The following is a 60,000-nucleotide window of genomic DNA, read 5'->3' on the forward strand; positions in this document are numbered from 1 at the left end:
TGTAGAGAGACAGCAGTAGAGAGTAGTATGTAGTGAGACGACCGTAGAGAGTAGTATGTAGAGAGACAGCAGTAGAGAGTAGTATGTAGAGAGACAACAGTAGAGAGTAGTATGTAGAGAGTAGTATGAAGAGAGACAACAGTAGAGAGTAGTATGTAGTGAGACGACCGTAGAGAGTAGTATGTAGAGAGACAGCAGTAGAGAGTAGTATGTAGTGAGATGACCGTAGAGAGTAGTATGTAGAGAGACAACAGTAGAGAGTAGTATGTAGTGAGACGACCGTAGAGAGTAGTATGTAGAGAGACAGCAGTAGAGAGTAGTATGTAGTGAGACGACCGTAGAGAGTAGTATGTAGAGAGACAGCAGTAGAGAGTAGTATGTAGTGAGACGACCGTAGAGAGTAGTATGTAGAGAGACAACAGTAGAGAGTAGTATGTAGAGAGACAACAGTAGAGAGTAGTATGTAGAGAGTAGTATGTAGAGAGACAACAGTAGAGAGTAGTATGTAGAGAGTAGTATGAAGAGAGACAACAGTAGAGAGTAGTATGTAGTGAGACAACAGTAGAGAGTAGTATGTAGTGAGACGACCGTAGAGAGTAGTATGTAGTGAGACGACCGTAATGAGTAGTATGTAGTGAGACGACCGTAGAGAGTAGTATCTAGAGAGACAGCAGTAGAGAGTAGTATGTAGAGATTAGTATGAAGAGAGACAACAGTAGAGAGTAGTATGTAGAGATTAGTATGAAGAGAGACAACATTAGAGAGTAGTATGTAGTGAGACGACAGTAGAGAGTAGTATGTAGAGAGACAACAGTAGAGAGTAGTATGTAGAGATTAGTATATAGAGAGACAACAGTAGAGAGTTGTATGTAGAGAGATGACAGTAGAGAGTAGTATGTAGAGAGACGACAGTAGAGAGTAGTATGTAGAGATTAGTATATAGAGAGACAACAGTAGAGAGTTGTATGTAGAGAGACGACAGTAGAGAGTAGTATGTAGAGAGACAACAGTAGAGAGTAGTATGAAGAGAGACTCATAAAAAGTAATAGTATAGTATGATGAAAACTCATAAAAAGTCATAGTATAGTAGCGAGGAACAATGGTCAATTTATACGCAAGCAGTGAGAAATATGATGCACGTTGTGAAATGTCCTTGGACTCTCACGCTCCCTAAAGTCTGCAGAACATAAATAAAATACACAGGTATTCAGTAATATGAACATCGTAAAAACATGTTGTAACCAGTGTATATATTTGATAAATAGAAAGCAACTGTAAAATATCCTAAAAGTAACAAATGTCGATTTCGGCCTGGGAGTGTGAGAGTCAAGGTTGATATTTTCATACATTGCGCCGCTCGTAGCTGGGACGGCATGAAGACGGGAGGATCTGGACTGCATCCAAACTGATGACAGCACCACCAGAAGATGGGACAGAAAAGGATGAAGAGGTTTCTAACTGGGCGAGATCAGATACTCTGGTAATCTCTGTTGGTTTGTTAGGAGAGATAGACTCAGCCTGTTATATCTGATCCGTGTGGGCCTACACGTCATTGTTATTGTAATATCATTCTTCACTAAAGCTTTTTATAATTTTAACTGAACGAATCCTGAGTATTATTTCTGATCTACCAGTCAACAAACACTAAAAATGTGAGGGTGTAAGGTATAGTGATCTAAGTGGAGTCAGATATTTTGGCCTTTTTGGCCAGACCAGTCACAAATTTCCAAATTTATTCCTTCAATAGCATGTTAAATAAAAGCCATAAAAAGTATAAATAAAATAATAAAATAGTATAGTATGCCAAAAACTCATAAAAAGTCATAGTGTAGTATGTTGAAAACTCATAAAAAGTCATAGTGTAGTATGTCGAAAAGTCATAAAAAGTCATAGTATAGCATGTCGAAAACTTATAAAAAGTCATAGTATAGTATGATGAAAACTCATAAAAAGTCATAGTATAGTATGACAAAAAACTCATAAAAAGTCATAGTATAGTATGTCGAAAACTCATAAAAAGTCATAGTGTAGTATGCCGAAAACTCATAAAAAGTCATAGTGTAGTATGCCGAAAACTCATAAAAAGTAATAGTGTAGTATGTCGAAAACTCATAAAAAGTCATAGTGTAGTATGCCGAAAACTCATAAAAAGTCATAGTATAGTATGTCGAAAACTCATAAAAAGTCATAGTACAGTATGAAGAAAAAAGTCATAGTATAGTATGCCGAAAACTTATAAAAAGTCATAGTGTAGTATGCCGAAAACTCATAAAAAGTCATAGTATATTATGTAGAGAGACAGCAGTAGAGAGTAGTATGTAGAGAGACAACAGTAGAGAGTAGTATGTAGAGAGACAACAGTAGAGAGTAGTATGTAGAGAGACAACAGTAGAGAGTAGTATGTAGGGGAGACGACCAGTAGAGAGTAGTATGTAGAGAGACGACTGTAGAGAGTAGTATGTAGTGAGACAACAGTAGAGAGTAGTATGTAGAGAGACAGCAGTAGAGAGTAGTAAGGTAGTGAGACAGACAGTAGAGAGTAGTATGTAGAGAGATCGAAATCTGTGAGAGAGTAGTAGTGCAGAGAGACAGTCAGTAGAGAGTAGTAAGTGTAGTGAGACTTACAGCAGAGAGTAGTATGTAGAGAGACAACAGTAGAGAGTAGTATGTAGAGAGACAGCAGTAGAGAGTAGTATGTAGAGAGACAACAGTAGAGAGTAGTATGTAAAGAGAGACAACAGTAGAGAGTAGTATGTAGAGAGACAGCAGTAGAGAGTAGTATGTAGAGAGACAACAGTAGAGAGTAGTATGTAGAGAGACAGCAGTAGAGAGTAGTATGTAGAGAGTATAGTATGAAGAGAGACAACAGTAGAGAGTAGTATGTAGAGAGACAACAGTAGAGAGTAGTATGTAGAGAGACAACAGTAGAGAGTAGTATGTAGAGAGACTAGTAGAAGAGAGACAACAGTAGAGAGTAGTATGTAGAGAGACAACAGTAGAGAGTAGTATGTAGAGAGACAACAGTAGAGAGTAGTATGTAGAGAGACAACAGTAGAGAGTAGTATGTAGAGAGACAACAGTAGAGAGTAGTATGTAGAGAGACAACAGTAGAGAGTAGTATGTAGAGAGACAACAGTAGAGAGTAGTATGTAGAGAGACAACAGTAGAGAGTAGTATGTAGAGAGACAACAGTAGAGAGGGTAAGTGGAGACTATATGAAGAGAGACAACAGTAGAGAGTAGTATGTAGAGAGACAACAGTAGAGAGTAGTATGTAGAGAGACAACAGTAGAGAGTAGTATGTAGAGAGACAACAGTAGAGAGTAGTATGTAGAGAGACAACAGTAGAGAGTAGTATGTAGAGAGACAACAGTAGAGAGTAGTATGTAGAGAGACAACAGTAGAGAGTAGTATGTAGAGAGACAACAGTAGAGAGTAGTATGAAGAGAGACAACAGTAGAGAGTAGTATGTAGAGAGACAGCAGTAGAGAGTAGTATGTAGAGAGACAACAGTAGAGAGTAGTATGTAGAGAGACAACAGTAGAGAGTAGTATGTAGAGAGACAACAGTAGAGAGTAGTATGTAGAGAGACAACAGTAGAGAGTAGTATGTAGAGAGACAACAGTAGAGAGTAGTATGTAGAGAGACAACTAGTAGAGAGTAGTATGTAGAGAGACAACAGTAGAGAGTAGTATGTAGAGAGACAACAGTAGAGAGTAGTATGTAGAGAGACAACAGTAGAGAGTAGTATGTAGAGAGACAACAGTAGAGAGTAGTATGTAGAGAGACAACAGTAGAGAGTAGTATGTAGAGAGACAACAGTAGAGAGTAGTATGTAGAGAGACAACAGTAGAGAGTAGTATGTAGAGAGACAACAGTAGAGAGTAGTATGTAGAGAGACAACAGTAGAGAGTAGTATGTAGAGAGACAACAGTAGAGAGTAGTATGTAGAGAGACAACAGTAGAGAGTAGTATGTAGAGAGACAACAGTAGAGAGTAGTATGTAGAGAGACAACAGTAGAGAGTAGTATGTAGAGAGACAACAGTAGAGAGTAGTATGTAGAGAGACAACAGTAGAGAGTAGTATGTAGAGAGACAACAGTAGAGAGTAGTATGTAGAGAGACAACAGTAGAGAGTAGTATGTAGAGAGACAACAGTAGAGAGTAGTATGTAGAGAGACAACAGTAGAGAGTAGTATGTAGAGAGACAACAGTAGAGAGTAGTATGTAGAGAGACAACAGTAGAGAGTAGTATGTAGAGAGACAGCAGTAGAGAGTAGTATGTAGAGATTAGTATGTAGAGAGACAACAGTAGAGAGTAGTATGTAGAGAGACAACAGTAGAGAGTAGTATGTAGAGAGACAACAGTAGAGAGTAGTATGTAGAGAGACAACAGTAGAGAGTAGTATGTAGAGAGACAACAGTAGAGAGTAGTATGTAGAGAGACAACAGTAGAGAGTAGTATGTAGAGAGACAACAGTAGAGAGTAGTATGTAGAGAGACAACAGTAGAGAGTAGTATGTAGAGAGACAGCCAGTAGAGAGTAGTATGTAGAGAGACAACAGTAGAGAGTAGTATGTAGAGATGTAGTATGAAGAGAGACAACAGTAGAGAGTAGTATGTAGAGAGACAACAGTAGAGAGTAGATGAAAATGTATAGAGAGACAACAGTAGAGAGTAGTATGTAGAGAGACAACAGTAGAGAGTAGTATGAAGAGAGACAACAGTAGAGAGTAGTATGTAGAGAGTAGTATGAAGAGAGACAACAGTAGAGAGTAGTATGTAGAGAGACAGCAGTAGAGAGTAGTATGTAGAGAGACAACAGTAGAGAGTAGTATGTAGAGAGACAACAGTAGAGAGTAGTATGTAGAGAGACAACAGTAGAGAGTAGTATGTAGAGAGACGACAGTAGAGAGTAGTATGTAGAGATTAGTATGAAGAGAGACAACATTAGAGAGTAGTATGTAGTGAGACGACAGTAGAGAGTAGTATGTAGAGAGACGACAGTAGAGAGTAGTATGTAGAGATTAGTATATAGAGAGACAACAGTAGAGAGTAGTATGTAGAGAGACAACAGTAGAGAGTAGTATGTAGTGAGACGACAGTAGAGAGTAGTATGTAGAGAGACGACAGTAGAGAGTAGTATGTAAAGATTAGTATATAGAGAGACAACAGTAGAGAGTTGTATGTAGAGAGACGACAGTAGAGAGTAGTATGTAGAGAGACAACAGCAGAGAGTAGTATGAAGAGAGACTCATAAAAAGTAATAGTATAGTATGATGAAAACTCATAAAAAGTCATAGTATAGTAGCGAGGAACAATGGTCAATTTATACGCAAGCAGTGAGAAATATGATGCACGTTGTGAAATGTCCTTGGACTCTCACGCTCCCTAAAGTCTGCAGAACATAAATAAAATACACAGGTATTCAGTAATATGAACATCGTAAAACATTTTGTAACCAGTGTATATATTTGATAAATAGAAAGCAACTGTAAAATATCCTAAAAGTAACAAATGTCGATTTCGGCCTGGGAGTGTGAGAGTCAAGGTTGATATTTTCATACATTGCGCCGCTCGTAGCTGGGACGGCATGAAGACGGGAGGATCTGGACTGCATCCAAACTGATGACAGCACCACCAGAAGATGGGACAGAAAAGGATGAAGAGGTTTCTAACTGGGCGAGATCAGATACTCTGGTAATCTCTGTTGGTTTGTTAGGAGAGATAGACTCAGCCTGTTATATCTGATCCGTGTGGGCCTACACGTCATTGTTATTGTAATATCATTCTTCACTAAAGCTTTTTATAATTTTAACTGAACGAATCCTGAGTATTATTTCTGATCTACCAGTCAACAAACACTAAAAATGTGAGGGTGTAAGGTATAGTGATCTAAGTGGAGTCAGATATTTTGGCCTTTTTGGCCAGACCAGTCACAAATTTCCAAATTTATTCCTTCAATAGCATGTTAAATAAAAGCCATAAAAAAGTCATAGTATAGTATGTCGAAAAACTCATAAAAAGTCATAGTATAGTATGTCGAAAAAACTCATAAAAAAGTCATAGTATAGTATGTCGAAAAACTCATAAAAAGTCATAGTATAGTATGTCGAAAAACTCATAAAAAAGTCATAGTATAGTATGTCGAAAAACTCATAAAAAGTCATAGTATAGTATGTCGAAAAAACTCATAAAAAGTCATAGTATAGTATGTCGAAAAACTCATAAAAAAGTCATAGTATAGTATGTCGAAAAACTCATAAAAAGTCATAGTATAGTATGTCGAAAAACTCATAAAAAGTCATAGTGTAGTATGCCGAAAAACTCATAAAAAAGTCATAGTGTAGTATGTCGAAAACTCATAAAAAGTCATAGTATAGTATGTCGAAAACTCATAAAAAGTCATAGTATAGTATGTCGAAAAACTCATAAAAAGTCATAGTATAGTATGTCGAAAAACTCATAAAAAGTCATAGTATAGTATGTCGAAAAACTCATAAAAAGTCATAGTGTAGTATGTCGAAAAACTCATAAAAAAGTCATAGTATAGTATGTCGAAAAACTCATAAAAAGTCATAGTATAGTATGTCGAAAACTCATAAAAAAGTCATAGTATAGTATGTCGAAAAACTCATAAAAAAGTCATAGTATAGTATGTCGAAAAACTCATAAAAAAGTCATAGTATAGTATGTCGAAAAAACTCATAAAAAGTCATAGTATAGTATGTCGAAAAACTCATAAAAAGTCATAGTATAGTATGTCGAAAACTCATAAAAAAGTCATAGTATAGTATGTCGAAAAACTCATAAAAAGTCATAGTATAGTATGTCGAAAAACTCATAAAAAGTCATAGTATAGTATGTCGAAAAACTCATAAAAAGTCATAGTATAGTATGTCGAAAAACTCATAAAAAAGTCATAGTATAGTATGTCGAAAAACTCATAAAAAAGTCATAGTATAGTATGTCGAAAAACTCATAAAAAGTCATAGTATAGTATGTCGAAAAACTCATAAAAAAGTCATAGTATAGTATGTCGAAAAACTCATAAAAAGTCATAGTATAGTATGTCGAAAAACTCATAAAAAGTCATAGTGTAGTATGTCGAAAAACTCATAAAAAGTCATAGTATAGTATGTCGAAAAACTCATAAAAAAGTCATAGTATAGTATGTCGAAAAACTCATAAAAAGTCATAGTGTAGTATGTCGAAAAACTCATAAAAAGTCATAGTATAGTATGTCGAAAACTCATAAAAAAGTCATAGTATAGTATGTCGAAAAACTCATAAAAAGTCATAGTATAGTATGTCGAAAAACTCATAAAAAAGTCATAGTATAGTATGTCGAAAAACTCATAAAAAAGTCATAGTATAGTATGTCGAAAAACTCATAAAAAGTCATAGTATAGTATGTCGAAAAACTCATAAAAAGTCATAGTATAGTATGTCGAAAAACTCATAAAAAAGTCATAGTATAGTATGTCGAAAAACTCATAAAAAGTCATAGTATAGTATGTCGAAAACTCATAAAAAAGTCATAGTATAGTATGTCGAAAAACTCATAAAAAGTCATAGTATAGTATGTCGAAAAACTCATAAAAAAGTCATAGTATAGTATGTCGAAAAACTCATAAAAAGTCATAGTATAGTATGTCGAAAAACTCATAAAAAGTCATAGTATAGTATGTCGAAAAACTCATAAAAAGTCATAGTATAGTATGTCGAAAAACTCATAAAAAGTCATAGTATAGTATGTCGAAAACTCATAAAAAGTCATAGTATAGTATGCCGAAAAACTCATAAAAAGTCATAGTATAGTATGTCGAAAACTCATAAAAAGTCATAGTATAGTATGTCGAAAACTCATAAAAAAGTCATAGTATAGTATGTCGAAAACTCATAAAAAGTCATAGTATAGTATGTCGAAAAACTCATAAAAAGTCATAGTATAGTATGTCGAAAAACTCATAAAAAGTCATAGTATAGTATGTCGAAAAACTCATAAAAAGTCATAGTATAGTATGTCGAAAAACTCATAAAAAGTCATAGTATAGTATGTCGAAAAACTCATAAAAAGTCATAGTATAGTATGTCGAAAAACTCATAAAAAGTCATAGTGTAGTATGTCGAAAAACTCATAAAAAAGTCATAGTATAGTATGTCGAAAAACTCATAAAAAGTCATAGTATAGTATGTTGAAAAACTCATAAAAAGTCATAGTATAGTATGTCGAAAACTCATAAAAAGTCATAGTATAGTATGTCGAAAACTCATAAAAAGTCATAGTATAGTATGTCGAAAACTCATAAAAAGTCATAGTGTAGTATGTCGAAAACTCATAAAAAGTCATAGTATAGTATGTCGAAAGCTCATAAAAAGTCATAGTATAGTATGTCGAAAACTCATAAAAAAGTCATAGTATAGTATGTCGAAAACTCATAAAAAGTCATAGTATAGTATGCCGAAAACTCATAAAAAAGTCATAGTATAGTATGTCGAAAACTCATAAAAAGTTATAGTATAGTATGCCGAAAACTCATAAAAAGTCATAGTATAGTATGACAAAAAACTCATAAAAAGTCATAGTATAGTATGCCGAAAACTCAAAAAAAGTCATAGTATAGTATGTCGAAAACTCATAAAAAAGTCATAGTATAGTATGTCGAAAACTCATAAAAAAGTCATAGTATAGTATGTCGAAAACTCATAAAAAAGTCATAGTATAGTATGTCGAAAAACTCATAAAAAGTCATAGTGTAGTATGTCGAAAACTCATAAAAAGTCATAGTGTAGTATGCCGAAAACTCATAAAAAGTCATAGTATAGTATGCCGAAAACTCATAAAAAGTCATAGTGTAGTATGTTGAAAACTCATAAAAAGTCATAGTATAGTATGCCGAAAACTTAAAAAAAGTAATAGTGTAGTATGTCGAAAACTCATAAAAAGTCATAGTGTAGTATGTCGAAAACTCATAAAAAGTTATAGTATAGTATGCCGAAAACTCATAAAAAGTCATAGTATAGTATGACAAAAAACTCATAAAAAGTCATAGTATAGTATGTCAAAGACTCAAAAAAGTCATAGTATAGTATGTCGAAAAACTTATAAAAAAGTCATAGTATAGTATGTCGAAAACTCATAAAAAGTCATAGTATGCAAAAAACTCATAAAAAGTCATAGTATAGTATGTCAAAAAAAAGTCATAGTATAGTATGTCGAAAACTTATAAAAAAGTCATAGTATAGTATGTCGAAAAACTCATAAAAAAGTCATAGTATAGTATGTCGAAAAATAAAAAAGTCATAGTATAGTATGTCGAAAAACTCATAAAAAAGTCATAGTATAGTATGCCGAAAACTCATAAAAAAGTCATAGTATAGTATGTCGAAAACTCATAAAAAGTCATAGTATAGTATGTCGAAAACTCATAAAAAGTCATAGTATAGTATGAAGAAAAAAGTCATAGTATAGTATGCCGAAAACTCATAAAAAGTCATAGTATAGTATGTCGAAAAACTCATAAAAAAGTCATAGTATAGTATGTCGAAAAACTCATAAAAAAGTCATAGTATAGTATGTCGAAAAACTCATAAAAAAGTCATAGTATAGTATGTCGAAAAACTCATAAAAAGTCATAGTATAGTATGTCGAAAACTCATAAAAAAGTCATAGTATAGTATGTCGAAAAACTCATAAAAAGTCATAGTATAGTATGTCGAAAAACTTATAAAAAAGTCATAGTATAGTATGTCGAAAAAAAGTCATAGTATAGTATGTCGAAACAAGTGTCATATTATAGTATGTAAAAAAAAAGTCATAGTATAGAATGTTGAAAAATTTTCGAAAAAAAGTCATAGTATAGTATGTCGAAAAAAGTGTCATATTATAGTATGTAAAAAAAATAAGTCATAGTATAGTATGTAGAAAAGTCAAAAAAGTCATAGTACAGTATGTCGAAAAAAGTCATAGTATATTATGTCAAAAAATTCATAGTATAGTATGTGGAAACAAAGTCACAAAAAATCATAGTACAGTATGTTGAAAACAGTCAAAAAAAGGACATGGTATAGGAAAGTAGCACGATGACAATGGATAGCACTGTTAGCTCACTGGAAGAAGGTACTTATTTTTGAAAAAAAGTCATAGTATAGTATGTCGAAAAAAGTCATAGTAAAGAATGTCGACAATTTTGAAAAAAAGTCATAGTATAGTATGTTGAAAAAGGTCACAAAAAAGTCATAGTATAGGAAAGCAGCACGGTGTCTCAATGGTTAGCACTGTTGAAAAAAATGTCATAGTATAGCATGTCGAAAAAAGTCATAATATAGTATGTTAAAAACTTTTGAAAAAAAAGTCATAGTATAGTATTTCAAAAATTTTGAAAAAATGTCATAGTATAGCATGTCGAAAAAAGTCACAGCATAGTATGTCAAAAATTTTGAAGAAAAAGTCATAGTATAGTATGTCAAAACTTTTGAAAAAAAGTCATAGTATAGTATGTCAAACATTTTGAAAAAAAAGTCATAGTATAGCAGATCGAAAAAAGTCATAGTATAGTATGTCGAAAATTTTGAAAAGAATTCATAGTATAGCATGTCAAAAAAAGTCATAGTATAGTATGTCAAAAAATTTGGAAAAAAAGTCCTACCCTACCTCACAGGAAGAAGGTAAAGGCTTTGAATCCACAAAGTATACTATGACAAAAAAGTCACAAAAATGTGTATGTTGAAAAAAAAGTCATAGCAAGTCAAAAAAAGCCATAGTAGGTCGAAGATTTTGAAAAGAAAGTAATAATAGTATATCATGTTCGCGAGTGAGGGGACAATGGAGCGGGAGATTGGTCGGAGAATCGGCACAGCAGGTGCGGTATTACATTCAATTTATCGCACCGTTGTGACGAAAAGAGAGCTGAGCCAGAAGGCAAAGCTCTCAATCTACCGGTCAGTTTTTGTTCCTACCCTCACCTATGGTCATGAAGGCTGGGTCATGACCGAAAGAACAAGATCCAGGGTACAAACGGCCGAAATGGGTTTCCTCAGGAGAGTAGCTGGTGTCTCCCTTAGAGATAGGGTGAGAAGCTCAGTTATCCGTGAGGAGCTCGGAGTAGAGCCGCTGCTCCTTTGCGTCGAAAGGAGCCAGTTGAGGTGGTTCGGGCATCTGGTAAGGATGCCCCCTGGGCGCCTCCCTAGGGAGGTGTTCCAGGCACGTCCAGCTGGGAGGAGGCTTCGGGGAAGACCCAGGACTAGGTGGAGGGATTATATCTCTAACCTGGCCTGGGAACGCCTCGGGATCCCCCAGTCGGAGCTGGTTAATGTGGCCCGGGAAAGGGAAGTTTGGGGTCCCCTGCTGGAGCTGCTACCCCCGCGACCCGACCCTGGATAAGCGGATGAAGATGGATGGATGGATGGATGGTAATAGTATATCAAACATTTTGAAAAAAAGTCATAGTATAGTATGTCGAAAAAAGTCATAGTATAGTATGTCAAAATTTTTTAAAAAAAAGTCATAGTATAGCATATTGAAAAAAGTCATAGTATAGTATGTCGAAGATTTTGAAAAAAAGTCATAGTACAGCATGTCGAAAAAAGTCATAGTATATTATGTCAAAAAAGTCATAGTATACTATGACTTTTTTGACATACTATAGTATGTTGAAAAATTTCGAAAAAAAAGTCATAGTATAGTATGTTGAAAAAAGTGTCATATTTTAGTATGTAAAAAAAATAAGTCATAGTATAGTATGTAGAAAAGTCATGAAAAAGTCATACTATAGTATGTCGAAAAAAATTATAGTAAAGAATGTCGACAATTTTGAAAAAAAGTCTTAGTATAGTATGTTGAAAAAAGTCACAAAAAAGTCATAGTATAGGAAAGTAGCACGATGTCCCAATGTTTAGCACTGTTGCCTCACAGGAAAAAGGTACAGAGTTCGAATCCACAAAGTATAGCATGTCCAAAAAAGTCACAAAAACGTCATGTATGTCGAAAAAAAGTCATAGTATAGTATGCCGATAAAAGCCATAGTATGTTGAAAAAGTGATACAAATTCATAGTATAGTATGTCGAAAAAAAGTCATAGTATAGTATGCCGATAAAAGCCATAGTATAGTATGTCGAAAAAGTGATACAAATTCATAGTATAGTATGTCGAAAAAAAGTCATAGTATAGTATGTTGAAAAAAGTGATAAAAAGTCATAGTATTGTATGTCAAAAAAAGTAATACATAGTCATAGTATAGCACATTAAAAAAGTGATACAAAGTCATAGTATGTCGAAAAAAGTGATGAAAAAGTCGTAGTATAGTATGTTGATAAAAGTGATGAAAAGTCATACTATGCCAATAAAAGTGATGAAAAAGCCATAGTATAGTATGTTGAAAAAACTCATCGTATAGTATGTTGATAAAAGCTATAGTATAATATGTCGGAAAAAAGTGATATAAAGTCATATTATAGCATGTCAAAAATAGTGATAAAAAGTCATAGTATAGTATGTTGAAAAAAAGTCATAGTATAGAATGACAAAAAAAAGTGATTAAAAGCCATAGTATAGTATATTGAAAAAAGTCATTGTATAGCATGTTTAAAAAAGTAATAAGTCATTGTATAGTATGTTGAAAAAAGTGATGAAAAGTCATACTATGCCAATAAAAGTGATGAAAAAGCCATTGTATAGTATGATGAAAAAACTCGTAGTATAGTATGTCGAAAAAAAGTGACATAAAGTCATAGTATAGTATGTTGAAAAAAGTCAACGCATAACATGTGGTAAAGAGTGATAAAAAGTCATAGTATATTATGTTGATAAAAGTGACAAAAAGTTATATGTGGAAAAAAGTGATTAAAAAGACAGCATAGTATGACGAAAAAAGCCATAGTATAGTATGTCAAAAAAATTTATGAAATAGCCATAGTATAGTATGTCGAAAAAAGTGATAAAAAAGTCATAGTATTATATATTGAAAAAGCCATAGTATAGTAAGTCAAAAAAAGTGATACATAGTCATGGTATAGCACATTGAAAAAAGTGATAAAAAAAGTCACAGTATAGTATGTCGAAAAAAGTGATACATAGTCATAGTATAGTATGCCAATAAAAGTGATGAAAAAGCCATAGTATAGTATGTTGAAAAACTCATAGTACAGTATGTCTAAAAAAGTCATAGTATGTTGAAAAAAGTCATAGTATAGTATGTCGAAAAAAGTCTTATGTCGAAATTTTGAAAAAGTCATAGTATAGTATGTCGAAAAAAGTCTTATGTCGAAAATTTTGAAAAAAAGTCAAAGTATAGTATATCGATAAAGTCACAAAAAAGTCATAGCATAGGAAAGTAGTATAGCATGTCGAAAAAAGTTATAGTATGTTGAATAAAAGTCATAGTATGTCGAGAAAAGTCATAGTATAGTATGTCGAAAAAAGCAATACAAATTCATTGTATGTCAAAAAAGTGATAAAAAGTCATAGTATAGTAAGTCAGAAGAAATTGATGAAAAAGTCATAGTATAGTATGTCAAAAAAAGTGATACAAAGTCAGAGTATAGTATGTAGAAAAAAGTGATACATAGTCATAGTATAGCTAGCAAATTGAAAAAAAGTGATAAAAAAAGTAATAGTATGTTGAAAAAAGTGATGAAAACTCATAGCATAGTATGCCAATAAAAGTGATGAAAAAGCCATAGTATAGTATGTTTGAAAAAGTGACGAAAAAGTCATAGCATGTCGAAAAGTGATTACAGTCATAGTATATTATGATGAAAAAGTCATAGTATGATGAATAGAGCCATAGTATAGTATGTTGATAAAAGTGATTAAAAAGTCATAAAATAGTATGTGGGAAAAAAACGATAAAAAGTCACAGTATAGCATGTGGAAAAAAAATAAAAAGTTCAGTATAGTATGTGGAATGTTTCGTGGGACGCACAGAACGGACCCAAATGCCGAGTTCAGCAACAAAAGGTTTATTTAATGACACAAAATGGGGAAGGTGGTACAGTATATAAGAAGGTGGGGGAGGCGGATGCCAAAACACAGGAGCGGAGACACGAGGGCTGGGGAAGGATGACGAGGGAGCTAGCTGGGGTAGGATGGCGAAGGAGCTAGGGGAGCGCGGGGAAACCGAGGAGGAGACACAGAAGTCCGGGGAGCAGGGAGAATCCAAGGAGGGAAGGCTGGAAGCGGGAGCGAAGGCAGGACGGAGCAGAAGCGGAGGCAGGGTAGAGCAGGGAGCCGTGAGAGGGGGACCGGATGGTGAAGCCAGCTGACTGGATGCGGTAGGAAGGTGTGGAGTCGATGACTGCAAGGAGAAACACGAGGAGAGGTAAGGACAGGCACAGGGTAACGACAGGTAAGGTAACAACTGTTTAGAGAGTGAGATTGTATCTAGTGTCACCAGAGTGGCAGAGACAATGATCCAGCGAAGATTGTGAGTGGAGCTGGGGTTAAAGTACTGAGCTTGGTTGTAGATGGTTGGCGGGGGAGCGGTGATTGTGGAATGAGGAACAGGTGTGCGTCGTCAGCTGGCAGTAGCAGACGGGAGGAGGGAAAACACAGGAGGCACAGGGAGAGGCAGGTGCAACAGAAAAACACACAAAAAAGGACTAGAAAACTGGAAACAAAAACCCCAACCACGACATGAATATAAAGTCATAGTATAGTATGACGATAAAAGTGATAAAAAGTCATAGTATAGTGTATTGAAAAACGTCATTGTATAGCATGTTGAAAAAAGTGATAAAAACGTCATAGTATAGCATGTTTAAAAAAGTGATGAAAAAGTCATAGCATGTTGAAAAAAGTGATTACATCATAGTATAGTATGTTAAATAAAGTGATGAAAAAGTCATAGTATAGTATGCGGAAAAAAGTCATAGTATGCTGAAATAGTGATGAAAAAGTCATAGTATAGTATGTTGGAAAAAAGTCATAGTATAGAATGACAAAAAAAGTGATAAAAAGCCATAGTATAGTATATTGAAAAAAGTCAACGCATAACATGTGGAAAAGAGTGATAAAAAGTGATAGTATAGTATGTAGATAAAAGTGATTACAAGTTATAGTATGTGGAAAAAAGTGATTAAAAAGACAGCATAGTATGATGAAAAAAGCCATAGTATAGTATATTGAAAAAAGTCAACGCATAACATGTGGAAAAAAGTGATAGTATAGTATGTCGATAAAAGTGATTAAAAAGTTATAGTATGTGGAAAAAAGTGATTAAAAAGATAGCATAGTATGACAAAAAAATTGATAAAAAAAGTCATATATTCGAATATATATATTCATATATTGAAGAAAGTCATAGTATAGTATGTCGGAAAAAGTGATATAACGTCATAGTATAGCATGTCGAAAAAAGTGATGAAAAAGTCATAGCATGTTGAAAAAAGTGATTACAGTCATAGTATAGTATGTTAAATAAAGTGATGAAAAAGTCATAGTATGCTGAAATAGTGATGAAAAAGTCATAGTATAGTATGATGAATATAGCCATAGTATATTATGTTCATAAAGTGATTAAAAAGTCATAAAATAGTATGTGGAAAAAAAATGATAAAAAGTCACAGTATAGCATGTGCAAAAAAATTATAAAAAATTCAGTATAATATGTGGAAAAAAAGTGAATAAAAAGTCATAGTATAGTTTGACGATAAAAAGTCATAGTATATTGAAAAAAGTCAACGCATAACATGTGGAAAAAAGTGATAAAAAGTGATAGTATGTGGAAAAAAAGTGATTAAAAAGACAGCATAGTATGACAAAAAAATTGATGAAATAGCCATAGTATAGTATGTCGAAAAAAGTCATAGTATAGTATGTCAAAAAAGTGATTAAAAAAAATGATAGTATATTGAAAAAAGTGATAAAAATTCATAGTATAGAATGACGAAAACAGTGATAAAAAGTAATAGTATAGTATGTTGAAAAAAGTGATGAAAAAGTCATAGCATGTAGAAAAAGTGATTACAGTCATAGTATAGTATGTTAAATAAAGTGATGAAAAAGTCATAGTATAGCATGCGGAAAAAAGTGATAAAAAAGTCATAGTATAGTATGCTGAAATAGTGATGAAAAAGTCATAGTATATTATGTCGAAAAAAGTGATGAAAAAGTCATAGTATAGTATGATGAATATAGCCATAGTATAGTATGTTGATAAAAGTGATTAAAAAGTTATAAAATAGTATGTGGAAAAAAAAAAATGATAAAAAGTCACAGTATAGCACGTGGAAAAAAGTGATAAAAAAAACAAACATACTATAGCATGTGCAAAAAAATTATAAAAAATTCAGTATAGTATGTGGAAAAAAAGTGAATAAAAAGTCATAGTATAGCATGTTGAAAAAAGTGATAAAAAGTCATAGTATCGCATGTTTAAAACATGTTAACATTTGAATAACCTGTCCAACCATCATTAAGACAGTGGCCACAAATTTGGGTGTCAAAGCCTCACAAGTCAAATAAACGAAACAAAAAAACAATGTAGTCACAGAAAGCCTAGACAAGCCTGAAATAAAGAAAGAGAAAATCATGCATGAAAGCTTTACTGCACATTATAAGGCGCAAACTTGGGTCTGGGTGATGCAAAAAGACAATAAGTAGTAAAAGTGCAGGTCAGAAACAATTTCATTTATTAATTTCTATTCAAACAAATGACAGAAATGTGTTCACACCTGGACAATACAAGCACAATCCAGACATACAGTGCAGACATTTTAATTGTTCCAAACTGCAGTAGTAGACATTTGTACATGATGTTTTTCAATAATACAACAATATGAAGAAGATTGAGAAGAAAATGAATAGGATAGACATCTTGGACAACAAATTTGTAGTGAATTAGTGAAGGATTCTTTCAAAGTTTAAACTTTTATTATGCCTTCACTGAACAAGACTCAAGTCAATTCAGACAGCTAAAATTGTAAAACACAAGAGCCACATAAGCGAGAGAGAGAACAGATCTGAAATATACATACTTTACATCCTTACAGGAAAAGACAGATCCTCCTAAAGCACACAATCTAAAATAAAAAAACATCCTTGTTACTTAAAACTAAAGTAGTGTAAATCATTTCATCATTGTGCCGTGGCTTTAGAGGGGGGATGACAGAGGTGCATAGTTTCTTGTGTAAGTTTGAAATGTCTCGCTGTACATGTCATTAAGTGGAATGGCCAGCTGCCCAGTTTGTCCCGACCCCTCCTCAGAATTAATGCCATAAGGTATCTTTGACATGATAGCCAGGCTCAATTTGAAGAGCACGTTATGGAGAGCCACACGGTATTCTTTTCTCACTAGACAGTATATGACAGGGTTGAAGCAGCTGCTGGTGAAAGCCAAGCAGTTGGCCAGAGGGAAAAAGTATGTTTGAGCCAAGTAGAATGAGGGGCTGATATCAACGATGTCAAGTTGGATCAGGACACCCCAAAGTGTGAGGATATTGTAGGGAAACCAGCAGACGCAGAATGATAGCACCACCACTGCCACAGACTTTGATATATCAGTCTTTCGCTGAGAGTTGCTGCCCTTCAGTTTATGCCGACAGAGGAAGCGCAGCAGTAGCAGGTAGGAGAGGATGATAATGGCGTAGGGCAGCAGAAATCCCAGTACCACTCGCAGGAGCTGGTTCATTCCAAGCCAGGCTGTACCATCTGGGAAACGGAGCAAGCATGCGGTATCGTTGCCACTGCCCACATGTCTCAGGTCTGCGAACACAGCTCTGGGCGTCGCAGCAATGAGTGCTCCGGCCCAGATAAAAGCTGTGGTCACCGGATAAGTGCAAGATCTACTGCACAGGGAGGTGCTGGGTTTGAGAGCTGTAGCCACATAAAAGTACCGGGTCAAACTCATAGCTGTCAGGAAAAAACAGCTAGCAAAGACGTTGAGCCCAGTGAGTAAGGACACAGCCTTGCATGTGGCCAAGCCAAAGGGCCAGCTGTAGTCCAGTGCGATGTCTATGGCCCAAAACGGCAAGACCAGGGAGAACAGCAAGTGAGCCAAAGCTAAGTTGAACACAAAGAAGTTGATGGTGCCTGTGGTGATGGTGTGAGTAGAATACAGCAGGAACATCACTAGCAGATTCCCCAACACTCCTGCTGTAGCCACAACAAAATACACCACAGAGATGACTATTCTTAGCCAGGGGGATCCATCATCATCAAGAATCTCCAGCCCATTGTCAGGGCTTGTGTTGTGGAAAATCAAATGGGAGTTATTACAGGATGGGCCTACACTGCAACCATTGATGATACTGTTGAAGAGCTCAAGTACGTTGAAGTCAGTGTTTGACATTTTGCTACCCTGAAGGTAATCCTGAGGGTTAAGGTTGTCAAGCTGTTATTTTATATTTATTTTCTGGTTGTCTGTTTATTAGCTGACAGTCATCTATCCCTGCAAGGAAAGAGGAAATGATTATTACATAATAGGCGCTGCAGTTGATGAGTAAATAAGTACATTAGCCTTGTCAGATAAACAAATTACACTTAAGTGTTACCCCCAGAGTTGGATAATCTAATTTAGATCTCAAAGAACTTCTCTGAGAGGAAACATGAATAAAAAGATGAAGTGATTAAACTAATTTCACCCTTTGAAGTGGAAAAGCCTGTCAAGACTCCTCCACTCCTCCAGTCTATTTTTATCATAATCTTTTATCAATAATATCTACACAATATCTAATTTACATTGATATAATCTATATGAATATATACTGCCAACCATAATCAAGTGTGTGACTAAGCATTCAAAGTATTGCTATTGTTTATAGAAACAATATACACGTTTGATTTGTTACACATTAACATTTGGATCAAATCTGGGTAATTGAGAGGATAAATAGAAAGATACAGGTGCACTCACTAAGGAATTTCTTTACTGTAGATCAGATCATTTTTTTCATTTCTCCTCAGGTCTTGAGTCAAAATATTTCAAAATAAATTTGTACGTCAACAAATTGCCAATAATTTGACATTTTACTGTAACTGTATTAACCATAACTTATTTATAAGCAAAAGGCAAAAAAAAAAAAGATTGGAACACCGACAAATTGCCTAATTCTCAAATATATGTGTACAAGTCACTTGAAAACCATCAGATCTGAGGCTGTAAACTCCAAAGACAACAATACATTTTGAAACAAAATGTGCCAGATACATTAGCTCAGGTGTATATTTCCAAATATTTTTAAACTTGTGATAAACAGTGTAATAAACAGCCAAAGATAAACAGCCTTTTAATTTTACTATAAAGTAACAAAGAGATCTAGAACCCTGTGATTTGTTAGTTTTTCTTAGGAATAACTACGGTCAGACATAAATAGTAAACTTAATATTTTTGCCTGTTTAAGATAAAATCAACTTTAGCTGTTTGTCTATTATCTATCTATCTATCTATCTATCTATCTATCTATCTATCTATCTATCTATCTATCTATCTATCTATCTATCTATCTATCTATCTATTGTAAGCCATATGGAGAAAAACAAATCTTACCTGAATATCATAAAGGAGGTAAATATTCAGGTAGCAACAGTTTTCTTGTAGCCACCAGCTCTGCAGCACAACATGAGATTATCTCAAGGGTGGAAAACAACAACAGCAACACTGTGGATGTCACCCACCCTAATTTCATGCTCCACCCCATCATATTTTTCTCTCTGCATATTTCAGGCTGGAAATCACCTATAATGGCACTACTGAAATACTAAAAAACAATAGAGATTAAGGTGAAATGATACAGTAAGAAAAAACAATGAACCCAAATAAAGCGCAAAATATCTTAAAGAGAAATCACTTCATTTTTGAATTCTGACAACATTTCATTAGATTGTCATCATATTTTGTCAACAAAACGTTATGGATTTGATGTTTTTTTGATATTCCATAGTTTTACTATAACCGGTAAGCATTCACAGTCTCTTGAACTCTTGAATGCATCATGCAATTGAAAATACAGTTGCACAGCCAAAGCAATCGTGTCATATGCTGGCATTTTTATCTTTTTATGATGCTACAGCAACTGGATGAATTCAAATGACCACATCATAGTTGTAATGGGTCTGACTCACCTGTGCAAAGCACTAAATAATGTGCTGTCTAGTCTTAGTACTTTGACCCTCCCTCCTTCTTTCTTGTTGTAACTCTACCTGCTGTTTTATGGAGCAGAACATATATTTAACTCTTGGGTTTGGTTTTGTTGTCTGATTTTTTCTAGTTGTAAAGCACTTCGTAACATTGTGTTTTGAAAAGTTCTGTCAGGAAAGGTTAATGAAGGTCGTTACTACATTTTCAACATTTACACTCATTGCTTACTATTATTTGCCTCTGCCCTAATTAAATAGAGCACATACTACAATTCTTTATACAGGGAGAACAGTTCACATTAAAGGTTTAATTAGTCTTGCTGGGTCTTTGCACAGAGGCTTCAGGTAACAATGGGCCTCATTCACCAATATCTTCCCAAGTTTTTTCTTAAATTTGTTCTTAAGAAAGTTCCTAAGAAAAGTCGACGTCTGATTCATGACATGTTCTTAAACAGCAGAATGTTTTCGCAGGTGTGTTCTTAGAATGATGAATCCCAATGTCTTCGTAAATTGAAAGCTTGTGCTCCTATTTAGCATAGGTAAACGCCCCGTTAATTCCCATAAAAGGACATGAGATGGCAGGGCCGTGTGCATACTTAGAGAAATGTCGAAAAGACGTGGTAAAGATGGTGGAGGCCTCGACTCCAAAAGAAAGAAAAACTTTAGTAATTCTGAAGTGGAGGTACTGCTGCAAGAAGTTAGTGACAAACGAGATATTTAGTAGTGTCAGCAGTGGATACAAAGCAGCAAATAAAGCCGATGCATGGAATGCAATTACTCATGCAGTGAACGCTGTGTCTGGAGAAGGGCACAGAACTGATGAAGTAAAAAAGAAATGGTTTGATCGGAGAATTGAGGCAAAAAAAATAATAATTTCAAAACATAGAAGACAGATGCTGGCCACTGGAAGGGGGAGGAGCTATCTGAGCTGGACCAGCGCATCGGGCCTTAATTGGACAGACAGCCCTCTTGGGTGTGCCATCGGCCGAGGATTTAGATACAGACCAGTGGGCTATAAAAAGTGTCATCAATCACTTATCATTGGATGGGAAGGTTCCCTGTTAACATAATTGATGTAAATTGAAGGCAAAGCAAGGCAAGTTTATTTGTATAGGCCTAGCACAATTCATACACAACAGCGATTCAAAGTGCTTTACAAATTAGCATAAGTGTAGTGTGTATTTATTAAAACAAACAGTTAAAGTTATAATGGAGAGAAATATTAAATTTGAAATTGACCAACGAAAAATGAAAACGGTATATCTACTTATTTTGCGATAACATGTCAGCTCTCAGTTGTGCATAAGAGTGCTCTTGAGTGTGCGTAGATTCTGTTCTTACCTAAGAACAAATCCCAAATAAGAAAACATTGGTGAATGCCAGACTCTTCATAAAAACTGCGTAAGTGGGGTTTAAGAACACATTTGTTCTTAAGAACGTTTGGTGAATGTGGCCCATTGTGCTTAACATATTGATGGTAGTGTTAAGGCACTTGGACCTTACATGCAGGTGAAAAAATGAGAAGACTCTGACAGAAAATAAAAATGTACAAAAGCCAATTAGTTTTTTTTCTCTTCTATTTATATGTGGGGCGTTGCTTCAAGATTAGATTGACCCGCAGAGATGATTCTTCATTATAAATAGTTGATAGTGGAAAGAACATCAGCAATGAATGACTAAATGAGATTAGCTTGGAATAGGCGGAAGAGTGGGGAAGTTGATTAATGCTGGTCTGTCCAAACTGAGCCATCTTCATAGACTAGCTGAACAAAACACGCAACTCCCCGAGTGATCATGTTTTCATTGGCAACAACATGCTAAACAATGGGTTAATTTCAAACTGAATGTTTTCCTCTGTTGCGCAGCTTTATCATAATGAAGGAAGAAACTGTCTAAATATTTCAACTTGCAACATTTTATTTAATAAACAAATGTTTTGACCAGACAAAGATTTTTGTTGCATCTACAAACTGACAGATGTATTATTGCCTCATTTTTGCATAGATGCAGATCTGTTAAATTTGCTCTTTTGGTATCCATCTTGTTCAGCATTGTGCTTTTTAACGGTAACAGTTTGGATTTTTGCTCTCATTCACCCTGTTTTCACTAACACCATACTGCAACTACTTGGACACAAACAGGAATTTGATATTTTAGTCTTCAACTTTAAGCACTGACACAGAACACTCATGCCTGAAAACAGCTAGCTTAGCACCAAGAGTGGAAACAGGGGAAACATCAGCACCTTTATAACATTATGACTCTTCCCTGCAAGAAAATTATGATCTTCCACAAATGTTTGGTTAAAAGATAGTGTGAAACAGAGTCAGGTGTGTTGTGTTCATTACTACATTTTACAAATGCTATAAATCCTTTATTATAAATTCATTTTTATCAGTAAATGATTCTTTAGATGCTGGGACACAGCATTATATATATATATATATATAAAAAACAGACAGATTCACTTTTTTATGGTAAGGTTAAGTCATTGAATCTTATTCTCAAAAAACAAATAGTGATTTAGACTTTTCTCACCCTTGATATTTGAATGTTAAAAGCAAATTAGTGATGCAAATGCTATTAAGAGACAATGTATCCCTGTAAAGGCCCCTTTACCTCTAAAACAATAACTGTAAATGTCACTAAATTATAAAAACTACCCAAAATGTTAAACAAAGACAAATATGGTAATTTAATAAAATATGCTAATTTGGAACCCACAGTTGAGTCAGTTGTGTCATAAATGTAGGATTTACTTATGCAAAACACAAATGAGATGGTCCGATGTATCTGTTCCACTTTTATAAATTGATTACATACTCGGATTCATGCTACACTACCATGGTGTGTGCATGAGCATGCCAGCTGAGTTGTGTTGCTTGCCATGGGGAATTAGCGAGGGCTGTGAAGAGGGTGAAATTGTAGTGATGTGACTTTGTCGCCACCCTTTGTAAAAGTAAGAATACAACACTTAACACACTGTGTCAAGAGGAGGAGGCGTTCTGGAACAGGATTCCTTATATGTTTACGGCTCTCTCTGAAAGTGAGCCCTCTGGTGACAGATGTCTGACCTAACAACAAGCCCATTTACTCTATGATGGGGGGGAGACGTTGCTCAGGGAAAGAATATATCATACATAAAAAAGAACACACACAAAGCCTTTCTTTGTAGAAATAAAACTATATGAGCACATGTAAACCTAAAAACAGGGACATTCTGTCAGAAATCAATCACTCAATCTATGACCTCACCCCCTTCAAAGTGAACACATTTTTTCTACATATTGGCCTCTATGAGAGAGTGGTTTGATTATAAAGAATGACCAATTATTCAGAAGACAAAGGCCCTCAAAGTTGGACCCATATTGGATGCCCACCTAAAGACAAATATATCTTCTTTAAACAATAAACACAACAGTATGATTATTTGATTATCAGAAAGCTTAGAAAAAAGGTTATCCACAATTTCAGTACTTTTGGTCCAAAATAAATAAATATGCAAATTAGGGGATTTTTTTGTCCTAAAAACTTAATTTGTAAAAAAAAAAAAAAGCATCTCCATGTTTTTAATGTTATAGGGTAGACACTTCTTTACATCTCCTAAAGTTTTCATGTTGTGCCTGCTATTGGTTAAGCAACTGCAGGCTTCTGAGTATATGGTGGGTATAGGTCTAACACGTTATTACTTAATTAATTGATAATTTTATAGACGGTGCTATGGCCTCGCTGCGGACAACTTTAGACTCTGTTGCTACTCTCAAAAAGAAGATGATGAAGCAAAGGAAACTAGCACTTTGGTATAACTCCCAAACTCGCAAATTAAAACAAACCTCGTGAAAACTTGAAAGTAAATGGCATTCCACCAATCTGGAAGAATCTCGTTTAGATTGGCAAGACAGTCTGAAAACATATAGGAAGGCCCTCAGAAATGCCAGATAAGACTGTTACTCATCACTAATAGAAGAAAATAAGAACAACCCAAGGTTTCTTTTCAGCACTGTAGCCAGGCTGACAGAGAGTCACAGCTCTATTGAGCCATCTATTCCTATAGCTCTGAGTAGTGACGACTTCATGAGTTTCTTTAATGATAAAATTATAACAATTAGAGATAAAATTCATCACCTCTTGCCCTCAACTTCTAACGGTTCACCTTTAAATGCAGGACCGCTAGAAAGAACGACAAGACCTGACATATACTTAGACTGCTTTTGTCCTATAGACCTTCAACAATTAATGTCAAAGGTCTCTTCAGCTAAGCCATCTACCTGTCTCTTAGACCCCATCCCAACGAGGCTACTTAAAGAAGCATTACCCATGCTTAACACTTCATTACTAGATATGATCAATATGTCTTTATTAACAGGTTATGTACCGCAGTCATTTAAAGTAGCTGTGATAAAACCTCTTCTGAAAAAACCTTGATCCTGAGGTCTTAGCCAACTATAGACCTATATCTAATCTTCCCTTTCTCTCCAAGATCCTTGAGAAGGTAGTCGCTAATCAGTTATGTGACTTTCTACATAGCAATAGTTTATTTGAGGACTTTCAGTCAGGAATTAGAATGCATCCTAGCACAGAGACGGCACTGGTGAAAATTACTAACAACCTTCTAAACTTCTAACTTCTAACTTACTAGATCCTAGAATAGGAGCTTATAGAACTGGCTCAGATTTGCCTTGCACCAGCTCTTAATTATGCCGTTATAGTTTTAGACTGCCGGGAGACTTCCTTTAACACACTGAGCTCCTCTCTCTTTCCACCTGTGTGCATCCATTTCCCAGAAATGCTTGTTACTAACCTACCTCTGGGGAGCTTATTCCCCGGAGTCCTTACGTTTTTTCGCCCAGCAGTTTTCCTTGGATTAGGGTGGCACCTAAATCATGGTTGCAGCTGTTGTCATGGTCCTGCTCCGCGCCCTGCTATGCCCTGCTACAGCCTGCTACAGCCTGCTACGCTCTGCAGTGCCCTGCTACGTCCTGCGACGCCCTGGTACGTCCTGCCATGCCCTGCAGTGCCCTGCTATGCCCTTTTGTGCCCTGCTACATCCTGCTATGCCCTGCAGTGCCCTGCCACACCCTGCTACACCCTGTAACGCCCTGCAGTGCCCTGCTACACCATGAACTACTATAACTACAATTTCTAGTCATAGTTCCATTATCTTTATTGTGACTATTATTGCCACTGTTCATCACACCCCCAATCGGCACCGTCAGACACCGCCTACCAAGAGCCTGGGTCTGTCCGAGGTTTCTCCCTAAAAGTACTTACTGGAATTGTTGGGTCTTTGTAAATTATATGGTTACCTACTCTATCTGTAAAGTGTCTTGAGATAACTCTTGTTTTGATGATTTTCTGTTTCACCTCAAATATTACTTCAGTTTTGTTGTTTATCTCCCACCTCACAGACCTGCTCCACCGCCACAACCCCCCCCCTCTCCCCACCACTCAGGACCACGCACTGTACCTGGGGTGACAGAGCTTTTGGAACTCATACACATCTGTGACTGTACTGACCTGGACACATTCAAAACACTAATCAAAACACACCTCTTCAGATTAGCTTTCCACATAGTCTTACATTTCTCACCTGATAGTTACTGGTTTTATTGTTTTTAATTGCTTCTAATATGCTTGTTTTATGTTTTTTTTTTATGTGGGTTTTATTGCTTATCTGTTTTTAATGTGATATATGTGCTGGTTTTTACTGTAAAGTGTCTTTGAGTACCATGAAAAGCGCTATATAAATAAAATGTGTTATAGGCTACGACATAAACTAACGTATACATCTAAGATAATGTCCGCGCGCGCGCCCACTGGTCACCTCTCAGCTCAGTTGAAGTGAACGGGGCAGAGCCGCGCGCACGCAGAGATCACTCGGCGTCACTTGTTATTAACGTTAATAACGTTATCTCTCGCGTCACTCTTGTCCCAAACAACAACTGCTGCCGCTGCGCAGGAGGAGGACGGGACTGCGGTCCAGGTGCACCGCTGTCATTGAGAGACAGTGAAGTTTTAACGCTACCGAGAAGAAAAGAGATGAACCCACAGCGGACGGAAGGCGTCCTGATTTCGACAAGTGTTAATCTGTTAAACGAAGCTCGCCATTGTTTTTTTATCGGTGATGGGATGCCTTCAGGAGCAACCTGCCGCCAAACGTTAACCCCTCTAAGGTAAGACGCTAAACGACGGTTAACTAACAAAAGATAGTGTGGCACACAGGATAGGTAGGATGCTGTAGTGGCTCAGTCAGTGTGTTGTAAGTGCGGGTGCTCTGTTTTTAGGAGTTTATGTGGCGAAAGTTAACTAGCTACAACATCCCGTCGGTTAGTGAGTCAGTAATATGGATGTCATTCGTAGTAAAACACTCAGCCAAGTGTCCGCTGGATCTCGTGTTGGAGCAGGCTGCTACTAACGACAAGTCTCCTCGCTCCCCACATTATCATCACCATGTGCTAATAGTATTATCTTTACTGTGGTTTGGCACGGCTGTGAACCGGCTATCAGTGAACATTGTCAACGCACGCAAACTTGTGGTAAGTGAGTGCAAATGGGACAGACAACAAGGCTGCCATTGTAGCCTACCAGATCAGCAGCGGATTAACGGAATTCCTTTTCTCTGCACTGTCTCAATGGCCTCCAGTCTCTCTCTCACACTGCCTGCCTCCCTCTGTGGGTATAACATCTTGATTTCTAGCTTCTTCCACTACTGGCACTTGTTAGAAACAGTAAACTAAAACACCTCACGGCCAGCAGCCACCAAACCAGAGATGTCCAGCTGAGCCATTGTGAAACATGTGGATGGGTTAGAGCTGGACAGCATATTGTTGTAGTTATTGTTATGAGGCCATGTAGGGCGGAAACTAAAAGTTATATTAATTATTGATTGATTAATTGTTTAGTCTATAAAAAGTCATAAAATAATGGGAAATAACTGCCACAATATCCTATGGTGACATTCAATTACTTGCTGTGTTCGACCAACAGTATAAAACCAAAAGGCATTTCATTTACAATGACTTAACAGAGAAAAGATGATAATGTTTGGCATTTTTGCTTGATAACTGACTGAAACGATTAACCAACTATCAAAACTGTGGGTGATTAAGTTTCTGTCAGTCGATTAATCAACAACTAATTGTTTCATATCCAGTAAACAGCATTGCAAGGTGATGCCACTGGCCCTTAAACCCGGGATGTATAGAGTTAATGAGCACGAGAGGACAATATTTGTCAAATAGGTCTTCATGGTGTTGTCTGCCTGCTGTTGTCTCATGACTTATCATCAGTGTTTGCAATGAAGGATAAATTATGTAGGCTGTTAAAAGTCTAATTACATCCCACAGGCAATCACACATGATAGTGGTTGTAGGTCTTTTATGTTCTAGTACTTAAAGACAATAAACAAACCCAGATTTTCTTTTTCTTACTCCTCCACCCCTCCCACCCTCCTTCCATATACTTGCACATCATGCACAACATGCACCATCCCCAGCTCTCCCCCCTTCCCCCTTTGTATGTGGCCAACCAACATGTGGGGAGGTAATCCCAGCTATTAGGGTAATCTCCTCAGCATGACGATCAATAGGGGAGGGTGTGCGATGACTATTAGACAAGAGTAGCGAGGGACAAAATTTGTGCTAAAGAAAAATTATTTAATCATCTAGATTAGGTCTGGAGACTGGGGTCTGGACAGGGGCTTGTTGCTGGAAGGGGGGAGGGTCGCAGACAGGAAGATGTGAGGGGGTAAGGCCATCTCTACTTTGGGCAGCTCCCTTGTGTGACAATGGGCTGAGACATTTTGTTTTTCTTAGTCTGGAGTAAATGAAAACAGCTTTGTTAACAGCATTTAATAATATAAAAAAAACCCCCTCAAAAATAGCCACAAGAAACTGTGGAGATGACTGACCCCGACAAATTACATTTTTAGTCTTTAAAGTCCTGCAAGGCACTTCAGGGAGAGGGCATTGTAAAAGGAGGAAACCCCAGGAGAAATCGGTGTTCAAAACAGGTCAGAGTCATTGTGCTGTTGTTCCTGTGAATGCATTGTGAGGTCATTAAAACCTTAAAGCCACATGTGCCGGTGGCTCACATTCAAAAACATATTGTACACCAACTCCTTCTTTTCATCCATCACCATTTGAACATCCCAGTAAGTTACAGCCATTATATCAACAAAATTGATTTTTTCAAAAGCTACAGTAGGTCATCACTTGCTGCCGATGTCTCAAAAGCGTAATTTCTTTTACTGTAATTATTAAGTATTTAACTGTTGAATACCTTTGTTATTACACTTATATCTTGAGGTACTGTACATTTTCCCTGTCTCGTGTCGTTTTTGTGATCAAAAGGAAAGTTACAATAAAAAGCACGAGCAGGTTCAATACTAAATATATATGTTTTAAGCAGTAATAATTACACTTAAACTGCACAGGGCCACAAGTCTGCAAATTATGGAAAACATGCACATTCTTGCTGAGTGTGCATCCTCTCTTCTGATGTTATCACCCCACAGCAGAGCATACAGATGGACCACATACTGGATTTAGTGCAATGTTAACATATGCTACCTGTCTCTCCCATGTTGTTTTTGTCTGTATGGGGTGTGTTGTTCAAGCTGGACCTTGGGGAGTCTAACATATTAAACAACTTAAAGTGACTACAGGTAAACAGATGGGAATGGAAGCACTCCAAAAAATAAAATAAAAAATAATGTCTTTTTGAATGACAAAAGAGGATTTACCTAGCTGCTGCATGCCATGAAAAGAAACTGGATTTAATTAGAGCAAAACAACCAGTATGTGGACACAACTTCATTGGTTTCAGCTTCTAAATATGAATATTTGCATTTTTATGTTTAAATATGTCGACATTGGCACTTTTTCACTACTTTCTGGCATTTGATAGACCGAACTATATTAAGTTAAGAAATTAGAATTATCCGCTAATAAAAATAACAGGTATTCTAGTTAATGTTAAGATTTGTCAATACATTCTGTCAAAATATAACTACTCTGTGAATATGTCAAACATGTCTTGAAAATGGGAAACATTTGCATTTACTGTAGGAACTGTTTCAATGTGTCTGCCATTGTTACTTACAATAGTACTAGTTTTTAAGAATTGCATTGTAATCTAATTAAAGTAAGGTACTTGACTAATACAGTGCAGTGTTCCTCTCTGGTCATGAGGCAGCTTTTTTGTAAACATCTCACCAACCAAAACATAGTATAGTGCAAGTATTGAATAGGTTTTGTGATGAATCAGATAAAAAAGAACTAGCCCTTTAAGGCTCCACTGGAGGAACTGTAGTGCAAACACTGGCAAAATGTCCAGATGGAAGATGGGAGGGATGAGTAAGGCGTTCACAGATCCCTTCTGTTTGGCCCCACTGAGACAGAGGGAGACGAGATTGGATGAGTCTGAGGGAGTCAGGTTACTTATCGGCCCATTCTACTCCAAAGGAGCGGTGGTGTAAAAGATGCAATACCCCCTATGGGAAACCTAATCCAGACCCTGCTGCCAGCTGTCATTATTTTGCTCCAGGGTAAAATCGCAGGTATCGCCTTACCCTTCAATCCTTACCTTAATCATAGCAGGAAATAGATAATTACACACGTTGTTCTGTACTACAACTCAACTTCTTCTATGTAATTTGAGAATTTTGATCTAGTGCATTCATCTTGTGCAAAATCTACATATCAGAAATGAGCAATCTAATAGGCAAAGTCAATTTCAAAACTTCTTACAAGTACTGGTTGTCCTCATGAGATTCTTATCCAAATCTCAGGAGAGAAGTGTAAACGCTCAAATCATTGACACGTTACCTTTGTGTGTGACAAAAGTTTTCTTTACCTAGTATTTTATGAGTGTAATTCAGTATAACCACAGCCAGCCTATGCCCACTATTGAGATGAAATACCCATATCACAAAAGATCAAGCTGGTTAAAATAAAAAGGGAGTATATTGAATTAAGCAATTTCTATTCTGTTATGTGATCTACAACCATACAATGTTCAAGATTCAATACTTAATTTACATATATAGTTGAAACAATTACTTCATTTATTGATGAGTCGATCAAAATTTAAAAGAAGTTGAGCAAACATGACTTGTTCCAGCCTCTTAAAAGGCTTAAATGTGATAATGTATGGATTTTCTTACTGCGCCGTGATGGTAAACTGAAAACCTTTGGTTTTGGACTTTGTTAGTCAGACAAACACAAGCTATTTAGATGTGTCAAATTGGGCTCTGGTGAATTGTGATGGCCCTTTTTCACAATTTTTTAAATGTTTTGTAGACCAACCGATATACTGAAAAATAATCAGCAGATTAATAGATAATGGAAATAACCATTAGCTGCAGCTATATTACCACGTCAACCAAATTGACAGGAATTTGTCCTAAAATTTGACCACTCTCTTTCAAAGACAACATCAAGTACTTTCATTCAAACTAGTGTCATCAGGGGTTTAATCCTGGAATTGCTCCACTGAGAATAAACTAAGTGTGACGATCAGTCTCATTTTCCAGGTCAAACCAAATAAGAACAACTTTTTCTTAATGTAATCTAATCTCACTTTAATCTATCAAACATGGTGTGGATATTTGAAGTTTTAGTTTTTCTGTGGCGTCAAGCTTTGGAGGAGGACACGTACTACAACGTCCTGTATATTTAATCTGTGTGTTAATCTGGTATGTTTTATATTGCATTGGCAGCGTGCTCTATACTTAAGGTGAGACTGAAGTGAATGTCAGTGTTTACAATTTACACTTGACAGAGGTAGTAGGTAGAACACAGGATCACAGAAAAACTGATCAAGTGAAAGACAGGAAGCAAAATGATAGAGAGACATAAAGGGAGACAGTCAAAGCAAGTCTGAGTTGACCTTGCAATGATAATCTAATCCCTGTCGAGAGTGCTTTTTTTAGAGCGCAAGTTAATGCCAGCAGATTATACTCCAGTGTCTCCAACACTAGCCAATCCACACTGAAAAGAGAGTAGGTCCACAGTGGATTCTCAGGCCTACCATAGCAGATAAATTAACATCATAAATAGAAGCTTAAATTACAAGTCATTTGAAAATGTCTCCAAAAATCCCATCTCTTCATCTTTGCCTTTCTGCTGTCAGTTGCATTGTTCAGTTAGTTTATGTCTGCATTTGGGCCTGCATGAGACATCTTGTGTATTATTTAGAGTAACTATTCACATTTTCACAACAGGTAAAATCTCTGCCAAGAATCTCTCTTCTCTGTCAGTTTCCCTTCCCTGTGTGTGCTTTATAGCACCAAGGGGCATCCATGATAAAAGGCCACTCATTGAGCAGCTCATCTCATGCTATGAAGAGTAATCCCTGTATATGTTGTGTAACCGAGTGCAGAGTTGGACAAGGAGGGGGATGGGCACGAATGTGTGCAAGTTTGTCCATGATTGTGACTGTTGAGGTGATGGATGTCTAATCTCTTAGGTGCATTAGGCTGTTAGTCTACAGTACAGTACAGTTTTTTTGTATACAATTAGGCTAACTCATTCTTGGAACAGTGTTGGTATTGAATACACGTTATGCCTAAATCATACACTGGTACCAGGTTCTGTTCAGGTATATTAAAATGTGTCAAATCAACTGAGCTCATTATATCGTCAGCATGAACAACACAGAACAGTGTGTCTTATGCTAGGGAAATAATGCAAGATTATTCATTTTTTTAGCACTTTACTCTAACATAGTTCTGTGGTCATAGGGATGTTGTAAGGACATTACCTTGACAGTGGGGTCTTTGAGTAATACATATTCAGAGTCATTTTTGTGAATTTAAAGTGGAAGCTTATTTAGCTTACAGATCTGAATGCTGAGCATGCTAACTTGTGTTCTTGGATAGTCATTAAACATGTCGTCTTATGCAAGCACCTGGGAGTGTGTCGACTCCCCTACATCTGGAAGGAGTTGTCTGGATCAGCCGAGATTACATTTTCTGCATACTTGCTCCAAAACACAAGTAAAGCGATAAGAAACACATTTTCTCCTTCTCCTTTCCATTCTGTACAGATGTTCAATATGGCTATAGTCTCTGACTTTTATTTTAGATGGTCCAGTATGAGTTACTGAAAAATAAAGGATTTATGATTTATTTCAGAAAGCTCATGTGTTATTGGTCCTGTAGGCACACTATAGGTTAAAATGCAGGCTAGAGTTAAACAAACGTGTTTCAGACATTGGATATAAAAGAGAATTAAAAGAGTTTTCACACAACTAAATCTGTCAGTAAATATAATGATACTCCACACTTTGGAGTGAGGTAATGCATACTGTATACAGTGTAGGGAAGTCACTATAAAAATATGAATTAACCATTGCACATCACCTACTCTAAATTGTAACCAGCAACATGTCCTGGCAGAATATTAGAAATCAGTAAAAATCTAGTTTTTTAGTGGTGACTTTGCCTTCAGTATGCAGTTTAATATTTTCTCTGGAACACATAGCCTCCAGGAACTTGACTGCCATTTTTATGATTGAGTATTTTCTGTAATTATCTAATAGCTGAAACAATGTTTTAAAAGTGATTTGATTTTGTGCACAATTACATTCACAGTTTCTACAGCAGACAGGCTTCTGAGTTTTAGGAAAGCTAAAAGGACTTGAAGATTAATGGACATTTTTTTTTTATATCTGGCCTTTGCATGTAGACTGTTTTCCAAGGAAAGAAAACATCCTCAGTTTGTGTAATAATTTTGTTTTATGCCTCAGTTGTGTTTGCAGTTAGTGGAAACAGACAGGATTATTGGACACAAAACAGTAGATGCGAGCTGAGGCTTAGCGAGTGACTATGGGTTTGAACACTAGCATAAGGACAGTCACATGCTATCTCCAGTCAGGGGTATGTTGGCACATGCTTGTTGCTGGTTGTTGAGAATATTTGGATGACTTCAGCACATACACGCACGCACGCACGCACGCACGCACGCGCGCACACACACACACACACACACACACACACACACACACACACACACGCACACACAGGAACATACAGTATACATAGGCTTCACACATACTTGCTTCTACCAGTCTACAGTTGCAGAATGTTTGCAGTTATTAGCTATTAAGTGGACATTTCTTACTTACAAAAAAAAGGCGTGTTGGATGCTATAGTGATGCTATCTTGCCAAGTAAATTCAGGGGAAATGCTATTTCCAGATCCCAGCAGGAAATTACACCCACAGTTTCAGTGCAGCAAACAGGCACACAGGCAGTGCACCCACATATGACACACCAACAGTGGATTCACACACACACACACACACACACACACACACACACACACACACACACACACACACACACACACACACACAGCATCAGTGCCCTGACCATAGGGAGTTTGTGCTGAGCTGGTTCGGACGTCAGGATGAATCAATGCGAGGACAGCTGACTGGACATGCCTATTCATCTGCCAAAGAAAAGAGAGAGAAAAAGGGAGCGAGGGATTCTAAAAGAAATGAGTTAAGCCCCTGCAGCAACATGTTTGGCTATTTGCATTACTTAACAGATCTTCCAAATGGCTTTCAGTAGTTATGGGATAAAAGCAGAAAAGGTGGAAAACATAGTGACGCACAGAGAGGGGAGGAAAAAAGAGAAACTGGAGGGTTCAAGTTATTTTATAAGATTGATTTTTCTTGTAAAAAATGCAGTAAACTAATTTCTTATTTAACACTTTTCAAATGCATTTTCTTTGTGTGACTGAGCAAAAGTAGAATACTGCAGATGCAAATATATAGCACACGCTAAGCACGTAGGCTGCTTTGACAAAGGCATAAGCTCATACTGTAGAGGCGGCTAACTCCATACTAATGGACGGTTTATTCCCATCTGTTGCCCTCAGCTCTCTGACTTTATCCCCATTGTGTTAACTCATTACATTCGCCTTAACCTTAACCCCTTAATTGCCACCCTTCAGTTTTCCTTGCACATCCTCCCCCTCTTGGAGACAGTGTGCCACATTGCCCATGCACTAATCTGATGGCGTCTGCCTACCAAACACCTGCCATGTGCCGAAAAACCTTCTAAACTCCTCCCATATTCCAGATACAACACCCATTCCAGCGTGAGCGGATCAGCACACATGACCGCAGGCATGCATGCATGCAGGCAGATGCGACCTTGGAGGCAGATACAGATAATTAGACAGCAAACCTCATTCCCCTGAAAATCATACCAGAGTCACCATCTCTTTTTCTAGCCTTTATGTGTTATGTGCACCTAGTTTTTCCTCACACTCAAAGACTGACAAGACAAACAAGAGTCTCCTTTTGTCCTGCTTCTTTGCCCAGACATGTATTCGAAGACAGTGACGTGCAGGCCCAGGCCTCCTTGCTTTAACAATAACTCTCTCGACCTCCCAATGAGGGGTGGAGGGCCAGACATGAGGCGATGTGACAGTTCTGGTGCGGCAGACACAATGGCAGGTTTTTCTTTTGACTGCCTGGCTGGCTATACGCCATCGAGTACTTTCTTTCTCCATTAAAATCCAACAAATATTCATGTTTGCCTGAGGAACATGTTTAACCACATCACCCCCCTGCCTGCGCCATTTACTATTTTTCACATAGAGTACAATAGTTCAAGAACTATTGTACTCATATGTATAATTTCTTCCTGAGATATCAGTAATATTTAGAAATGTACCTTGTTACCATTACTCACAATTTTATGTAAGCACTTACCCCAGAATCAGGGCAGTGTGTGTCCTTGATGTGAGCTAAGTTAGGTGATAATGGAGTATTGATCGTGAATTAGAGTAGACCGCCCCTCAGGGCTCATCCTTGTTGGCCAGGAATGAATACATATCTTCATGCTTCACCTCACACACTCAATTTAGGCATAGTAAACCAAAGGACTGACACACATGCATGTTGAGACACTGACCCACGCTCTAATACGCACAGACAGGCGTCGCTCATCCACTGAGGGACAAAGGTTATTCTAAAATCTGTGTGATGCAAATGGCCTCAGTTTGTAGTTTTTACACATACTGGGTGAAACTACCTTACATATTTAAGCAACTTTAGCTTTCATTGTTAGTTTATTCAAAGCTAAACCAGTCTCTGCCTATCTGGATAGGTTCTGTGTACCTATGTATAAGCAAAAGGAAACAAAAAAAATGTGATTTTGTTTGACAGAAAATTATCAATCGCAGTTCTTTGATTTGGGAAAACAAAATAGTGCGTTTTAGGCAGAATTGTCACCATTTCTCTTACTATTCTGAATTCGAAAGGTGACTTTAAACCTTATAGGCATGACAGCCTGTAGTGTGCTCACATACTCTTTATATGTATCATCACTGTTAAAACTAAATAACAGTTTGGTGCTCTTTGCATAGCGGCAGCTTTTTACAGGTATCGCCAAAAAGGTTTCCTCAAGTATTGTCTGCTTACGTTTTATGAATTGTATGTTCTTTGTGGTTTTATTGGTCTTATTGTTTTTTTTACTGTTGAATGTATAAATATTGCCTTTTTTATTGATTTGTTTTTTTTAAATGTATTTTATTGTATAGTGCTAAGTACATCTGGAGGAATGCTCTGTGTGATGCAGTTAAACTAAGCTCAAAAAGGTTTAGGCCTATCTTATTTTAAAATATTTTGGAATTCATTGTTATTAAAAAGAGATTTGTTTAGAGATATTATATCTCGCTCTTAAGAATGTGTGTATATATATATATATATATATATATGTAATAATATTTGACTGACCTTTTTTGATGTCATTTTTGAATTCGGATCATAAGTGTAATTTTTAATTTCTTTTTCTATTTTTTCAGATATTCTTGCCAAAACAGTATGCAACCTGAAAAAGAACATATTTTCAAAAATCATGATGGACACTAAAGCTGTGAAATGCCTTTTCTGAGAACTCACTAACTTTTGGAAGATAAACTTTTCATAGTTAGAGGATTTTATAACACAGCTGTGGCTTTTGACGTACCAGGAAAAGTAATGGAGACAGAAGAGAGGGAGGATGTATCAAAAAAAAACACAGCTAATATAAAGGCAGAGATAGAGGAAGATGTGACCTCTGGCCACACCTGTGGGGTGTGTGGCCGCAGCTTTCCTCTTCTCAGCTCTCTGTCGCAGCACATGAGAAGACACACACGGGAGAAGCCGTACAAGTGTCCATACTGTGAGCACAGGACGGCTCAGAAGGGCAGTCTGAAGGCCCACATTCGAAGCCATAAACTGGGCCTATTCAGCCATAACCTCAGTGACAAGGAGAAGGAAAGAGATCAAGGGCAGAAAGATAATGCTGAGACACCTGACCCTCCTGAAATCGTCAGCACATCTGACAAAGCTCATAATGTCAACGGGAAAGTGAAGAAGAAAGGAACCAAGAAAAAAGTTAAGAGTAAAGATGGTGTTGAGGTCGGTGATGGGGCTGATGATGGGTCCTGTACCTGCAGCATTTGTGGCCAGGTTTTCCCTCAGGTCCTACTCCTTAAATCCCACATGAAAAGGCACCGCAGCTCCCAGGATCACGGTTGCCGGATTTGCGGACGCCGTTTCCGCCAAGCATGGTTCCTCCAAAGTCATATGCGCATTCACCGGGTCAAAGCCCAGCTAAGAGGTGGCAAAAGCAATGAGCTGCCTGCCACCATCAATGGAGTTCCTCAGGACCCAGAATTGCTGACAAATGAAGAGTGCCTCTATGAGCTCTGTGCTGGCTGTGGTAACTTCTTCTATGACCGCAAGACATTACGAATACATGAAAAGCTACATAAACCGAACCACTGCCGCACTCAGACACAAAAACCACCACAGGAAGACATTAAAGCCCCTGAGCTACACATTGCTAAGAGTTATTTTTTGGAAAGCCTGAACCTCACATGTGCTGGACCAAGGGAAACTCCTGAGGAAAAGAGCCTGGGCAGGCGAATTCCAGAGCTGGATCCAGTTTGCAGTTATCAAGCGTGGCAGTTGGCCACAAGAGGACGACTAGTGGAGGCCACAGAGAAATGTCTGGGATGGGAGGAGAGGCTAGCAGATGCTGAGGTGGCATATAACACAGAAAAGGGCGAGTATGTACCCCTGAAGCAGGAGAAGAAGAGGAAGCAAATCCACACATCCAGCTCCAACATTAAGAAGATGAAGGGTGACACAGGCCTTGATCACACATCAAACACCTTGACTCACACTAAAGGTGTTGACAAAAAGATTTCCCAGAAAGACCGTATTTTGTTGAATGGACTTGGTCATGCGTTTTATGAGGCACTTCAGACTAAGAAAGTCAAAGATGTTCACCTCACACCTAAACAGACCAACAGCACCAGCAGCCAAGATCAGGAGGGTAAGCCATATACACCACACTACAATATCTGTGCTACAGTTTAGACAAGACAATAGTTGAAAAACCTTATAATAGGAATCAATTACCAGGCCCAGCTTGTGTGGTGGGCATTTGCTTTGTATTGAATAGTGTACCCTTTTTATTTAAATTAAGATATCAAAGGTTTTGTTTGTGGACATGCGGATGTGCCACTTCTGCTAGTAAACGGCTGACTTTAATATAGACAGACCAAGAGCAGACTCTCTGATATTGCTGCCAGGTTAGTTAAACTTACCAGGCCATTTATGTGGAAATTCAACACTAAAAAAATCGGTTAGAATTTAACATTGTACTGTGGAAAAGGGAGACCTCTAGTGAATTTATAACTGAATTTCAGCAACTGTTATTGCACTTGTTTATACTTTGAAAATGCATGCCCATTAAAGCTCCTGCTTCAGAAGATTTTAAAGGGATGTATTAAGTTTAGCACCTTTAACCTTTAGCTGTTTTGTTAGCTAAAGATCTGATGATTTTAACACTTGAAACAGCTGCACTGACAACAGGTGCCTTAAGCATTAAAACATTTATTGTAAGACCCAGATTTATTCATATTTGTCAAAATGTTCATTAAAATGTGTCGAAATCTGCCACCTTAAGATGTAGAGCTAACATCAATGTCAGCAATGAAACATATTTACTCATTCACATGTACTTAGAGCAGATGTTTATTTCAATATGAAATGTATTATGGTTTCTTAGTATGGTTTCTATAAGCCAATGTAACTTCAGACCCCTGATGGCCTAAACAATGCTAATATAATTACTGCTAATGATTATGTTGTATACTAGGGGTGGAAAAGAACATCCTAGATGCATTGCGGTTCTATCTTGAAAGATTTTGTCTTAATACAGAAAAGTCAATAATCAGGAATTTAAAGCCAATTTGCCTGTAACAATTTTTTAAGACCGGGCAGACACCAATTGGATGGTGAAACAACATAACACACATATAGGGGCATCATATAAGCACATGCATACACATAATGACACAACACTTAAATTCTATGCATGTCCTTCACATTTCTTTTTTGCTCTTACCTACAGATGAAAAAACATACTTCTGCGAGCACTGTGATTTCCACACTGTCGACGCCTCACTACTCAGGTCTCACCTGCACAGGCAGCACCAGGACTTCCTGAGTCCCTACTGCAAACAAAGCACCATTTTGGACAACATTAACCCAAGTGGTTCCAAGGCCTCAAGATACATGGACTACCTCAGAAACAGGAGTGAATTGCTCAGTCAGCCATTCTGGAATCCTTACACATGTCCGCCTGACCAGGGGTCAGCAGAGTCCAACATTAAAACAAAAAAATCAAATGGTACTGAGTTTAAAGGGCAGGGACATACTACTAATGATGCTGATAGTCTTCTTAATCTGTCTTCATTACCCATTAATGAAGGAGACGGCACTGTAAATTATCCAATAAAGACAGAGGGCCTGGTGAGACATCAGTGCCCATACTGCTCCCACACTACCAACTACCCAGAAGTACTGTGGATCCACCAGCGGGTTGCACACAGGGTGGATAACAGCAGCTCCATGGCACCCAAGTGGGCACCCTGCACTAACAGCCCCAAGAATTTAAAGGCAGGTGCTACCCAGTGGAGACGCACAGGGCCGCCACCATTTCTCGAAGGCAAGGACTGCCCTGCTTTACCTGCTCCAAGAACTCAGCGCACACAGCCTCCAGCTTTGACAACCAGCAGCAGCAGCAGCAAGCACTCAGCCCCCAAGACCAAATCAGGCGTCCCTAAGTCCAAGCATCAGTCTAAGGACTCACGTTCTTCAGATGGAACACAGTCTAGTGGGAGGACGGGACCCCTACCTCAGAAGAAGTCTGGTGAACATAACCGGGCAGAAAAGGGGGGAAGTAAAAGCTCCAGCACTCGAGCTACTTCATCAAGCAGTATTGTGCACAGCAAGAGTGCCCCTAGTTTCCAGCCTACAAACAGCCCTAAACACAGAAGCCACATAGCTACAGTGGAAGGAAACTTCCCTCAGGAGGGTTTAGGTTTCATGTTGGCCAGAAATCATGGCGGGACTTCATCTAACGCTTCTGCAGATAGACCCCATCCCCGCAGGCCGTCATGCGACTCCTCTTCTGTTCCTAAGGATCCTGATCTGTGGGCTGCCATGAACATGTGGGGTCACAAAGCGTATTTAGAACCACTCCGTTTTGCTCAGGTAAAAAATGAATCAACAGGAGAAATGCCAATGGACATTGATATTTTGAGTCTCCTGAAAAACTACAGTCCCCACGATCTTGCTGCTCTTTACCAGCACTGGGGGTTTGTTGATCCCAGGATTGATCCACAAGGTGAGCAGGAGCATTGTTTTTGTGATAAATTTACTGTAACTGTATGGAAGCCCATTACTGCCAATGTGATGGGAAAAAAAGATACTTCAACTCAAGATGAGAAACTTTCTTGAAATAATGATAAAGAATCTCAAAAATAATGACAATTTATTTTGACATACTAAGTCATTATTTTTGAGAAAGATTTTCATAATGACTGACAGGGTCTTTTTTTTTTTTCAACTCAAGGCTAAGTTTTAACCTTAATTTTTTCTTTTACTGGTGGAAATGGGATTCCATATCAATGGACTGATGAACAACTGAATATTGATTTTTCAAGCCGTCAGATTAAAATTACAATGGATTAAACAACAATGCCCGTTTACCCACTGGCAACCCAGGATAAGGGACCTCTAATGTTATGATGTTTTACACTGAAGGATGAGTCAGCAGTAGCCTTTTAATGTCTTGTGCAAATCAGAATGAGACATGACCATGATATTTATGTTTACATGCTTTTTTTTTACAGCAATGTTGCAGTTAAATGGAAATTTTGGAAAAGAAGTCCACCCTACCTCTGAAGCTTCCAAACAAGTATGTTGTCTTGCAGCCACTGATATTGTAGTTTGGAAGAAATTGTCACCTAGTCTTCAGCCTACAGAAAAGTAAATGGGTGGACTTTATTTTAATAAACAAAAGGCCCAATCGTGCCATTTTTACAATTTATATTATGTATATATGTATATGTATAATTGAAGAGTTTTACATTTAGATGAAAAATCACCATTTTAAGTTTCTAAAGTTAACAGAATTGAAAATATAAACCTGTAACTGCTGCTAGGGTTTCCTACAGTGTTTTATAGTGGAGGTTAGTGAAGACACCTTCACTAAAACATAACTGAATACACTTAGAAATAAAGAAATAAAACATTAACCTACAGCAAAAAGAGCTGAGATGCTTTTTCACACACAAATGCCATACATTTAATGAGGGTGGCTGTTGTTTAGACTGTAATCTCCTGACATTTAGTAAATAAATTGATTACAAGGTGAGATGCGTCGGGATCTGGGTGGCTCACCACCTCTGCTAAACAACTTTCTGGGGAAACCCTGTCCTGTGTATAGAAACATCACTAATGTAAACAGACCTTTATCCCCTTAAGCAAGCATTATGTCTTACATTTTGTCATTGTACTAAAGGAAATGCCAGTCAATTGTTTACATCAGAGATGTTATTTATACTTATATATTTATACTCTTATTTACAGTTAAACTGAAATATATAACTCTAAAGATCTATCAATTTACTTTCTAAAATTAAGAACAGCATAAAAGTCCCTCACAAGTATGTACAGCATGTCTTCGCCAACTGTGTTCCTGTCCTCGTCCCTGTACCTTGTCTGCATCTGAATACAGTCTGTCACTTCTGTGCACACGTGCGTCTGCGTGTTTTCATACGTTTGCGTGGATTGCTGTCAACTTCCCCAACCTGGCTGTCTCTTCCTTCTCGTTTCCGTAAGAGAGGCTGACAGGGATGAGGCAAACAAATAACAAAAACACTGTTGTCCCCCTCAGGGTAAAACTCGCCCAGCATCTCCATATGGTGTGTCAGTCAGGCCTACCCTGATGCTGCCTACAACTGTTCTTGCTTCCTCCTCTTTCCCCCTAGAGTAATATGTGGGCAACTTTTTAAACACGAGAGATGGGCAATAGCTCAATCTGAGTGAGGAATTACAAATCAGATTATCCAATATGGATAAAATGGTGGGGGCAGTAATATTAAACTATATTTTGTGTTGACAAATTAGAATTGTTTCATTTTCTTTGTTTCTTGTGTCTTCTGGTCTTTAAACTTTCATTTTTAAGAAGGCACCAGCTTCACTCTGTCCATGATATGCACATATACCACAACATGAAGCCTATTTATGTGTAGCTCTACATTACTGACACCTTAGGTCATCTAATACAGTAGCTACTGCATACAATATCAGCATATTGTGACAGGGCCTGCACTAGACAACATCATGTCATCAGACATTCGATTATCACCAAAGTGTAGAGGTATACTGCACCACATATCCCAAAACTGGTTATTTATATGGTATTATATTAAGGGCATTAACACTCAATGGACACAAAAGATACATTTAAAATATGGCTACTATAAGAACATTTTTGTGACAAATTAATCAGTAAACAATTCCCCATGTATTTAGTTATGTTGTTTAAATTGAGCAGGTAGTCATTCTTTATATGCTAGACAAAACAGTGTTGCTAAAATGCACGTTGTTTTTGCAAAATTCATTAGAATATCTTAAACGTAAAAGCCTAAACCTACATGTGACGCTAAATTTGCTTTACATGTTTAATAAATGAAAGGAATATCATTCTAAAATAAAAACTAACAAACTTTGTAAAATAAATTTCCAGTTAAATATTCCAAGCCATAATAAGTAACTCTGATTCAAATTGATAGCGCTTGTTGAAAATACATGTAGTCATTAAACGATAACCGAGTAGCTGTTATGAACAAAAGAAAACTGTCAAGTAATTATGATATTAAGAAATCTAAATGTTGTGATTTTAGATAGCATTGTTTCCCTTTAAGTATGTATGATATTGAACATTCAAGTATTTGGTTATGCGCTGCTAGCTCATTAACTGATAGTATAACCGTGTGCATATACACACATTCCCTCTCAGTGTTGTTAGATCAAATCTAACTGGTGTGCTTGACACTTGTCTCCCTGCAGGTGAATAGCCGCTCCACTTCCTCCTCAGGGTCTCTTCACAAAGGAACGTGAAGTGACATTGTGTTCCTTTTGGCTTCCAGCCTGCATGATACTGCTGATCAAAGAGGCCTGCTGTTCTGTAAAGGAACCAGCCATAACTCCTAAAAGGACAGAGGCACTGGATAATGCACATTATATGCAAAGCAATGAGGTGGACTCTTATTATTTTGTAATATGATTTAATTTGAAGTGTTACGCATGGTTTTTGTAGATATGTTAGTTACCAAAACACACATGGAAATGAGGTAAACCCGTTTGAGCTTTTTGTAAACATAAACATTTTGGGGTGATGTCGGTGGAAATGAAATGAGAAGCCACATTTGCTAAAGGATAAAGAGGACATATTGGCTAAAGCGCAGGAGATATCTGCTGGTTTTGTGTAAAAAATGAGCTCTAGCTGGTGAGATCCAGAAAAACGATACAACCACCCCCCTTCCACCATCAAACATTAAAAACCAGGATGCCACTAGAAACATTTAGAAGTACTTCAAAGATGTAAACTGTGACCTGAACATTTTACTTCACTTTTACCTCTCTATATGTGTTTCAGTTTGTTGTTTTTATGTAATCTACAAGCTTGTTAAATGTCCACTTTGGGTTTTAGGTTAGTACTGTATTTGATTGTCTCAACATAGATATAGACAGAATATTATGCAGTGGAGCAATTAAATATAAATTGCATCTTGTTGTCACTTTTCAGTTTTAAGCCCATATTCACATAATTATTAAAATCCTGATCTTACAGTAGACAGTTGTCATCCATCACTATGCTATGACAAGTATAGTGCTAGTAATATCAAAAGAGGCAAGGTCCAGCAAAAGTTTGCTTTCACAGTTTTCAACTAAAAATGAACAATGATCCCTCTGTAAGTCACTATGGGGGCTAAATCAGGCTTTAGCACTATTAGCTCATCACCCCACACACATGAGAGAGAGAAAACGGTTGTGAGAACATGTTATGATCTAAAAGCTCTTCAGCCCACAATCACAAGTTGTGGATTGACTTCAACTCAAATAACTGGCAAAATATTTCTCCTAAACATTACATTTGCTACACAGAGACTTGGTATACTACAAAACCTAGTCATACTTTTGACAGAAGATGAGCATCTCAAGGAAATTGGATTTTCTTCATGTAAATTCACTCTTGATCAGTATATACGCAAATATACCCACATACATGCTGAAGGGCATCATTAGTGTATCTTCTTGTCTTCTGCTACAATCTGCAGTTCTAGTGACTAAGTTAACTAACTGCTCACTTCCAGTGTACAGCTTCTATAGATTATACCACTACACCACTCCTTGTGTCTTTGACCAGTTTTATATCCATGTCAAACAGCGGGAGCAGCACCATGGTCTTTATCACTCAACATATATCTGTGGCAAATCCATAGATACTGCCAAACCTAAGATCCAGAATGGATAATCAATTAATGTGAGAAAACCACAGAAATATACCTAAACTGGTGGCCATAGTTGTAGCCAGTCTGTCAAACATTTATGTGCCGATTTACAATGAAATGTGGTGTCCTGTTTCGTGATTCCAATTTTGAAATTTAAATGCTATTATTTGTCCTTTTTTTTCTCATATCAGAAATATAGCGTAAACATCTGCACTCATTTCACATTGTGCTAGTGATGTAGCAATTTAACGCTGTGATTTGTAGAAGTAGAAACTGTAGCGATAACAATTTCTACTGACATGGCCCTGACTTACATCTGCCAGTCAAGCTACTAAAGAGATTGCAAAATATTGTTTTTGAAATTCACCTCATTCTCAAATTTGTTATTGTGTGTTTTCTGTTTGCAGATTTGTTTAGCATGTCTATATTTTAGTTCTGATTCAGTGTATTCATCTCCCATAGAGAAGTAGTCTATGCATTTGATAAAAAGCCATCAACTTATGGATTCTTGGGAGATCTTGAGAATACATAATTTATTATTTGAGTATTGACTTTGATCTGTGCGGAAAACCTGTTTTTTGATAAATATTGTAAATGATCGTTTAATTTAATGTTATTTTTCTTTGATAAGAATTGAATTGTAACACTCCTAAGTACTTGATATTTGTAGTAACAACAGAAAATGTAATACTCGTGGGGTCAGAGTGCAGAGTGATGCTCCTGCATTGAGCCTGTGATCTAACAGCTGTCTGTAAAGAGACAGCTTAGCAGAGGAGTGGCAGGAAACAGTGAGACAGCGATGTTTATGCAAGCCTGAACCTTTATGCAAACCTAAAGCTTAAATCTCACTGGGTTCATTTTTGTGACTATGTAGACAAAACATGTTTTAACATAGTTAATAATTATGTTGGTATCAGAATTTCTATTTTCACCAGTTACATATTTTGTCTGACTGTTACAATATACAAATAAAGTTGGTCAATGTAGATTTATATCATGGTATTACTGTTGTTGCCGCATCACATACACCCACAGATTCTGATCCTCATTAGCCTAGAAATCTAGACGCACTCTAGCGGCAGCAAATGTAATTTGCAGCCAGGGTGTCTAGCAACTCTCCGTTGGCTTGCGAGCTGGAAAAGCCAAACTCCAGCCGGGCCAATCACATCGTGTATAGAGTCGGTGGGCGGGCTTAACATAATGACGGCAGAGTTACGACGGTTCCGTGTGAATTTTATGCTACTTGAAAACAAAGACGATGGCTGCTGCTTCTGGCGAACAGCGGTCTTTCGAATCGGCTTTGGCCGCGACTCTGGAAGACTTGGAGTTAAGCACTGAAGTCATTCTTAAAAAAGGAAGATGTGTTCGGAGTTTTGCCAACTGGATACCTTCTCCGTTGCTCTGGTTGGTTGTAGCGCTATCCTATTGCGTGCAGAGGGAATTTGAAAGACAACTGTTTATCCTGCCCGTCGGATTGAGCCCTGTCAATGGTGAGTTCCCAGACCCAACATCTTGATGTGGGTCTGGCTTGTCAGGCTAGATCCTCATTATTTTTTCTAATAAATGGTCTTTGCTTGGATTTAATGTGTAATTTCACATAATGTGCCTAAAATGCTAAATAAACTAACCTGAGATGGCAAAATCCACTCTGGTTGAACCACCGCTAATAGACTATGATGAGGCATTGCACATACACATTGCTTCATTTTAAGGGGTCAAAAGCCTTTTTTTTTGAGTTTGTGGTTTATTTTCAGCTGTCACACTTAACTTCAAATTATTATTTTATATTATATTTTATGTTTAGTAGAATCTAGACAGTAACTTTTACATAGAGAATACATAAGGATTGAATATGTTGTATATTCAGGCCATGCTTTCTGAACAAACAGGACATCTGAGTTGAATATGCTCATTCCACCTTAAAACAACTTGATGCAGTTTACCACTCTGCCCTTTGTTGCATTACAGGAGATAAATATTGTACTCATCACTTTGTACTTTATGAAAAACAAGATAAATATGCTATTATTTTTGTTTATTAATGCACCGTCAGTATATTACATCCCTCCTAACATTTAAAACCACAGCCCATCAGAGCAGAGCCCAGGACTGACTGACTAAACTAACTACCCGGAATGCACCAATCCAATATCAGATAAGTGGTTGAAGATGGATGAATGGGCCAATACTGAGTTAAATAGCTGACACAAATAGATCGGTGACAATGGGGTGATCCATTCAATACTACGTTTATATACTATGTAATAGTATTTTAATTCCTTTTTTTACAGATGTGTTGCTGCATTTTGAAAAGGTTTACACTTGAATTGTAATTCCTGTTAATTTCTAAGATTCTAATAATAAACAATCCAGTAAATTTATATCTATGTATTTATTTGTTTAAATCAATGTTAAAGTGAAGTCTGATGTTGGCTTACACATAAAAGGATGATCCCCGACACTTGCACACAGTGAGGCATACAGCTTATCAATAAAGACTAGTATCGGCCAATACCCAAAGCCCAAGTTTTGATCTGTGACTAAATAAAGTTAATAATAATAAAATCTGTCCTTATCCTTGCTGCAGTTTCCACTTCTACCAGTAGATGGTAGGCAATGCCAAGAAATAGATTATATATAGATAAATAGAGGCGCTGTTTTGTTACAAATCCGCCCCTTGTTTTTTGGGGGGTTGCTGGCTATATGACTTCTTAATGTGGCATTATACTGTATTTCTTCTGTTTTTAACCACTTAGCCATTAAACCGTTTGCACTAAAACCTCCTCTATAAACCGACCCTGTATACAGATTGACATAGTACAAAGACAAAGCTCCAAATTATGGATGAGACATTTTTTCCCCATCATCAGACAGCTACTTGCCTGCAGGCAGGATTGAAACATTATCACGTGGTGAATCACAAAACTTGGCCAAACTGAATCCACAGGCAACTTTTAGCATTTTAGCTTTTTAAATACATCACAAAAAAGCATTTGAACTGTTTGTTTGTGTGACTGTAAACATAATGTGCAGCTGACCGGATCTGGTTGCTTAAACCCAGAGAAGAAAATAAATACTGTAAAAGGTTGTACTTGCAGCAACTGTTGTGTAGCACATCGGCGAGGCATGAGTACTTGTGCAACTGAGCGTATGTGTGTCTGTATGTCCTTGTCACAATGTGTTTGTCAGTGGGTAGTGTTACATCTTGGTTCAGTGACAGCATCAGTTAGCAGCCTGAGACACAGAGATCATGTTTGCAGCGCCACCAGCAAGAGGGCTGAGAGTTGGTGCCGGCCACAGGGTCTGGGAGTAGATACTGTCAGGCAGCTGGGAGCAGGAGAAATGCAGTGGCATATGTTGTATGACAGGGAAACGACTGGCTGTTGTCGAGTGGAGAGGAAAGCCGGACTAGTGGCCGATTGGAGTGACAGCTGTCAGGACAGACTGTGTGTGTGTGTGTGTGTGTGTGTGTGTGTGTGTGTGTGTGTGTGTGTGTGTGTGTTGTACTGCTGTCCATGAGAACCAGACTGAGCTTTAGACCTCGCAAGTGAAGACAGTATTGTAAAGTGACCTTATTTTGGGAGGTGGTCTTTACTTTTTACTTACGGTGTGCTTTAAGGTTAGAATTCAGGTTTAGGAAATAAATCAGAATTAGGATTTGGATTTAATGTCAAAGTAAAAGCAAAAAGGTAGTTTGAAGTTGAAGTCATGTCCTTAGTAATATCACAGGAGATTTTGAGATGTTTATCATTGCATGAATATGAGTTTGTACGCATATAAAAAAAACATTTTTTTATATATTTTTTATTTATATTTTTGGACTAAATTCCACTATTTTTGGCAAAAAAGATATTTAAATTAGATTAAAATGAAATTAATGTAGCATTCTCTGCCAGAGCTACACACCACAACATAATGTGATAGAAAATACATTTGGAATCAGTATAAATTGTGATGTTCATAAATAAAGTTTGGCATGTGGCTTTTCAAAATTGTCATGGGTGGGTGGGGTTCTGCAGAGGGGAATTTAAGCTTAAAGTCTCAGTATTTCTAAAATTCTGGCTACAGGTCTCCTTCAGGATGGGAAATTAAAATGGGTTGGTTTCAGTGGTGTAAATTATAATTAGTTTACAGTAGGAGTTTAAATAAGGCAACTACTTTGGCTCTAGTCAAAAAAGTGTTGTTTGTATAGCTCAAAATCACAAATTTGCCTCAAAGGGCAAACATCCAATATGCTTGGACCCTAAATCCGGGTAATGAGAAACTCAACAAAACAAAAACTTTGGACAGGAGGCCTCCTACACAAAATTGTTTATTTTTCTTATTTTCTCTTCTTGTGATAGCTTTATAGTTTTACCTCCTCAGGCCTCTACAATATAAAAAAATAAGCAATCTAAGAAGGTAAAAAAAAACTCTGACTGCTTTACAACATTACTTTTAATCAAATATCCATATGTTTATGTGTTTTCTTAAAATAACTATATTTAAAAATCTGTATATTATTTCTTTAGTTATGCAGGTAGTTATATTTCCATATAAAAGTTAATTTGAATTTGTTTCAGGTCCTTAAAGTGTATTGCAGTCTCAGGTTTTCGATACTGAGGCCCTACTGTGACAGTAATGACTAGACAGCAGGCTGAAATTCTGAGCGCCGTCTCAGACAGGTGGACACTGGTGATAAGGAGATTTCCCAGCAGTCGCAGCACGCATGTGACTGGAGATGTTGTTCTATATACCATGATTGTTAGAGCATGGCATTACAATTGCTAGGGTCAAAGATTCCTACCTGCACCAGTGCAACATAGGATGCTTTAAATACAAGCAACCACTACATGCAATATCATTTATTTATTGCAAGAAATATTTGGAAAATATCAAGTTAAGGATAATTATAAGCTTAAGAAGAGGTAGCTTTTTCTCATATATAAATTGCAGGTACTTTTATTTGTCTTTTTCAAACATCGCAATAAATATTAAAAATGCTTTTAAAGTTTTCATCTTCATCAAGACGTCAATCCTCATTTCACAACCAAGAATGAGACCTTAGATATAGTGGGAAAAGAAGTTTGTGAGAGCATCATTATGAACCTGCTTTAAACCATAAACCGCAAAGATGAAGTATGACAGTCCAGGTAGAGAGAGACATGCAGGAAGAAGAAGGCATATCCATCAGATTAACACACAGTAATGTCTTCCTGGTCTGGCTCCCAGCATCAGTGATTTATCAATGCAAAGCTAATAGCATCAATATGAATCAAACTAAAAATCAATATTTCATTACCTAATTGTTAGTGGGAATGAAGAAGGATGATTGTACGAGACAGCATTTGAGAGCATCTGGAGTTCACAGAGACATCTGGAGGACAAACTCACACAGTAACCGCACTCTCTGTTACAACACACTTTTAAAGAAGAAGAAGAAAATCAATGGGTAGTAAAACACAACAACAAACAAACAAAATCCAATGATTTGTTGCATAATGCTACTGCGCAGTTAAAATCATGTTACAACCTTACATTTCATCAAATAGATCGCCGCCACAACACCACACACAAATGTCTGAACAGTCCATTAAAAATACTGATACTCACGGTCCCACAAAAAGATATCAAAGCCAGACAGTCATCATAGACATCCATCACTTATAGAGTTGGTTGGCAAAGTCAATATCATGCAATTTGGTGACAAAGATGCATACAATACATTCAAATTGAATCCCCTCAGCTACTTTGAAAGTCATATTGATAATCACCCTTTTAATGCTAAAATCTTCACCCATGTCTTGTAAAAGTTTAAATCTTACCTAAAATATACTATTCGTATGTCTTGGATTATTACATTATTTATTTTAGAATGTATTTATTAATAACCATTTGTACAACCACTAGCACAGTATGGTTTCCACTGCTGGTTTCTACTAATCAGGTATGATTTGCACCCAGGATACAAGGTGAACACTGCAGTACTGCAGTAACTTGTTGGATAGAGAACCAGTAGTAATGGCTTCCTCAAAGGATAAGGTCTGGGTGCAAACTACTTACAGGGCAACCAGGGAGAGCTTAGCTCCTCTTAATAGGACATATAGACAATAGGGTGTCTAAAATATTGACAATATGCTATATTTTCCATTCATTTCTATTTTTCTGTATCTTCATCATCAGGAATCATGTGTGTGTATGTATATGTATATATTTTATTTTTTTATTTTTTTATTTTATTTTATTTTTATTTAAACTATATTTGATGTATGATTCATGCATGAGGGTGATTAATCACTAATTCACAAAAAATACTGGCATGCATGCTATTCTTGCCATCACCATCGAAGCGTGGCGGCTAATAACAAAAACTTTATTCATTCTAACTCAAAGAAAAAACGTTCCCACCCAGTCTGGTTTGTCGATACGTGACCCTCACATTTGTTGTCTTAATTGTACCGACAAATGATTGTGCTCATCTGTAACTTTAACCGTTGTTGATCTCGACCCCCTTGTAGGCAGCCTGGTGTGCTCGGTTTTTGTTTGAATGCTCATAGCCTACGTGTGTGTGTGTTTATAGGAGTATTGCTCTTTGACCTATATTGTTTCTTATTTGTGCCAATAAACTATAGAATATAGTACAGAACTATGCAGTATACTGTGACCTGCTTTAGTTGGCCATATTGTATCATACTGTGGTGTTTGGTTTTTCATATACACTAAGATGGAACTCTGAAAGCACAAAAAAATCTCTTTAAATTTGGGTAAATTATTGTTTTTAAAACAACATTTTTCAAACCATATTTTGCCTTTATTTTATAGTTGACAGTGATATACTGTTGGAAAACATGTGGAAGTGAGAAAACAGTGAAACACAACACAGGCCATGCTTTAGATTTTATGTAGTATGAGAAACCCTGCGGCAGCACACTAGATACTCAATGTTGTATTGTACATCTTTAGGTGATTTCCTTGAATGAAACATGTCCCGAGTTTGTTTTTTCTTCCCTTAAGCTCTTCTTTAAATGTTATTTCCCTGTGTCAATAGGGGGAAATGAAATGAAATGTATTTTTTTAACCTGAGGTAATACTGTCACTATAATTATTCTTGCTTTAATCTTCAAGTTGTAAAACACACTCATGTATTTGGTCATAAGACTTTACTTGAAGGTATCGATATAATCGTGACATGACACTGTCATGAACGTGTCATAAACATTATGAACAAGTCGACTGCTCTCAAATAACAACCAATTTCCACTCTTTAGTTATCTACAATGCACTTCATTTATCCCACACATGAAAATATCTGAAACTTAATTTGTGTAAAACACTTGATGAATGATGAATGTTTACATAACTGTAGTTAGATGAAGCACCTGAATATACTGTACTATACTAAGTTTTCAATTAACAAGACATCACCATATCTAATCTTTTTTTAAATACTTATTTAAGGCATGTGAGTGATAAGACAACTGTATAAACACAGTGTGTGGTTTCACTCGTTGTGATGTACCTGAGTCTCAGCAACCTGAGGTGAGAAAATTGGAAATTAATTTCATCTTGCTCTTGAACTGTGTAATTCACCATCTTGCTACACATACGCAGTTCCTAAAAAGGTAAGAAAATAGACCAGTTGCAATAAGTTCTTAAAGTCAGGGACAACAGAAAATTGAACGAGTGTGACATTGAGGAAAGCAGAATATCATTTTTGTGCCAGAGTTTCAAAACACATATGCCAGAGCTATAAATGAACTAAGACTTGAAGAAAAGTTTGATTTGTTCAACAATATCTGTGAAAGAAGAACCCATACCAAACATTTTGCATACAAAAGGTTGGGACTGTAACATAATGGAGCTTATTCTTACTCTCTGAGCTTTTTCTTAGCTCCTCGTATACATGCAAGTTAATAGGCGGTGACTATTTTGTTATGTTGAAAGCTGTATTCTTAAAAATTAGGTAGATATGCTCATATTCCTTCTCTTGACCTGTTATCCTGCAGGAGTTACAGCTGGTCATCGCAATTTAGAGCACTCACTCAAATCAAAGGCAAAAAAGAAAATACATTTTCCGTGATTTTTTCTTTTCGCTTTCAAATCAGCACAGGAGTTTGTTTGCCTCTTACACTGCTGGAAAAACGTTTTCAATGAAAAAAGAGTCGATAGGCAGACATCTTCCTGAAGCACTTCTCATTTATTTAGGAAAAAATTAACATGTAAGGCACTCTAAATGTACAGTTAGCCTACTCCACAACACTGCACTATTTCACCTCAAAGGAACTCTGGAATAGAGATGCATTTGGCTGTTAAAATAAGTGAGAAATAAAGGTGGAGAAATAAATAGCATCTCTAACAAGATAAAAAGTAACCTGACTGTGGACATGAATATGAGAGAGTCTGTCTGCATCATCCAAGACCTTGAAGGTATCACAGTCATATACTGCCGTTGTTAAAAAGACAGAGAATATTATCTTGATGGTGCCAAAATAAATCTCTCAGCTAAAGGTATTATTTGTTATGTCAAAGATCTCATCGCACACCGACACTTGTTAATGCTTTTGTAATTTATGAAATGGTTATTTACAGGCTTTGAATCTGTAGCACAGAGAGTTGGTTTAATTGTTGTAGAGCAAAGTACACGACAAGGCCCAGGGACTGGAAAGAAGCCAGATCTCTCCACTGTCAGGCACTAATAACACATCACAGTGACAGAGATGCGCCTCCTCTCTACCTTGCTGTATTGATCTTCCATCTCGCTGTTAATAGTGCTGTTAAACACCAGCTCTTGGCTCTTTACTGTGTCCAAGCCCACTTAACAATAAAACTCGCCCTCCGTTTACCTTTTAAAATGCCTGAGAGGTAGCGAGACCTCCGTGAGCAAAACTGTTGGCGGTGGGGTTACGGATTCAGGATAATACATTCACATTTGTAGTGCCTAAAATGTGTCTTAATTAGTATAAAGGAAAGATGTGTTGCATGTAATGAAATTTGTATTTTGCCAATACTTTGGTTTAGGACATAATACCTGCAATTCCAATGGCATTCCCTTGACATCCTTAGCTGTACTCTGCGTTTAGTGCTAATTAGCAAATGTTAGCATACTAACACGCTAAACTAAGATGGTAAACATTGTAAAGATAATACCTGTTCAAGATCAGCGTGCTAGTGTTGCCATTGTGAGCATGGTAGCATGCTGGCATTAGCATGTAGCTCAAAGCACCGCTGTGCCTAAACATAACCTCACAAAGCTGTTAGCATGGCTGTAGACTATTAGTCTCGTTTAAGAACAACTGTTCATGTACATTTTTTAAGTTTTAACGTCTCATTTTATTTCAGTAGCAGATTTTATATTAAAAAAGAAACAAAGTAATCATCTCTGTTGGGAATGTATTCAGTAAGTTTGTTCAGCTTTTTCTGAGTTTATATGAGAACATCTAACTAAAACAGTCAACCCAGGTCTTTAAAGAAGAAATGGCATTAATTCTCTTGGATGGTGAGGTTTAAAATCATCATTTACAAGAACATCAAGTATTCCTAACATATGGTAAATGAACATGTTTAGGCAGTAAACAGCGCATTAAGTAATTGCCGATGTGGGAAGAGATTGGAGGAGTGCGTTTAAGGAAAACAATTGCTGCCCATGTAGAGCAGACGTCCAGAGTCCCAAGTCTTTAGTCAAGGACTTGTGTTTTATTAGTTGAATGGTATAAAACATGACAAAATGCCCCCTCTCTCTCTCTCTCTCTCTCTCTCTCTCTCTCTCTCTCTCTCTCTCTCTCTCTGACATGGTTTAATCTAAATTCTTGCATCACAGCATGGTATAAACGTATGTATAATTTTAAAAGCATAGTTAAACAAATCTTTAGTTGAAATCTTTTCTTTCTGGTGCAATCCAACAAAGACGAGGTAAATTCAGGGTAAAGCAATTTGTCAAAATTTGCCAACCTTTTGTCACAAATCCACATTGCAGAAAAACAAACTCTGCATGTGTCTGCCTTGAGCGCGCTGAGATTAGAAAGACAAAAACTGATACATTCTTACAGGGAGGGGGGTATGTGTTTGTGCTTTGAAACTTTTTTGATAGTGTTTGAGCATAGCTCCTTTTAAGCAGAAAAAAACAACATTTGAGTAACTAAAGAGGAGCATAAGTGCGATGTTTGTTGTTTTTGATTTCACTACTGCCTCAGGAAGGAATTTCTAGCTTTGGTGGTGAGGCTTTGAAGAGAGTTTTCTTAAAAGGTGTGCAATTTTTTTCTTGTCTCGAAACAGCATTTGATTTTTATTTATCCTGCTAATGTCACGTATCAGGCGCACACACAAAATGCACATACACTCACAGACATACTTAGATCAGAGAAATGATAAGACAGAATATACAGCATATACCACTGGGTAGAAGTGGAGCTTTTCACTGGTGACGGAGGACAACGTTGTCAGCTCAGCCCTGAGTACTTCTTGGTTAAAAGTTTACTGAAAGCCACCGAAAGCCACAGAAACAATCGTGATAGATAACGCTGTTGCAGTTTTAACAAGCAACATGACTGAAATGAAGACATCAGTGATTTGTCTTTTCCACCTCTATTTTGTGATTTGAGAAAAACTGCATGGGGACAGATGGCTCGTGGCCAGCCTGCTGCATTTCCATGAAGCAGCTAAGTTAAGCAATGAATTATGTTGAAAAGGGCCTGCTGGCGTCACATGTTACACAGTCAATCATAAACTCTACATGTATTTGTTAACCTCTCAAATTTGACACAAATCTGCGTGGTTTCTATACACTTCCTGCAAACATGTCCTTCTGACCCAACTATAAAACACTACTGAACATACACGTTCCAGGTCTTGCACAATAAACACACATTTTTCCCCTGATATGTATTATTTATCACAGCGGTGAGTTCTGGCTGTCCACCTCAGGTGCTCAGACTGTGTTCCTGTTACCAAATGATTCATAAACTCTGCTGAGTCTGCACTTTGCCTGAATGTGGACATTTTTCTCCTGAAATGTTCACCATAATAGCCACATTCTGAATTATAGCATTGGTGAAGGTGGCAATCATGTTGCCAAATTAGTCATCCTAATTTGACAAAAAAAAAAGGTGAAAGGACAAAGAATGACAACACGAGTCTCACTTCAGCAGAAAAGAGCTTCCGCTGTGGCATCCATGCACTTCTTTATGAATTCAGTTGCACTCACACAAGAAACCCTGCACATCTCTCTCTGTCTCTGCACACACTCTCTCAGTGTAACTGCAAATCAATACAACTGGTTTTTAAACTGCATTACATCAATCAATACCGAAGCTGTAGCAGCTGTAGATTATCTTTGTTTCTTTATCGATCGTAATTTCAAATGACTCAGCTGAGAGATGAAAGGTAAAGTGAAAGAAAAGGCCCAGCTCTCGGATCCCTCAACAGGACACAGGACTCATCATTTCAATGTTCCTGAAGGTCGCTTCCTCTGAAAGGCCAGGAGGAAAAGAGGTGAAGAAATACTCACTGCTGTCAGTGTTAAATGAATCACAATGTAAGATGGAGCCATTTACATATAATCACTATTATGTTCTTGTAAACAAACACATTTGTTTTGATTTACCTGCAATTATCGAACAAAGGGTCTAACATGTAAAAAACAATCACGTCTACAAGCACTCAAGTAGACAGCAAAGAGAATATTTAATAAAATGAGATCAGATCAAATGAATACTGAATGCCAAGTAGTATTTAAAGTTGATATTGATCTACTGTCAAGCATGTACAGTAATAAGTAATGCCAACTAATAATCAGTACCCTCAATGTACAAAAAACTAATTTATCTATCCTCAATATAAAGACATTGTTGCTTGTTCACATGATTTTACAGGCGTGTCCATGTTGCACATGAAAACAGCTTTGTTCTACAGTGTGTAGTTCTTCTAAATGAACGTGATGAATATGAAAACTAATAAACTTGTAATTTCTTGTCCTGCATATTGGATTTGTGTCAGTGGAAAACAAGTAAGAGAAAGTCAAACACAGCAAACTTTGTTCATATTCATCTAATAAATATCTTTTGCAGTGCAGTATAAATGTCATCTGAGTCATGCAGCCGTTTCTAAGAGACAGTGATGCTGACAAATCAAGGAATGATGCTGAATAGTCAAAAACTATTATTGTTGTCTAAAGTGTGTGTACCATAGTGGCTGTTTTGGATGGCTCATAATACAAAGCATGCTATATCTACTCCAGCCTTAGGCTCACTCCCAATGTCCACACTCACAGACTTTAAAGGCATGTTCCCGGTAAGTCTGTGAGGGCTTAGGCCTGTACTTCTGTCAAATCGGCAAGTGCTTGCGGGCTCTCTCGCAGACATTTTGAGCCCTTTATGCACACTTTCTGTGAGTTCTCATTTCTACAGACCTTGCCTGAGGGAATAACCCACAATTCATAGCATTGTGATGTTAAATACTAAACACGGGGGAAAGCCCAGAAGTGTTACCAAAAAAAAAAAGCTAAACAAGGAGGACTAGCGCATGGCTGTTCAGTCTCTCCTATTAATTTACACAGAAACATGAAATCTTTTAAATTATGCTGGTCATTCAAGCTCAGTATAGAATAGATATATTAGGGTATGTTGTTTCAGTCTTTTCCCTTTTACAAGCAGCAGGACCCTCTTGCATGTCATGCCACTTTAATGTAAAAAATGAGTAAGATTATTGTTGTTTTTTTTTAAGTGAGTGCTAAGATGTCAGACTTTTAATACATCCAACTCAAATAGAGTTGCTCAACAGTACATACAGTTAAAAAATGTTTTTTTTTAAATGCTGCAGTTTTTTTGTTTTTATTTGTCTAATCTTTATGGTTATTCAGATGAAAATTCAAACAGGAAATGTGTAGAAGGGACCTTTAGTTCCCGCTTTAATTCTTGAGTTAATTCCAGTTTTTTTTTTTTTTTAGAACAAACCAGTTGAATGTCAGGTCACTCCCAGTCTCAACACTTCCACCTGCTCCACACAACAGTATTTAGCATCATGAGTTACACTAAATTTACTAAAATCATTGTATCTCTAGCAATCATTTTTGCACTGTCCAATTTTTCATTTTTTCAAAGCTTAAAAATCCATTAATACATAAGCTCCCGTAAAATACTGTGAGGAAGCCAGGAGTGATTAGGCTAACAATGTATTTCACATTTAATTGGGTATGTTTGCACAGAAGAAATTTCAGGTTTGCGACCTAAAGAATCACAATTTTGTTTTAATTTCAGGGTTTAGCCTGTACCAGACACTTATACACCGTCTTTAAATGTTGTTGCACTTCCTGTTGGTCACCAACAGAGGTTGATAAAGGTCACTGATGACTTCATGTCCTGTGGAGTACATAGTGATACAGCGCTGAGCATATTAAGGTAATGTGATATTTACAATCTGTCGTGTGTCCTGCACTGGTTCCAATCTCTCTCCAGCTTTCCTTCAATTGTCTCCAGTTTAAATGCATTACTGCCCTCTGAATACCCTTCTCTCTTTGTCCACACACACACACACACACACACACACACACACACACACACACACACACACACACACACACACACACACACACACACACACACATCCTCTGGCCCCGAGGAAAGCAGGGCAGCTGCAAAAGGCCTCACCAATGCGGGCTGACGAGAAGCGACAGCTCTCTGTATCACTCCCTGGCACTGACAACTGACAGATGGATACCACTCACACACACCGCAGGGGGAGAGAGAGGAAGAGAGAGAGCTACAGGGAGGGAGAGAGAGAGAGAGAGAGAGAGAGAGAGAGAGAGAGAGAGAGCGACAGGGAGGGAGAGAGAGAGAGAGAGAGAGAAAATCAGAGGTCGACGAAGGGGAAAGCGCCAAAGAGGATGATTCTCCAGCATTATTCTCTTTTCATGGGGCTGTTGTGTGATTGAGTGCCGGGTAGAATAACAAGCTTTTGTCAGGCCAACCTGAAGCTCTTTTCTCTTTCCAAGACACAAACATGAACAAGTGAGTGAGCACACGCACACGCACACATGCCCACACAGTACTGCAAAGAAAAACAACATTTCTAATAAAATTACAGACATTATTATAACATACAGATTATATAATAACTCCTTATTACCAACAACCTAAACTTTCTATTCATATTTAATGATCTATTTGTGCTCAGGTTTTGCAGGTGACCTAAAAATAACTCAAAGTGATGAGCAGCAAGGTGTGAAATTAAAAGTGACATTCCAGTTCTTCAGTATTTATTTGAGGTATGTGTGCTTATGTATCAAACACTTTGTTTTCTTGATCACTCATATGCCAGAAGTTTCAACATGTTGTCATGATAATTGTGATAGTTGTGAATATGTTGTCCGTTTCATGCCAACACATTCAACTTGTGAATGTGGAGATATTTACAGTCCTCAGTTCTGACAATATGAGGATGCATCAGATGGCAACGTCTGATTCCTGATATCAACAATATCATTTTGCATGTAAAATGGAAGAGGCTGGAGTATAAATGTAAATATGTTAATGTTTGCCTTAATTTTCTGCATTAATGCTGCTTACATTATCAAAAGATTGTTAATATATCCACTGGTATGATGGAGAGAGAAGATCGTTCTGCTCTGCCGTTGACAAATGCTGATGGGCTTGTTGGCTTGCACCTGCTTTTCTGTCAGTGCCAATAATGCAAATGCAAAATGGAGCAAGGATAATGCAAGCAAAGCATTTCACACACCACGTCTGTATCATCATGCATCAACAGTTCAAGCCCAGTGGTGTCAAACTTCAGCTGGCATATTTTGCAGTAAATGATGGAAATAAAGAGCATCCGTCTACAAAACTCCATCTGAGCTACAGATCTCTCACCGCTGCAGAGGGCAACAACATGCTGGAAATATTAGATTATATTTTTTCCTTTGGCAGAAACGTTTGTATAGAAACATGCATTTGGGATTAATCACTCACTTTACAAACTGAGCTACAACCTTCACAGATTTACAATTCAGTTTTAAGTAAGAGCCAAATGAAAGGAAACCAAACTAAAGGATGTAAAAGGTCAGTGATTCCTACATTTTGAAATATTGATTATAATGTAACACAATTTACAAATTCTCTCTTGTTAAAAAACTGGCTCCTGTCCTGGATCTTCATCATGGCCAGAAAAGGTTTTTGGTTTCCATCATACCACTGTGTGTCATTTCGTATTCAGTTTGGTGTAGAGCTGAAAAATAAATAAATAGCCTAGTTGATTAACTGATTGGCAAAAAAATATTTGGCAACTTTTTTGCAAATCGATATTTTTTTTAAGCAAATTTCACAAATTTCTGACATTTACAAACGAGCAATTGAGGAAATAATCGGCTGGTTAATAAAGAAAACAGTCATTAGTTTCAGCCCTAGTTTTGTTTACTATTATTTTGTCACACTTATAGGGAGTAGACATGAGCATCAAGACGTATAGGGCCACACTTTGCTATGATAATGTATTAAAATAGTTCTATTTCTGGTAGGCTATATCAATTTTGACCTGATGAGATGTCGGGGGAAAGTCTTTAAATAATATAAAGTCTATAAATAATCATGTTTCATGTTTTTGGCATGTTTGGAATTTTATGCAAACCCCCAAAATCATCAAATAAGTTTTTAAAGCAAGGCCATTTACTACAATTGTGCCTGGGTCTGGTTTATATTCCAGTTGTTTAACACACACACACACACACACACACACATACATATATACACATATATACACACATATACATACATATACACACACATACACACACACACATATATATATACACACACATATATACACACATATATATATATACATATATATATATATATATATATACACATATATATATATATACACATATATATATATATATACATATATATATACACATATATACACACATATATATATATACACATATATATACACACACATATATATACATATATATATATATATACATATATATATATATACACACACACACACATATACATACACATATATACACACACACATATACATATATATATATACATATACATATATA

At 37.0% G+C, this 60,000-nt stretch overlaps 2 protein-coding genes across 2 annotated transcripts; one reads left to right on the plus strand and one right to left on the minus strand.

Annotated features, from left to right (window-relative positions):
• Positions 1 to 17,093: 17,093 nt before the first annotated feature.
• LOC144533814 (relaxin-3 receptor 1-like) lies at positions 17,094 to 18,290 on the minus strand. The gene has a single exon (XM_078275380.1). It carries the CDS (start codon positions 18,288 to 18,290, stop codon positions 17,094 to 17,096), a length of 1,197 nt encoding a protein of 398 aa, XP_078131506.1.
• Positions 18,291 to 26,031: 7,741 nt separating this feature from the next.
• On the plus strand, positions 26,032 to 44,643 carry LOC144533731 (zinc finger protein 516-like). Its single transcript, XM_078275279.1, has 5 exons — positions 26,032 to 26,250; positions 35,898 to 37,417; positions 38,501 to 39,778; positions 40,287 to 40,351; positions 42,511 to 44,643. Exons 2-5 carry the CDS (start codon positions 36,073 to 36,075, stop codon positions 42,559 to 42,561), a joined length of 2,739 nt encoding a protein of 912 aa, XP_078131405.1. The 5' UTR covers positions 26,032 to 26,250; positions 35,898 to 36,072; the 3' UTR covers positions 42,562 to 44,643.
• The last annotated feature ends 15,357 nt before the right edge of the window (positions 44,644 to 60,000 follow it).

Source organism: Sander vitreus, chromosome 18 (genome assembly GCF_031162955.1).
Source record: "Sander vitreus isolate 19-12246 chromosome 18, sanVit1, whole genome shotgun sequence".
NCBI lineage: Eukaryota > Metazoa > Chordata > Actinopteri > Perciformes > Percidae > Sander > Sander vitreus.

Coding starts and splice junctions, on each gene's coding strand:
- LOC144533814 (XM_078275380.1), bottom strand. CDS start 18,290: ATGTCAAACACTGACTTCAACGTACTTGAGCTCTTCAACAGTATCATC.
- LOC144533731 (XM_078275279.1), top strand. CDS start 36,073: ATGGAGACAGAAGAGAGGGAGGATGTATCAAAAAAAAACACAGCTAAT. Junction 37,418..38,500: donor CAGCAGCCAAGATCAGGAGG/GTAAGCCATATA, acceptor TCTTACCTACAG/ATGAAAAAACATACTTCTGC. Junction 40,352..42,510: donor CCTCTGAAGCTTCCAAACAA/GTATGTTGTCTT, acceptor GTCTCCCTGCAG/GTGAATAGCCGCTCCACTTC.